The following is a 72,089-nucleotide window of genomic DNA, read 5'->3' as shown; positions in this document are numbered from 1 at the left end:
ATTTATCGTATCGATTGAACCATCCTATGCGAATCCCTTGTGGTTTAGTTGACTTAGATAATCCAATTTACTTTTCTTGCGACAAGGACGAACCATTCCTAGAGATGTTAACTTGATCTAAAAGGGGAAAACTAGTTGCATCATGTCATAATTCACGTAAGCACGCGATTCATTGCTTCTACATATGACTAGATTCGCAATAACCCTAACTTTTCTTGTTAAGACCAAAACACATGTTAAATTGCGGCATAACTTCCATTGATCCTACTAGGACTTGCATTCAAGAATCTTGCCCACAATTCTTTTTCTAAACTTTTAAGGTTTCATGCTTTAATGAACCATCCAGCCTTTCCCTAACTACGACTCTTGATGAATGAAATTCTTGCGTACGACAAATGTGCAACATGCAATCCTTTCCTAACTACAATGTAGTTAAATGAAATTCATGCCAATTGAAGCTAGAGTTAACCTATTCTAATTTACAATCACATGCCACACGCAAATTCCTAGAATCATTTCCACGCTCTTCTATTTCCTACGGGGTTAATGACTTTCCCTAATGAATAATTCAATGAAGATTTGTCTAAAATGCGACATGCGATTAATCTTTCCATGCCTAATCAAAGGTGTACTTTAATAATTTCAACCTTATAATGATTGGCAACAGTTGTCCTAGGCTCATCACTTTGAAATGCACAAAAGGCAACTTACTGATAAGGTCCTACAAATGCATAGACACCTTATGTTTTTTTCGTTCATTCCATTGAAAGTACCAATGACCAATTTTCATATCTTGATAATCCTAGTAAATGTTCAAATAACCACTTATTTCCAATTGCATTTAGCTAGGTGGATTTAACATGCATAGTTGCATCCTACTCCATGAAATTATCGTGCATAATGCAATAATTCTAGGTGAAATCAAAATAGAAAAAAACCTGGACTTGTGGGCTCGAGGAAATATCACGTGAATACTAGCAGATGAACCTCCTGCAGGTGCGCCTTGAGACTTTTTAGGGGCCATTGTAAGCATGAATTCAGCTTGTGGTTTGCCTTCGCAATCTACGAATTTACGCGCCTTGGTATGCAACCTCAAGATCTTTGCCTTTCTCCCTCGTACGCAGGAGATTCCTTCGCGGGACTTTTGGATGAATGGTGCTTGCGGAAAAGGGCTTTATAAGCTTCTTTAGGAAAAACCAGGGTGGCTAGGAATGGGTTTACGGATGTCTTGTGGGCTTTGAAGCCTATTTGCAGAAAGGCTCTTACGATGGGTCTTGCGGGAAGGGGGCTTTATAAGATTCTTCTTCTTCTCTTCAAAATCCCGAGGCCTAGGAATGGACTTATGGGGGATTAGTGGGAAGGGGGCTTAGGAAAGCCCCCTTAGAAGCTTCTTAAAGAAGCTTTTGGTGTGGGCTGAAACGTCATGGAAGAGAGATGATGGCATGCGGGATGGCGGTGGCTGTCAACACGATAGGCGGTGGCGTCTCCCCAGTCCGGCGGCTAACGACTTTCCCGGCGGCAGCTTCTCCAGCACGGCGATGTCTGCAGCTTCCTCCCTCACTCTCCACGCAGCAGGACAGCTCCTACCTCCTCCTTCTTACTCCCTAGAGAGGGTTTTTATAGGTCAAGGGGGGAGAGGGACCTCCCCCACGTGGGCTGTGCATGCAGCCCACGACTCCCTCTTGTAACCCATCTCTCCCACCTAGCCCATCCCCTTCCCTTAGCCATGCATTGACTGGGGGAAAATTAGCAAAAACATTTGCAATTTATTAGCACATTATCCACTTAATCCCCTCCCAAGAGGGTGTTTACTCGCGGTTTGCAGATTTGAACCCCCAGGCTCAGTTTGCCAATGCGGAGGTCATGATTGCCACGCATGCAAGCTACAAAATAAATTATCGACAATTTCGATATGGAAGATTCCCTTGCACAGGTTTTACGCGGTGTGTGGGAAGTCGGGTTATATATTTTTTCAAGCGAAAATATTATAGAAAGGGACCTCCACCCAAATTTCCTCAGAGATTTCTCCTTGTGCCTAGATCTCACTTGCATTACCACTTGCAACTATGCTTCTAGGCTTTAATGTTAGTCAAACATGTGGTTAATGGAACCTATAACTTCAAGTGTCATTTGATCAATATAACTTGTATGATAGGATCTCAACAAAATCATAGAACAAACTTTTCAAGAACCATTTTCTTTTTAAAAATATAGGTCAATTTCTCCTTATAGTCAGCAAAATTCATCCTCAAATTGTCTATTGAGCTCCCTCCATATTGGTCCCCACTTATCCACATGTTGAGGTGTAATGGCCATGGTCTCATTAGAGGGTGTATTGACAAAAGAAAGGAATCTACCCATTGTCTCCATATACATGAAATTTTAAAGGAAGGAATGAACATAAAGTAGAAGAAGAGATATGAATTATAGTTTCATATGGAATAAGGCAATACATAGAGATGTGGGTGAAACCTCTATTTTTCAAACTATAAAAAGTAAAGCCAAAACATTTTACATAATCCCAACTCTAACCTAATCCCCAATGTGGTCCACATGATTTTTCTCAATAGTAGGCTTCTCGTTCTCCATATCTTCTTCATCCTCCTCAACCAAGTTACAAATAAATGATATATTATCCATGGTTTGGACCACCTCAAAGGTGTAAATCCTTCCACTTGATACCAAAGGAAAAATTCCATTAGTAGTTTCTTTAGTAGCGTCTTTAATAGCATCATTGTCCAAAAAAATGCATATTCTATTGCCAGACAACCACAGTATCTCATTGGAGACTTCGAAACAACTTGTGAACATGCCTCCTGATTAAAGCTACAAGGTGGTCTATATAGAATAGAGTGTAACTTCATCATGGGAGTATCTACATGAAAATAATAATAATAATTAGTAAAAATATCAAAGATTTTTCTATAAAATTTGATCTATGAATAATGTCAATTTACGACCTGGATGAGGACAAAGTGCAATGTTAGAGGGGTTTTAGTCAAAAGGTCATATCCACCAGGGATCAAAGAGAGAAGGAAGTAGAGAATACGAAATTTTGCTAAGTCTGCCAAAGCCTTTATACAAGATAAAAACAAAGCTCAATGATTCAAACTTTGCATATATTACATGCAAACTTTGTTGTACATTCAAGACAAAGAGTTCAAACAATCCAAATGTCAATAGGTCTAGATGATTTCTTAGTAGGAGAAGCCAAAGTACTTTTCCTAGGAGCACTATGTATTGATAGAATCTGAGAACGGAAACAAAAGCCTTGTATGGGACTCCATAAACACTTCAGCCCTGTGTATTCTTGGTTATTGCAATAGTCATAGTTGATTAGTTGATGGCTAGACTCCAAGAAAAACAGTTATTGGATTATCTAGACAATGTCTACTACTACTACTCGGAAGCAATCTCCAAGCATTAGATCTCCTAGAGCTTCCTGTTATACTGAAAAATGCGCACCAAACACTAGCTTCTACTCTACTACTCAGATGCAGAATTTGATGATTTTTTTGGCTCCAAAAGGGGGATAAAACCCAAGAAACTGGACACTTGGTCATAATTCTATGGAATTGCTCCCTCTCCTCTCCTCTTGCCATCCATAGTATTGTTTGTTGCCTGAAAACTACAATTGTGCTATGCAAATTTGAGAGTTCTTCTTTTTTTATGAGATTTCTCCAAAACTTGTTGAAAATCCACTTGCTTTCTACATGTCACTCTATTTTAGAAGTTTACTACATTGTTTAAGGATATTTATAAGAAATTATGGCTAAAATATAAAAAATAAGCTAAAATTATCCAAAAATGGCTAAAAATAAACTAACATTGATGACTAACTTGACATTGACTCTCTAGATTAATAAAAAGCTAGATGATGATGCACTCCAAGTTTTTTCACACTGTATCCGCATAGTGGCACAACAACCACCCCCTTTGAACCTACACATATTCTAATATGTGAGGTAGTCCTAGTTGTCACCAGATTTAGAGTCCTCCTTATCCTTTGCAACCATATCCTTTGCTTCTTTATCTTTCCTATCTTCCTAGCTAGCCCTTGTATCATGCCTACTATTTTCATTCAGTTCTGTCAACTCATAGGTAGTAGATTCCCATCTATTGAATAATTAGAGTATTTCTCCTGCTATCGAAATTCTTATGCCTTTTCCATTGATCTGGGTTTTTTACAACCCGGATTATTACCACAAAATTTGGCCAAAGCCCCTATCAAGAGCTTACCATATCACTTTGGGTTTGCTCTTCAAGCACTAGGTATGCTACATTGCTTCTCGATTATGATAACTCTAGCAAATGGAGGGAACAAGTTCTTAGGAGGCATGTCAATGTAAAGGGTAAAAGGGATGGTTATCTTAGTGAAGATGAAAATGGATTACACCTAGGAGTTGAGTGAGTGCATAGATTTTTCAAAGGACTAGCCTCCGACTACACATGGGCTCCGCCTGCATCACTAAGATTTGGAATCTATCACCATCATTAGAGGACACCTCACCCTAGCACACAAGTCAATATCCACATCATGGTGTCACTTGGATCTTGCACAAAAACTTACAAGCATGGACCCCTTTTTTCACATGCTTATATGTATTTATATATATATGGGGGACTAAAGTCAAAGCAGCTTTTGGAAGCCGTTTTTTATAATCTTGATAACTCCCAAGAAAAAGCAAATTTCAAGAAAATTTCCACGTAGCCCGATCGGTTTCAACCTAGTCTACAAAGTTGTAGAAGAAATTTTTTTCAAATTCTTCACGGAATGGAAGTTACAAAGGCGCAGACTACTGGCTACATGCAATTTGCTTCTCTCTTTCACCACACCAACTTTCCACTCTATCCTTCTTGTAAATATATTATAATAATATGCTTTGGGCACCCATCTCTTGTAATCTAGCTTCATTTCTCTACTTTGTCTACCACCACCCTTGGCTTCTTGCATGATGACCAAGGTGGAGACTTGTCCCATCCACTATTCTTCATATTTTCAAAGATGCCATACATCATCTAGGATTATGTTAATCAAGAAGATTAGCTTAATCTAATCCCTCATGGAGGCTATATCTATTGCTAAGGAGAATTTCTACTGTAGTGTGCCAAGTAGGAGCGTGTCATAGAGTTCAAGAATGTTTTCCTAGAAGAGATCATGGAGAGATATGGCCTCTATATGGAGATACAACTCCTTCAAGTTAGGTGGATGTAGCTATCCACAGACACAAATATGGTAGCAACTTTGAAAACAGGCAATGCTGAGGGAATAGTTGCCCAATGTCAATGATTGAGATGCAAGGGAGAAGATCTGGAAGTAGTAAAACACTTCTTTAGAAGCAAGTCTAAAGAAATTTGGCCTGTGGAGAGAGATATAAAAGCTTCAAGTTGATAGGGTACTGTTGGCTATGGCTGCCATGGAAGCTTTATTGAAGGTAGAATTGTAAATGAAGTTGGAGATGAGATCCAGCACTCAACTTGAGCTGCGAAGAGATGGAGATGAGATAAGGCATGCCCAAGTCGGCTCTGATACCATGTTACAAGATACAGATATAGAGCATGACACAAGTTATGGTAGATTAAAGATGAAGACCAAACTCATAATCACATGGACAAGTAGAGAAAAACTGTTACACAAGTGAATTAGGTTCCAAGATGGAAGCTTGGACTCATAAACACAATATTGTGTAGGATCAAAAATGATAAGACACTTAATTTAAAGTACAAAGCATCATGACATTGTATTCATTTCATATGAAAGTGATAGTTAAGTACAATGCTTTATAGAGTTTGGGTTGTTCCACTTTCCTCACTCTACATATGGGATTCAGGACAACTCTTCTTGGAGGATACATCATTTTTGTATTTCTCAACATCTCTCTCCCTCTTCTTCCTCTTCTTCTTCTTCCTCTCCTCTCTCTCTCTCTTCCTCTTCTTCTTCTTCTTCTTCTCTTCTTCTTCTCCTCTCTGTCCCCCTCTCTCTTCTTCTCCTCTCTCTCTGGCTCTTCTTCTTCTTCTTCTTCTTCTTCTTCTTCTTCTTCTTTCCCTCTCTCTCTCTCTCTCTCTTCTTCTCCTCTCTCTCTCTCCCTCTCTCTCTTCTTATTTATTCTCTCTCTCTCTCTCTCTCTTTCTCTCAACGGCAAGGGGGTTCAAGTGGTAATGTCCCATTACTTTACGATTGGGGGGGGGGGGGTTTATAGATGGTGGGGGTGTATTATTGGGGGGGGACATGTGGAAGAGGTGTGGTGGTCTCCCCACCACCCACCACCTGTTCTACATGATCAGGGGGGTTGCTTGGCCTCCCAGGTGGCTGCTGCCTCGATATGGCCAAGGGGAGCTTGTCCCATCCAGCCTTCCTCTTTCACTTCATCTTTCACATGGTTCTCTTTGTCATCTTGAGCATCTCCCTCGTCACCTACTCCTTCCTCCACATTGCTGCTAATGATATCTTCTTCTTCTCGGTTCCCTCCCCATCATCGTTTCCCCACCTGCCACGTCAACTACTACTTCCCCCCTCACCACCTCTTAGAGAGGGAAGGGGGGAAAAACAAAACATATTTATTAATTTCATTATAAAAGGGAGAGGCATTCGTAACAATGGGACACTACATGAAACTAAAGCCACATAGGAGGCCCTCAAGAATGTATTTCTTCTCCAATTAAAAGACATAGATTGAGGCCACGAGCCATACAAGATGGGAATTTGGTGCTAGTTTATGACAGTAGTTTGAAAAACTAGCATAGTGCCATGCGTAAAGTATCCAAATGATAGTTCAAACCCTATGTGGTAAGACATGTATTTGATAATGCTATTTATGTATTAAATGAGCTAGATGGTGAGAGTTGAAATGATGAATGGGTTGCCTCTTACCCATCCAACCTCCAATCCTCACTAAGAGAACTAAAGAGGGGCACCACCTAGCCAAAAGGAGGATGGGCTAGGACATCCCTTTTCTCAAAGAGAATCAAGAGAACCAAGACACAAATTTACAAGAGAGAATATATGTACTAGACACCATATTAGAATATGAGAGAGAGAGATGAGAGGAGATGAAGAAAAGAGGAGAAGAGGTAGAGAAAGCTTGCCATTATGCTACATGGAATGAGAAGATGAGAAGAGAGGGAGATAATAGGAGAAGAGGTAGAGGAAGCTTGCCATTATACTACATACTAAAAGAACTTACTCATAGCTTACCTCAAAGAGATGAGGGTATTCTAGAGTGCTCTCATGGGCTTGTCATTGTCATTCTTCCCCCTCTTCATTCTCCATGGGCTCTTTATATAGCCTCCATGAGGGATTAGATTAAGCTAATCTTCTTGATTAACATAATTCTAGATGATGTATGGCATCTTTGAAAATATGAAGAATAGTGGATGGGACAAGTCTCCACCTTGGTCATCATGCAAGAAGCCAAAGGTGGTGGTAGACAAAGTAGAGAAATGGAGCTAGATTACAAGAGGTGGGTGCCCAAAGCACATTATTATAATATATTTACACGAAGTATAGAGTGGAAAGTTGGTGTGGTGAAAGAGAGAAGCAAATTGCATGTAGCCAACAGTCTGCGCCTTCCTAACTTCAATTTCGTGAAGAATTTGAAAAAAGTTTCTTCTGCAACTTTGTAGACCAGGTTGAAACCGATCGAGCCACGCAGAAATTTTCTTGAAATTCGATTTTTCTTGGGAGTTATCAAGATTATAAAAAATGGCTTTCAAAAGCTGCTTTGACTTTAGTCCCCCATATATATATAAATACAGATAAGCATGTGACAAAAGGGGTCCATGCTTGTAAGCTTTTGTGCAAGATCCAAGTGACACCATGATGTGGATATTGACTTGTGTGCTAGGATGAGGTGTCCTCTAATGATGGTGATAGATTCCAAATCTTAGTGATGCAGGCAGAGCCCATGTGTAGTTGGAGGCTAGTCCTTTGAAAAATCTATGCACTCACTCAACTCCTAGGTGTAATCCATTTTCATCTTCACTAAGATAACATCCCTTTTACCCTTTACATTGACATGCCTCCTAAGAACTTGTTCCCCCCATTTTCTAGAGTTATCATTATCGAGAAGCAATGTAGCATACCTAGTGCTTGAAGAGTAAACCCAAAGTGATATGGTAAGCTCTTGATAGGGGCTTTGGCCAAATTTTGTGGTAATAATTCGGGTTGTAAAAAACCCGGATCATTAGCCCTCCCCTTAGGCTAGAGGTATTCATGCCTCTAGCTTGATAATGATGGTCCAATAGAGCAAGGAGGACGGCACCCCCTCATTGATGGCTCTTCATTGAATGGCTGATCCAAAGTATTCATATTTCTTTGAAAATAAGGCTTCAGTCGCCATCCATTTACCCTTGTCTTGTGAACCTTCCCATCCATGTCACCTAGCTTATAGTTGCCATTTGGATATCTCCTTATGACCATGAATGGCCCTTTCCACTTGAACGCAAGTTTAGCATCCTTTCTGTTATCAAAGCGGTTATCATAATGTAGCACAAGTGATCCTTCCCTTATGTGTTTGCTAGCCAGCTTCTTATTAAATGTCTTCCTTCTCTCTTTAGCCTGCATAGAATAGTGTTGGACTGCTGCTTCTCTGTCTAACTCCAGCCTCTCTAGATCCAAGATCCTTTCCTCTAACTTCTTATCTTGATTCTTCTCTTGACTGGCTACTAAAATACGCAAACTGGCCAGTTCCATCTCTATAGGAAGCAAAGCCTCTTGGCAATAGACAAGGTGAAATGGAGTATAGCCAAGTGAGGTTCCGAATGAAGTCCTGTAGGCCCAAAGAGCTGCACTCAATTTTTTATCCCAGTTCTTGGGGTGCATGTGTACTTGCTTGGTAATTATCTTACAAATCAGCCCATTCACTTTTTCAACCAAACCATTACACTGTGGGTAGTAGGGAGTAGAATGCCTATGCTTGATTTTTAGCCTTTCCATTACCTCCCCTACTAGGTTCGCCCTAAAACCAGGACCTAGATCAAAGAAAATTTCCAAAGGTGTGCCAAACCTATAACAAATATTTTCAAACACAAATTTTCCCACTTCTTGGGCTGTGATCCTACTAGTTGCTAAAGCCTCTGTCCACCTCGTCATGTAGTCTACACCCATTATGATGTATTCCTTGCCAGACTGGGTTCGTGGGAGTGGCCCTATTGCATCAATCCCCCAATTCTCAAATGGACCATATGTAGTTATGGGATTTTGTTCCTCATACACTAGCTTCCTTGGTCCGGCCTTTTGGAAATCGTCACAAGGGCGGCACCAATGTTGCACATCTCGATGTAGACTAGGCCACACAAAACCGGCATGGAGAATCTTCATGCTGGTTATTTCTTGAGAAAAATGTCCGCCACAAACCCCTTCATGGCATTTCTTAATCACATCCATAATCTCCTTTGCTGTTGGCACCCTTCTAAGCACTGCATCCTTTCCTTTGCAATACAACACATCATTTATTAAGCGGTATTTAGTGGCCTTTGTAGCCAGCCACCTTTTCTCACCCTTACTCATATGTGTAGGTGCCTCACCATGCTCAAGAAAATAAAGCACATCTTGTAGTTGAAACTTACCTTGAAACAAGGGAAGCTTTACTGCAATGATGCCCACTATTACCTCTTTCAAATTTTCAGCTGCTAGAGTATCTACGTTGCCATTTGTGCGCCTTGGCACAAAATAGATTTGCGCTTTCTGTAGCTTCCTCATGAGGGTTTTAGCTTCTCTCATTTTCACTGCTAAGTTATCATTTTTACAAGCCTAGATTCCTTTCATTTGCTTAACAATTAGCATAGAATCCCCAAAAACATTAAGTCGAGTGACATCATGTGAAAGACACCACCTCAAACCTAAAAGCAAGGCTTGATATTCTACCTCATTATTAGAATGGACATCCTCCAAGCTGATACCTTCTCCATAAAGTTTGTCACCTTCGGGACTGAACACCACTATTCCTACTGCCGCTCTGTCTTTAATACACTTGTAGGCCCCATCGAAGTAGAGGGCATGGGCATTCTCCACCCGTGGCGGCTCCTCAAGAGGAGGTGTCTCCTTTTTTACCTTTCCCTTCTCATTTTCCTTCTTTTGATGGCATTTATGGGTCAACAAATCAGCTAGGCAAGCTCGAGTAGAATCCTTCAACTTGAAGGTGTAGTCAAACTCTTGGAGTTGTATCACCCACTTAGCGATTCTGGCTGAAACATCCATGTGCCCTAAGGCATAGGGAAAATGTGTAACAATTCCCAACGGATAAGAACCTTTTTTTTAATAAATAAAAAGAAAAATTTTAATCCACTCCTTCTCCCCCAGCTGACATCGCATTGGAGGGGAGGGAGGAAAGCCACGTTCAAGCAGCACGCTGGGGCTCATGTAGAGCCTTAGCCATGCGTGATGTCAATATGTAAGGGAAGGAGGAGCCTCTCCCTCCCCCTATTTAAATCAGTGGGAGCCTGAGGTTGAGAGGGCGAATAGAAACGGAGTGATGTAGCCGTGATGCCGCCATGAGGGAACGAGAGAGAGCATGAGAGCTACCGAATGCTGTGCTGGGGCCCTAAGATCTATGGAAGGAGGGAGGGATAGCCATTTCATCGCTGCCTGCAGATTTTCACCCCGCCCCCCCCCGTCGTCGCCGTCAGAATTCCTCCCTCCCCCATGTGGCTATAGAAGCTTCAAGAAGCTTCTTGAAGCTTCTAAGGGGGGGGTCCTTAAGCCCCCCTTCCTATACCTTAGAATCCTTTCACCCCCCCTCCCCCTCCCAGTTTTATCCCCTTAGAATCCTTTCACCCCCCCCCCCCCCCCTGGTGCTTAAATCTATAAGTCCCTTCTTGTGTTTCCCTTGAAACCCCGTATTGCACCCCCTCATATTCCTTTTTATCACACCCCCCCTAAAGCCCTTTTTTAACCCCCGTGTCCCCTTTTTTCCTTACATACCTTTTTCCCCCGTGCTATAAACCCTTGTGTTATCCTTCAAATTTCCCCCTAGGTTTGAAAACCCCTAGGTCCTTTCACTCCCATGCCCAAAGATCTCCCAAGGTTCATATGTTTTCAAAGCCACATAGACACACAACCTTTTTGCCGTGTATATATCCTATAGGGCCTTTTTAGGCTTTCTAAACCTTTTTCTCTCCGAAGAAGCTAAGACCTTAAAGGTCGTGTTACCCCTTTTCGTGTTTAAATCCCTTAACGATTCCTTGCTTCGAAAGAAAGAAGAAGAGTATTGAAGAGGTGGTGGAATTCCGAAAGGAGTGTAAGACTGCCTTCAGGTTCTAAGGATTACAACTCTGATGCGGCCTAAGAAAGTCCAAGGAGTAGCTGCGGGAGGGTCATCTCTCGGTATCCATGTGGATATCTCACCCCAGAACCAGGTTTTTCCTTCTTGGTTTTATATCGGTTTTAATTCAATCATGCAAGATGAATTGTTAGGGACAAGATATATGTTTTCCTAGTTATTTACGATGAAGGAATTTAGTTTAATTAAACATGAAAAATGGATAATGTATAAAACATAGTTTTCCTTCAAATAGCATCATGCATTGAAACGAATTACGAGCAAGATTATCTACCTACTATAGTAGTATATTTCGGTTAAACCTTGAAGGTATAAAGAACTGCATCTTGCACCATTAACCCCTATTCTTTTTTACAACGAATCATCCTAGAAGGTGAAATTCATGAAAGGTTTCTTACCTTGCTTAAACTTTAGGAAGTTATCATTGCTAACTGCATATCTTAGCAAGCAGAAGATTGTTTATTTGGCATGAGTTTTATTCACAAGGAAAAATGAAGTTTAATTGAATTTACCTAACCTCAAAGCAATAAAGTTTAGAACTGAAAAATAAATTGTCACATAGATAACAAATCGTACTGAAGTGATCTCGATATTACCTTCTAAAAGTTAACCGAATTAATATAAACTTAAAAATACCTATGCTGCGAAATATGCATTGGGAATGATTTAAAAATCCAAGAAACGTTTATACCTTAAATACTTTCCTACCTTCCCTGATTGTAGGGTCAATAAATCATAAATGTAAAAGAACTAGGATTTGTCCCTAAGGTTCTTAAAAAGAGACCCTAGGTCCGACAAACATCAGCTTAAAGAAACTAAAACGGATTGTTTCATCGTATATTACGATGCAGGACTTGCGCAACAAGTACGAAGTCATATAGTCTTGTGATTGATTCACAAGAAGAAATGTTAAATACCCTCAACAAGGATAGCGGATCCTTACGCAAGTTATCTTTCAAAAGGATTTATTCTTTGATATCCTTCTAAATAAGGAAGGTTAAAAACCGAAAACTAAAGTATGCAATGAACTTTAGGGTTGACCAAGTTGGGTTGATAGGGCATGCCCTAACCCAGAATATAAGGGATCTTGCCAAGTTGCAAGACACCCTGGAACGAGTGCTGATGCATTCAAAAGGAAATGATCATTCCTTAGCAGTTTGCCAACAAAAAGATCGGTTAATGGAAATGTTTGTGCTTGCTAGAGATTTTAGAGCACTCTTTGATTTATGAATTACAAATTAAATGAATATCTATACTTCAGGTTGAAGTTCTGAAGGGAGAGGCAGCTTCAATTACCCCCGACTGCCTGCGTGACCCTAACCAAGGGGGTTGCTGACTGCGCCGGGAACGTGGACCAAACCCACCGCGAGAGGTCTCTCCGTTGAGCTCTACTTGGAGCAGGAGGACGCTTGGGTGCTAGGGGGGGATCTGGCCATAAATCCCTCGCCTTACGAGTCCTGCGCAAGAGGCTAACGTGACTCGGGATTGGATCTCGAGGCCCGCATACTAGTCTACAGGCGGAAGCTTGGAATAGTGATCCCTATAGATTATTGGATAGCCTTGGGGCGGATTATGGACAAGCCTACGGGCGGAACTCCTTGTATTTCAAAGATAAATATGATGATATGTTAATAAAGAACTTGTTTGATATTGTTTTTCTATGTCACGTGATAAGATTACGTGAAGGAACCAGTGTTTAATGGTTTAATTAAAGGAGTTGATTGTTACATGTCCAAATTAATGTGTTAGATAATTACATAACTAAAACAAACCGAGGAAAGTGCGGAGGATGGGCCATGGGTCTGTCCTACAGTTGGGTGGTCCCGGTTGGCCGGGAACTTTTCTCAAATCTTGAAGAACAGCGCGATGATCATCAAAGGACACGAACAACATAAGCGTTGACCTAGAGTTATGTCTTAACCGATTTATGTTGTTTTAGGGGAACGGAATGGGACCTTGCCTTATGGCAGAGAGGTTGAGCTTTGCATCCCTCCGTTTCCCGTTCTCTTTGAACCAAGTGCAGCGTGAATCCGCTTCAGACCTGGCGTTTCTGTGTAAAGTAGTTTGCTTGGGTCTGACGCTAGTTGCTATTAGGAAATGACCAATCAAAAAAACCCTAATTCCAATCGATCCTAAGTGGGAATGGCCAAGAATACTTCCGCTACGTGGCAGACACGGAAAGCCTTGGATCGCAAACCCCGTAACATTCCATGGGAGTGCCGGGCGAAGCTTTCTAGACATCCTTTCCGATGGACTGCTAAGACGTGTCCTGGATGATACTATTGGACACGTTACAGTTGGTATCAGAGCAGACCAACAACGAAATTGTTTTTATGAGATCTCAATAAAATGAAGTAAAGAAATTGTTACTGTCCAAACATTTCCTTACCTTCAAAGCTGTCTCGCAGAATTACGAAGCGTGGAACAAGTTTTTGGTATTTCGAGTCATGTTTATGACTACAATGCATTTTCCGCTTTATAGACAAAGAATTGGGATGATGAACATCCTAGAGCAGATCTATAATCCATCACCTTTATACATGGAACAAAGATGGATGGGTGCTTCAGGAATCTACTATATAGCCGCCCACCGGTTTGCTTATCTACAAACCAACCTAAAGAGGATCAAGTGGTTGGAAGACCTGAAAGTCGTGAAGCTGTTCGTTTTTGTGGAAGCTCACGTAAATTCGACTTTACATATTTGAGGTCGGAGGGTTGAGATGAACTCACATGTATATGAGGAAGTAACTCGTGTAATCCCCGCCGATAGGATTAAAGTGTTGGGCCGCCATGAGAAGTATGGATTCCAACGGAAAGTATATCCTGAACTTCCAATGACTTATCGATTCCTGGAGATCCATGACCCAAAACCCTACTATTACACAGTTCCTGTAGATAAATGCAATACAACGTTGTTCTCTCCAAACTAAATGTAACAATTGACTTATCATCACATGAAACGTTGTATTCGAAAGGGCTAGGCCCATGTAAATACAAATAAAGACTTCTTTTTATCAATGTCTGGCTGTGCATAAGAGTTGATAAAAAGTTAAGTAGCTACATTGTTTACGAGATAGCTGAATTAAAAATAAGCTAACGTCGATTATCGTATTATAACATTAAGAAAACCTTTATTCAGGCACAACCCCAGGTACAGGTTCCGAATTCGCCTCCTACATCAAGTACTGCTGTGATCCAGGAGAAGAAGTTCCTTCTCAAGCAGATTAAGCCACCCGAGTTTGACGGGAGAGGCAGATTCATCTAGGCTGATGCTGAAATTTGGATTGAATCCATGGAAGATTACTTCGAAGCAGCCAGTACTGCACCCGCCAATCAAGCAATGCTCGCCAAGTTAAAACTCACCGGCAAAGCCAGACTTTGGTGGAAGCAATGGTGCAGGGATCAAGGGATTGCAGAGGGATCCGTTACCTGGGAGAAGCTGAAGAAAGCCGTGCAGGGTAGATACTTACCACCTGCATATCACACGCAGAAAATGAACGAGTTCTATGAGCTAAAACAGCTAGGACTCACTCTTGATGCATACTACTCTAAAGACGTCTCACTTTCAAAATATGCGCCACAGATGGACATGATACAGCAGGTGTCCAAGTTTTTTACGGGCTTAAATCCACCAGTAAATACCCGTCTCGAATCTATGCGTCCATCAGATCTTCAGGATGCACTCATTCGAGCGGAGCCTATAATTTAGGAGATGCAAGCTAGACCAAGGGGTAACAAAACGTGGTCTTATAATGACCCGAACAGAGGAGCATTCATACCTCAAATGAAGAGAGTTGAAGGTCATAATCAGGGACAAAGAAAGAAAGCAAGGACGAATAATGTCAACAACTTTGTTCCTACTCAAAGTAATGGCCGAAACCTCCATTGTTTCCACTGCAACAAACCCGGTCACTTCAAGAGGCAATGTCCCAAGCTCGGCGGAGGACATCGCCAAGCGCCTTTCCAAGGAATAGGCCGTGTTCAAGGAGCCACTACCCGTGGAAGAGGAAGAACCGCCAACATTGCCAATAGGCAAATGTGCGAAGGAGGGGAGGAAGAAGATCCGACCATGGAAGCAGAGTTCGAAAAAGCGACATTCCACGCCGCTTAACACAAGAAAGGGTCGAATTGCCAGTTCTTGGTGATTCAGACACCGTCGGACTATCAAGGTAAAGGTTTCAAAGCCTTGATTGATTGTGGCAGTACACATTCCTTTATCTCACCAGCATGTGCAAAAAGATTAGGAATAGCCACAGTAGAAGCACCTACCCTTCTTGTGGAATTGGCAAATGGTCGTGAGGTAACTTGTACCAAGCAAACAGTTAAATTCAGAGTCATGAATTTAGGTATCCATAAGTGTCTACTCGGAATGGATTGGCTTAAGCCCAACGATGCCCACATTCACTATGGAAAGGGTCAAGTTTCCTTTCGAAACTCTGAAAGGGAATTAGTCACAACTCAAGGTGAGGCAAGAGTGCCAAGAATCCAATTGGCCAAAGTATCTCGGATCATAGAAGGAGTTAGAAAAGGATTACCCGTTTACTTGATCAAACTCAACAAATTAGATTAAAAGCAAGAGTGTCATGAAGGGCCTTCTTGGCTAAAGGAATATGCGGACGTATTCCCTGAAGAGTTGACTGAGCTTCCGCCTCAAAGAGAAGTGGATCATGAGATTAGGTTAGTGCCTGGAGCTGCACCAATTGCCAAGAGACCTTATAGAATGTCTATACCAGAAGCAATTGAGTTGAAGGAACAACTCAAGCAACTGTTAGATCAGGGCTACATCCGGCCTAGCAATTCATCGTGGGGAGCTCCAATATTATTCCAGAAAAAGAAAGATGGGACACTTCGACTATGTATTGATTACCGAGGGTTGAATCAATCAACAGTCAAGAACAAGTATCCTATTCCTAGAATAGATGAGCTTCTTGATCGTCTTCAGGGTGCAAAGATCTTCTCCAAGATTGATCTCAGGTCAGGTTACTATCAGATAAGGATCAAGGAAGAAGATATCCCAAAGATGGCCTTCAATACAAAATATGGGCACTTTGAGTTCCTGGTTGTGTCATTCGGGCTCAGAATGCACCTGCCACCTTCAATAGGTTAATGCAGGATATCTTTAGGCCATATCTTGATGATTTCGTGCTTGTCTTCTTCGATGAAACTTTAGTCTATTCTAAACAGGAAGAAGATCATGAACCTCAACTTCGGATTGTCCTTGAGACAATGAGGTCAGATAATTTGTATGCTAAAATGAAGAAGTGTGCATTCTTCAAGCGTCAGATTGAATATCTGAGATTCATGGTATCATCAGAAGGAATATCAGTGAACCCAGTCAAGGTCAGAGATGTGCTTGAGTGGCCAATACTAGTATCTATCAAAGAGATATGTAGCTTTCTTGGATTGACAGGATGGTATAGGGTCTTCATAAAAAACTATACTTTGATTGCAGAACCTCTGACGAATTTACTGAAGAAGCAGACATCTATTGCATGGTCAACTCCCAAAAAAAATAGCCTCGACAGATTGAAGAAAAGTTTGGTATCAGCACCTATTCTAAAAATTCCAGACCTCAATAAGGAATTCGAGGTAGTAACTGATGCTAGCATTCTTGCCTTGGGGTGTGTACTTATGCAGGAAGGTCATCCAGTAGCATACTCTTCAAGGAAATTGAAGAGTCATGAAAAGAATTATGCTACATATGATCTGGAATTACTAGCTGGCATCCATGCTCTAAAGATTTTGAGACACTACCTGTTGGGTAACAAGTTTACTCTAGTAACCGACCATAAGAGTCTCAAATGGATCTTTACCCAGAACGAGCTCAACATGAGGCAACGTCGGTGGATTGAAGTGTTGGAGGAATATGACTTTGAAATCAAGTATCGACCAGGGAAAGAGAATGTAGTTGCTGATGCACTTAGTCACAAGGCATTCCTAAATTTCCTAATCTTGCAGAATCCCTCAACGGCCAGATCTCTAGCTCCAAAAGTATCTATGCCAAACAACCCTATACTTGAGTTAGCTAGAGAGGAGCATGCCATGATTTGGCCTACCAAACAATGCTAAATGAGATCTCTACCAAGGAGCAGAATCAAAAGTTGCAAGCTAAGTATCAGGAAATTTCCATTGATAATGGACTTATCTACTACAGAATAAGGCTATGTATACCAGCAAGCCAGTCACTTAAGCAGAAAATAATGTGGGAAGCTCATGATTCCCCTTTCGCAGGACATCCTGGCTACGCTAAGACTCTTAATGCAGTTAGGAAAAGCTACCATTGGGTGAGGCTCAAAGGTGACGTTCTCAAATACGTCACTGAGTGTTTGTCTTACCAACGTATCAAAGCCGAACATGTCATGATGCCAGGGAAACTGCAACCGCTTGACATTCCCCAAATGAAATTGGAATTCATCAGTATGGATTTTGTTGTAGGCTTACCCCAAGTCCAGGGAGGATACAACTCCATCATGGTTATGGTTGACACGCTTACCAAGGTTGCACACCTTATTCCAGTAAAGACAAACTATAAAGCCTCCGACATTGCAAGATTGTTTATCAAGGAGGTATTCAAACTACATGGTTTACCCAGAAGAATAATTAGTGATCGAGATTCTCTCTTCACATCACACTTCTGGAGAGCTATCTTTGAAGCTATTGGGACTCAAATCTGTTTTAGCATTGCCTACCACCCCCAAACGGATGGCCAAACAGAGCGAGTAAATCAAGTCATCGAGGGTATGCTTAGGGCATACTGCTGTCGAGAGCCGAAGAGGTGGATTCAATACTTGCCATTGGTAGAATTTGCATACAATGCTTCTTACTAGCAGAGCATTCAGATGACCCCTTTTCAAGCATTATATGGTTGTGATTGCAGAAGTCCCCTAAACTTCTCAGATCCAACCTTAAGGGTTGAAGCTTCAAGACAGATGTTGGAAGACATGGATAATCAAATAAAGTCAATAAGACAAGATATACAAGCGGCCAAGGATAGACAAAAGGCATACGCGGATTTGAAGCGTCAAGAAAGAGTCTTCGAAGAAGGAGACATGGTCTTCATTCACATACGCCCTAAAAAGAGTTCCCTATCCTTAGGAGATTGCAAGAAGCTAAGTCCAAGGTATTGAGGGCCATACAAAATCCTCAAATGCCTAGGACCCAATGCTTATAGATTGCAACTCCCTGAGAACTTAAAGGTTCACAATGTATTCCATATCAGCCTATTGAAAAAATATGTACCCAACCCTAACCATGTACTTGATGACCAACAAATTGTAATGCCTAGTCAAGGAGTCCTTGAGCTAAGACCTGATAGGATCTTAAATGTTAGGGAGAGAATTAAGATCTTGAGAGAATGCCTCATCCAGTGGAAAGATTATCCCGAAGAGGATGCCACTTGGATAGAAGAAGACACTCTCAAACACCATATTGGTGTAACGTGTCCACTAGAATCATCCAGGACACGTCTTAGCAGTCCTTCAGAAAGGATGTCTAGAAAACTCCGCCCGGCACTCCTACGGAATGTTACGGGTTTTGCAATCTAGGTCTTTCCGTGTCTGCCACGTAGCAGAAGTATCCTGGCCGTTCCCCACTTAGGATCGACCGAAATTTGGGTTTTCCTGTTTGGTCATTAACTAGCAGCAACTAGCGTCAGACCCGAGCGAACTACTTTACACAGAAACGCCAGGTCCGAAGCGGATTCACGCTGCACTTGGTTCAAGGAGAATGGGAAACGAGAGGGATGCAAGGCTCAACCTCTCTGCCATAAGGCATAGTCCCATTCCGTTCCCCTAAAACAGCGTAAATTGGGTAAGATGTATCTCTAGGTCATCGTTCCCGTTATTTGTTTTGATGATGACGATCATCCTGTTGTTTTTCAAGATTTTTGAGAAAAGTTCCCGGCTAACCGGGACCACCCATCCATAGGACGGACCCATGGTCCATCCTCCGCACTTTCCTCGGTTTGCTTTAGTTATGTAATTACCTAACACATTAATTTGACATATAACAAACAGCTCCCTTGATTAATCCCGTTAAGCACTGGTTCCTTCACGTAATCTTATCACGTGACATAGAAAAACAGTATCAAACAACTTCTTTATTATCATATCATCATTTATCTTTGAAATACAAGGAGTTCCGCCCGTAGGCTTGTCCATAATCCGCCCGAAGGCTATCCAGTAATCCGCTAGGGATCACTATTCCAAGCTTCTGCCCGTAGACTAGTATGCAGGCCTCGAGATCCAATCCCGAGTCACGTTAGTCTCTTGTGCAAGACTCGGAAGGCGAGGGATTTACGGCCAGAGCCCCTCCTGGCACCCAAGCGTCCTCCTGCTCCAAGTAGAGCTCAACGGAAAGACCTCTCGCGGCGGGTTCGGTCCACGTTCCCGGCGCGGTCAACAACCCCCTTGGTTAGGGTCAGGCAGGCAGTCGGGGGTAACTGAAGCTGCCCCTCCCTTCAGGCCTTCAACCTGAAGCATTTATATATCTTTTCATCCTTTAGTTCCTTGAACAACAATGCAAACAGTGCTTTCTAAACTGTTACAAGCACAATCAATTCCAGTGGGCGTTTATTTGGCAAACTGTTAAGGAGTGACTCCTTCTCTCCGAATGCATCCAGCATTCGATCCGGAATCAATTGCAACTTGGCAAGATTCCTATTGTCCTTGGGTTAGGGTCATTCCCTGTTAACCCAACTTAACCAATACCTTAGGTTTTATTAATAGTAAATCCCAGTGGCCATGTCGCTTTAATTTATTGATTAATCATTTGCGTCCAAGCAAATACCTAACTTCCCTTAACTTGGTAAATTTTCCCTAATGAGGGCGATGTAACAGGATGACTAACCATCCCCTTGCAAGTTAAACTTGCGCAAGAACCTGCCAACCTCATTCCAAGGATTGGCAAAACTTCCTTGTGATCGAACCACAAGGCTATGCGACGTTGCAACTGGTTGCACAAGTGTCGCCTCCATTCCAAGAGATCATTTCACTTTTGAATGGTGTTTTATGGTCAAGAATTATGATTAGACTCGAAGTAGGGTTTAGGGCGTCTTCTCACTCACCCCAATCCTAATTGCACTAGACCAATAACGTTCGGTCCTAGGGATTCCAACTCAAACCGAGTTCTAGCACTAGGTCGAATGATCCTTAGGGTAGAAACCCTAGATCATTATTTGCTTGCGCGTCCCATTGGGTCAATTTTCCGGAAAGGTGGGTAGGACCTTTGGGTTTGAGGACTTCGACTTGGTGTCCAAGTACGTTACTTGGCTACATCTCTAATGTGCCAAGCCCTAACTAGTACTTGAGGTTTTTATTGAATCGGCTAGCTATGCCTATACGAAACCGTAGCAGTCATGATACTACACATGACTTGGGTAAATTGACCTACTTGTCTTTAACAAGGACAATTCTTTCCTAAAGATGATATACTTTATCTAAAGTAGGAAAATAGTTGCAAAATGTTACAATACATGTAAACCTGTAATTCATTACTTCACATACCATAAGATCCGCAATAGCCCTATCCCTTCCTTTTAATTAAAGTCAAAAGGCAAGATAATTTGAAGAGTAATCTACATAGGGCTTACTAGGATTTAGGTCAAGGGATAACGCCTACAACCTTGTGTCTAAGTATTTACATTTCATGCTTTTATAAGCCATGCAATCATTCCTAAATGTTTACATGATGCAATGAAGTTTGCGGAAGTAAAAGTGCGACCCTTAGATACAACAACATCATGAGTGAAGTTCATGCAATACTAAGGCAAGTGTCGATTTAATCTAATTGCAAGCATCTTTTTTTAACTTATAAGATGGGGGTCCTTTATCACGCCGTGAAACAGAAATTAACAAATCCCTCACGCGAATCATAACGAAGGGAGTTTTGACTAAATGCAAAATACTCCTTCCCTACATGACCAATGCATTTTAACAATTTCCCCTTTTACCCTAGGCCATATGTGGCTTTCACTTTGAAGATGCATGACGAGACAGATTGCAACTAAGTTCACAAGGAGAATAAGTGCTTTTTACTCATAACTTTGCAGATGCATGATATGCACGGATCCTTTATCTATAATTTATCGAATGAACTATTATCACTACCCATGAATTAATGACAACGTAGAATGAATTTCCCTATGGAATTAAGCGTATTTAAAACATCTCTTCATGTGGAGATATATTCACGGAACCTGGATTTGTGGATCCGCGGTGATCTCCACGTGTAAGTCTGGGGAAGAACCTTCCGCAGGTGCACCTTGTGTCTTCTTGGGCGCCATCGTTGATGACTCTAGCTCCGCGGATTCCTCCTATCCTTGGCAAAAAAACCTCCACGTCTATCCGCTTCTCCCTTACGCCGGAATACCCGTCACAAGGTGTGGGATTTTAAGCTCACTGGGCAAAGACCGCGTGCACAGGGCTTAGGGCCTTCCCTTTAGAAGCTTCTAGGAAGCTTCTATCCTTTACAGAAAACGTGGGTGGGAGAAGTAATGATTGGGGGGGAAATTTTTCGACGGCAGGGGGGAAAAGAATTTGTGAAGAAGACCCCTGTGATCGTGGCGGCAGCCTGGCGGACTGTGGTGGCGATCTGGCGGACTGTGGAGGCGATCTGGCGGACTGTGATGGCGATCTCCTTGGCTGCAACGGTGGTCACACTCCCTTCTCTTCTTTCGATCGTCCTTTCTCTCACCCACCAGCAGACCCTGGCTCCCTGGGGAGGGGGTTTTTATAGGCTCAGGGGGGGGAGAGGTGAGCTCCACCACATGGCCACTGCATGGGTTCCCCCCCTCCCATGCAGCCCACGACTCTTCCTTGACCCATTCCCCCACACTCCCTCTTCTCCAGCCGTGCATTGGCTGGGGAAAAGGGATTTTTTTTAAAAAAAAAATTGCTTTAATAATAACTATTTTGCCCCTCCCAAGAGGGTGTTTACGCGGGAATTTCGGTTTTGAACCCTCGGCTTGCTTTGCCAATGCGAATGGTCTCGATTTCTCACGTGCAGGTTACACATTATACTGCCGATAAATCCAATATGTGGGATAACCTTTGTACACGGTTTACGCAGTGTGCGGGAAGTCAATATTCACGGGTGGAAATATTACATTCTCTCCCCCTTAGAAGAATCGAGATGTCCTCATCTCGAGATAAACTGGGGATATTGAAGATTGAGAGAATTTTCATCCATCCAGGTAGCATCCTCTTCGGGATAATCTTTCCACTGGACGAGGCATTCCTTCAAGGTTCTAGATCTCAACTGTCTCTCTCTAACATCTAAAATCTTTTCCGGTCTTAGTTCAAGGACTCCTTGACTAGGCATTACAATTTGTTGGTCATCAAGTACATGATTAGGGTTGGGTACATATTTTTTTAAGAGACTAATATGGAATACATTGTGAACTTTTAGGTTATCAGGAAGTTGCAATTTATAAGCATTGGGTCCCAGGCATTTGAGGATTTTATACGGCCCACAATACCTTGGACTTAGCTTCTTGCATTCCCCTAGAGATAGAGAACTCCTTTTCGGGCGTACACGAATGAAGACCATGTCTCCTTCTCCGAAGATCCTCTCTTGGCGTTTCAAATCCGCATATGCCTTTTGTCTATCTTTGGCTGCTTGTATGTCTTGTCTTATTGACCTTATTTGGTCATCCATGTCTTTCAACATTTGTCTTGAAGCCTCAACTCTTAGGGTTGGATCAGAAAAGTTTAGGGGACTTCGACAATCATGACCATACAATGCCTGGAAAGGGGTCATTTGGATGCTCTGTTGGTAAGAAGCATTGTAGGCAAATTCTACTAATGGCAAGTACTGAATCCACCTCTTCGGCTCCCGACAGCAGTATGCCCTAAGCATATCCTCAATGATTTGATTTACTCACTCTGTTTGTCCATCTGTTTGGGGATGGTAGGCAATGCTAAAACAGAGTTGAGTTCCAATAGCTTCAAAGATAGCTCTCCAGAAGTGTGAAGTGAAGAGAGAATCTCGATCACTAATGATCCTTCTAGGTAACCCATGTAGCTTGAATATCTCCTTGATAAACACTCTTGCACAAGATCCTTCTGTCGGCTCTCCTTCATGTTGTAGATAGTGCTCTTCCATTTTTTATGCAGCCCCTTTTGTGGCCTTAGCTCTAAAGCCCCTGTCTCCCAATCTTGTCTGGCTTTCGTTCCCATTAGCCATGGTCGCCCGAGAATGAGCGGATAGCCGTCCCCCTTCACTGGCATCACATACATGTCAAGCTCCAATTGCACTCCACACACCTTTACCTTGACTTTCTTTATAACTCCCAAACAATTTACTACTACATTGTTAGCCATTTTGGCCCCAAATTTAGTAGTTTCATTTACCTCTAATCCCAAACGATGCATCAACTTTTCCGTCATGACACAAATCTCTGCACCTCCATCCACGTATGTCTTTGACACTCTTTGCCCATTGATTTCGGCTTCCACTAGAGGCACAATATCTTTCATCTTTCTAGCTTGGATTGCATTCACATGTCTATTCTTCATGGATCTAATGCTTACCATCTTTGACCATTGTCGTCGCACTGTTGGAGATAGATGTAGTAATTGTGGCCATGAAATTTTTGGCCCGTGATTCCTCACATCAGCAAGCAGGGAAAAATCATCTGGCTCAATGTGTCGGCGTGAGCGAGCCCTCCTCTTTTTACTGTTGCGTGTCTTTGCAGCCATTGATGACTCTGCCTCCTCTTCCATATTTTCCACCTCCTTTGGTGGTGTTGGCTCCATTTTCTCAATTCTACGGGCTTTCTTCACCAACATTGCTTCAACCTCTACTACTTTGGCCTTCCCTTTGACATCACTCTCATCTAAACTAATTATCCTGACATCATGATTCTCTGGCGGCTGGACAGGCAAGGGCGGCACCTCTGCAAGTGGTCAAGGATGCTAGAGAACTTGAACCGGTGGTGGAGGCCCTGGATTTGTTGGAACTAACCTTTCCCTAGGTGGTGTCACTTGTTGTCCCCTCCTTCTTGGTTGGAACCCATTTCTTGGAAAACGCCTAGGATGAGGGCAAAAGTACATACCATGGCCAATCTCCCCACAATTATAGCAAGCATATTCTCTTTCTTGTTTCCTTGGACCTCAATTGCCTTCATTTATGAGGGGAGGGGGCCGTACTCCTTGCACCAAATTTAACGAAAGGCTTTCAATTTGATTAGTAATGCATTGTAGGAGCTCTTGCTGTGGCATCTCCGGTTCAGGTGGGGCCTCTGCTATTTCTCTAGGCCTTGGCATGGTTGGTAAAACCTGCATGGGCTCAACTCTCCCCTTCAACTGGGCTTGATACTTCAATTTTCTATCTTTCTCCCTGGCATAAGTGACTGATTCTTCATAGGATATGGGAAACTTTCCTTTGACCTTCTCCCTTAGTAGAGGATGAAGTCCGACTAGAAAACAATCTTTCTTAAGGCAATTAGGTACTCTTTCTCCCTCGGCTAAGGAGGTTGTCTATTTATCCCACAATTTTATAAACATGCCTTCATATGCTTGGTACTCCCCTAGTAAGTTTTGACTAAGATCTAAGAGTTGTCTCCAAATATCTTCAAGTGGCTCTGTATCTTGGTACTTGTGCATGAATGCGGCCTTGAGATCCTTCCAATTACCCCTTGTAGCCTCGGAGAGAGCTTGATACCACACTCGAGCATCACCCTTTAGAACTAAAGGGAAGGCTCGTACTTTGGTTGCTTCATCATCCCGGCCTGTGACTAGGAAGGCCATTTCTAAGTCATCCAAAAAGTCTAGAGCTTTCTCCCCTTTGTGCCCAAAAAAACTTGGAAATGCCATGTTGTCTTAGTAGAGTACGAAGATGAACACGTCTAGACTTAAGTTGTATTTTATGAGGGGAAGGATGAATGGGTTTACAGATGCATTGATTTCAGCAAGACGTCTAGGCCCCAGTATGCTTCTAATAATGCCTTGGAATCTGAGCTTTATGTTGGCTACAATATGCACAGTTTGCATAGCAAGTGGACGGATAGGTCCATACAACTCATGGTAATTCATGAGAAACTATTATAATAAGAGAAAGACATGTACATTGAAGGATGCATTGTAGTCTAGCATTGGGAAGATTATAGGTTCTGGTGATACAAGAATCTCCCTTAATCTTTCAGCCCCAAAGTACATGACAAGACGCTGCTGGAAGAAAATCTTCCTACAGATGCATACACTAACTCGGATGTTTTGTACAGAGTGGAAGGTGTAGAAATTTGGGCCATCATTATTATTCATGAGTGGAGACTACTTAAGGGAGTAGAGGGAATGCACTTTCTTGAATTATGAAGGATTTTTCCCAGAGTGTTTCTTTCTGGAACCCACCAACTTTGCTATACAGAGAATTTGCTCACCAGTGATTGTTCTTGCCTTAGTGTGTCCATCCTCGGCAACATATATTTCATAAGGTGTGATGGCCACCTTTTCAACCACACCCAACCTTCGAGCTAACAACAGTTGAAGGTAGTCTCCATACTTTGCACTTCTACAAAACTCCACACCGTTCATACATAGTTGTCCTCCTTTGATGTGGATTAGGCCAGAGAGAGAGAGGGATTTGATGATTTGGAGACGAGGATCTCTCGGAAGGGCCTTCACTTTGTTTGCAAAACACTCACCACAATTATGAGAACCTAGCAATGGATGGCAATATGATTTTTTCCGTTGTGAGAGAATGGAATTTCTAAGGTGAGCACCTTTTACCCACATATGTGCCGTCATCCGATAGGCATACTTCCTTTCTTGGGCTTCCTTGGGAGACCATTGTGGGAGTTGTGGAATTCGACCGGCTTCAAAAAAATTTGGTGAAGGTGTTGGAGAAGAGCCACTTGGGGCACTTGTTGTAGAGGATGCACTACCATGTGTTGTATCGTCCCACATAAGGAGGTAGAGAATTGTGGTTGAGAATGTCCTCAGTGGGGGCACCAAAAATGAGAGCTGAAATGATGAACGGGTTGCCTCTTACCCATCCAACCTCCAATCCTCACTAAGAGAACTAAAGAGGGGCACCACCTAGCCAAAGGGAGGATGGGCTAGGACATCCCTTTTTTCAAAGAGAATCAAGAGAACCAAGACACAAATTAACAAGAGAGAATATATGTACTAGACACCATATTAGAATATGAGAGAGAGAGATGAGAGGAGAGGAAGACAAGAGGTAGAGAAAGCTTGCCATTATGCTACATGGAATGAGAAGATGAGAAGAGAGGGAGATAATAGGAGAAGAGGTAGAGGAAGCTTGCCATTATACTACATAATAAAAGAAATTACTCATAGCTTACCTCAAAGAGATGAGGGTATTCTGGAGTGCTCTCATGGGCTTGTCATTGTCCTTCTTCCCCCTCTTCATTCTCCATGGGCTTAGAAAGACATATAGAGAGAGAGAGAGAGAGAGACAGACAGACAGACAGAAACATCAAGATATGATCTTCAAGTGATCTATTATTTTGAATGGTGATCATGCCACTTGCTCTCATAATGTATGTTGGGAGACACATTCAACATGAATTTGTCAAGGGTTATCAAAGTATAAGTACTCTGTATTCTAAAGCATCAAAAGAGCATGTAGTTATTCAACAAGTTATCCATCTTGTGCTATTGGATATGAGAGGAAACATCCTTTAGAAAATGGAGTAGACATGTTGGAAAAGAAGAAGTATCTGTATAAATACAAATAGATGTGTGTGTGTGTGTGTGTGCCTAGCACTAGATATTGGTCTTGTTTGGGTACGTCCCCCTTTGGCATACAAAGCAAGGCATGCTTTCCAACTTTGTTTCTTATAGTAGCTAGAAATGCAGATCCTTTGGTGCCCTTGAGTGAAGTCGTGGGATTGAGTTAAGGACATGAAAGAATACTCTACTAAATGTAGTATGGTGAGAAAAAAATTATTTTAAAAATAATTATATCTTAGTTATAATCTTATAAGAACATGAATAAAACATGGGTTCAAGTTTTCAAAAGTCTAGCGAAGAACCACTAGCTCAAGTGGTAGTTAAATAGTATGTTAAATGCTCAAGGAGATGGAGAATGAATCACATACTTGTATTTCTCACCTGCTTACAGACTTGCATTGTAATAGCTAAGAGTACACAGTAAAGGTGTGGATATGGCAGGTCTTCTTAGTGAAGTATCCTCCACATGTTCTAGATCTATTGTATCTAGTTCTCCTAAATATCTAGATATTGTCTTGCTAGATGTTCTCTAGAGTACATCCGATCATTCTAAGATTCCCCCTCTCTAGAAAATGTTAACAATATCTTCTAACATCTTGCCATGCCTCCTATCTAGTTTTAGGGTTTTAAATTCATGTATCTTGTACAAGCTAACCCCTAAGAGAAGTTTAAACTAGCTTCAAACAACTTTTAATGTTAAATTTATATATCTCAATACCTTTATATTTGATATCATCTGACTCATTTTGAGTTTTGGTGCTACAATTGGTTTAATGTGAATGATATTGTTTAAATGGAAAACACTAGGGAGCTACTAGTTGCATAATTATAGCTCCATTTGGAGTTGCAAATTTTTCCAACCAACTATGCCCTAGATTTCTTTTCTATCAATATACAATGCATTTATAGGTGCTTAGAAATTGCAGCTAGAGTTGTTAATAAGTTGCGCAAACTATCGTGAAAATTTGAAAGTCAAACAATGTTTTAATATATGCAACCTTAGAGACAAGACTTCTAATGGAGACATAAGCCCACCAACTTTAGATGTACTCATAAATTTTTTGAAAGTTTAAGCAACATGCCTTGAGGTATCTTATGAGCTACTCTATTGTAATGAAGAGAATAAAAGAAATTACTATTTTATTCAACTATCCTCAAGTTGTGTGAGCCATTCCTTTGACTTTTACTATGAATGGGGGGAGAGGGAGAGAGAGAGAGAGAGAGAGAGCACTAAAATAGAATGAGAATGAGAATGCTAGATTGCAAGAGTCAATGCAAAAGATATGATTATATTGTTATAGATGTGTTCATATAAGATCCTCATAAACACAAGAAAATTTTAATCATTTCCTATATAGGAAGAAAAAAAATGGACATTCCCTATCAATTCCCTAGTTAAAAATACACATAAGTTGGGAAAGTAAATAATAGGGAAAATGGAACATTCCCTAGTTAGAGAAACTAGGGAATTGCATAGGAAATTTCCTACATAGGGAAATTTCCCTACCTAAAAATTTCCCTAGTTAGAGAAACTGGGGAATCACATAGGAAATTACCTACATAGTAATTTCCCTATCTATGAAAATTTCATATGCCATTCGCTAGTTTCTTTATCTAAGGTAGGGAAATCTCCCTACCTATAAAAATTTCCTATGCAATTCCCTAGTTTCTCTAGCTAGGGAATGTTCCACTTTCCCTACTTATGTTTATTTCTAACTAGGAAAATGATAAGGAATGCCATGGATCAAGAGGGCAATCTATATATAACTATTATAACAGACCTACAATAGTACTCTTAACACCTCTAGACTTGCATTTTTGGACTAACAAGGCAAATCTAAAGCTTCATTCACTAAATAAAATGATAATTTTTCACCACTCGAAGCATGAAAAGCATAACAATACTTAAATATAAACCTAGTAAACACCAATCAGGCCTACAATTATGAGATGTTGCAATTAAACATAAGCTTTACACATTGGCATACATAAGAGTGTTCACCACTAGCAACATGAGACTCCTAAGTCTTGTAAACAAAACCTTTTAAAATTGTAGACCTGCAATTAATTATTCAACGATGTACTGATTCTAGTGAGCTCAAAGAAAGAGCATAAGTTTTTGACTATTAGTACTAAAAAGCAAGACTAATATCACCATTTAAAGAATGATATAACATGCATAAGAAGATTCACCTCTAGCAACATGAGACACCTACATGTAGCCAAAGACTATTGAAATTCTAGACCAACAAAGCAAGTACTAAATGATGTATTTGTTTTAGTGAGATTAGTAAAGAGTATAAGAATTTGACTATTAGTATACTGACCGAGAGGTCCAATATCACCATCTAAAGCACATGATATGCATAGCTCTAATTGAGAGAATTTGAGATTAATGATACCTATTAGACAAACTTCCAACTATTGTACTTATCCTTAGAATTATAGATTAAGATGCTAATATCTTGAGATGAATATGGAGCATCCTAATCATAATAAATATGTAATCTTCAATTCTGATTTGTAATCATTAAAAGCTAGGACCAATTTAGAGTTTTAGTCCTTCTAATATGCATGATACATCTTCTCCATGACATCATCAAAAATATCTAATTGTAGCCATCAACTCTGAAGAAATGTAGGCCCCACAAGTCTATATACACTCTCACATGTATCTATTCAAATCTACTCATGTAGAAATATGTTTTCCTAGGCAATAACAATCTATAATAAATACTCAATGAGATAAGTGTGTATTAAAAAATAAGAATAATATGAGCCCTTGACCTCCACATCTTAAGGATTGGGGAAATTGAGTTGATGGTGGAGTTGATGACTTTTGAAGCAGGTCTAAGAATGTGTTGTACCTAATATGGATCCTAAACGGAGTAGTTGTCCATCTATGATTTGAAAATGATGCCACCCAATTGTGTGGCTATTTAGGAAAAAAAAAGAACTATGATGGCTGGTTGTTAGCATGGCAAACTAAGGAAGACCATTGAAGATGGCAGTAGAATTACCAAGGTGAAAACACAACAGTTCAGGTCTTAGTGGGGACTTATAAAACCAATAGGAAAAAATAACAACAAACCTTGAGAAACATCAAGTTTGATGTCAATCAATAGGAGAAAAGTTGCCACAACTACAGATGGCTAGATGCTATTAATATAGGTTCAATTGGAAATGTATTCGATGAGGAAGCAATGATGAAAAGATCGGTTGTGTGAGATGAAAAGATCTCTGATCAGCAACTTCCTTGACCTGGGAGTAGTAAAAGGACCATAGAAAATATATAGGATCAGCACGCATAAACCTCTTTTCACCTCTTTTACTATCTCGAACGCTAATGGCCACCCTACAGACAGTTGCAATAGCCATTGAGCTACAAGGGCAAGTGATCTCATCAAACCGTCAATAGCTTTGTTGCTGACACATGAATCTCATACCACTATGCAGAATAATGCAATGTTGCACTTTTATTCAATATCAATCTAGATTCACTAGCAATTGTAAGATGATGCAGAGTGCAACCTCTGGGCTGGTGTGTAGTTTCGTCAAACACACAGACCAAACTGATGTCAATGTTTTCCCCATCCATAGCACGTTCAACTGTCACCCTAACTACCATCTGGATTATTCTGCCATGTTGCATCATCAATGACAGCACTCTGTACTCCTTCCCCTACATTGTTACCATTAGAATGCCGACCCCCGTCCATAGAGTTCTTCACCAGATGTAGTTAAGACAATGTGATCAAATTGTCGTGATGTCCAAGATTCTAACTCATAGACTCCAATATCGTAGCGAGGGCTGATAACCCCACATTTGTTCCATCTTCCAAACTTGAACTCCCCAATGTAAACAAACTTATGCTTGACTGTCAGAAACCTTATGTTGACTTTCGAGGAAGGCTTAATAAGAACCCGCTTCTCCGCATTTCATAGTTCCATCAAAACTATTTGCTTTGCAAAAATGGTTATATTAATAGCTACGAGTAGAGGAATAACAGTACCCTCAATATACATCCCTTAACGACTGCTAAATAATGGAGTATCTGGCTGACAACCATCAAGTTATACATGGCATGGTGTTTTTTAGGATAAAAGAGATTTTCCTTGGTCACTTCAATCGATGTTTCAAAAGGGCATGTCCCAACCAATAGTATTCTGTGCTCCCACATCTTAGGGAACAAACGACAACTGAACATCTCAGCTTCATTTATGTTAGATATGGTCTTAAAGGATTCTATTATTGTTGTAGTTGATTCCCTAGTTTCATAGTTGGGGATTGCAATTTGTCCATAATCAACATCGCCATATACCAGTTGAGTCTCAAGGGAAGATGCATCATCCAAAAAGTATGCTTTGCCATTGAAATAGTAACTCCAGCTTGCGTGCATTTTCAATAGCTCTCGAGTTTGAATATCCATCTTGAGCCTTTGTGAACTTGAACATGACCCACAATAGAGTCGCACACAAAGTCTCCTCCTTTAACTATGTTGACAACATCCGAATTACAAGTCACATGGGGAAAGACCAAAGTGAAGGATCAACATCACAATCTTTTTCTCAAGTTCTTGAGTCAAAAACCTTCATATCAACCTATTTCCCATGCATTGTGCCCTATCAAGAACATGCTTTGGAAAAGAACTTCGTGCCTAATCACTCATGCAGTTTGCAAATTAGAATCCATGCTATGCAAGCAGTCGAGCGATGTTCACACAAAAAATAATGAATGCATTGAAGAAATTGTGCCTAGCCTAACTACATGTGCTCGTGCATCATGCAGTTGCAAACAAAGAGACACACACAATGTAAAATAAATCCCTAATGACGTTGACTAATAATTCAGCCCTCAGATTTGAAGTGGTGGTTGGACGTGCTGCGTCACGAAAACGTTAAATGTGAATACGTCTAGGTTATTATCAAAGTGTAGGTACTTTGTACTGCAAATCATCAAGAGCATGCAACAACTATTCAACAAACTATCCATCTTGTCTTATTGACTATGTGGGAAAACATCCTTTAGAAAATACACTAGACATGCTAGAAAAGAAGAACAATATGTATAAATATAAATGGATATGCGTGTAATTGTATATGTATATTTGTTTTCCAAAAGGACTACTAGTACTAGATATTGATCTCTTTTGGGTAGGCCCCCCCCTTGGCATAGAAAGTAAGGCGTGTTTCCCAACTTTGTTTCTTATGGCAGCTAGAAATGCAGACCCCGTGGCGCCCTTCAGTGAAGTCGTGGGATTGAGTTAAGGAGGTGAAGGAATACTCTACCGAATGCGTTACGGTGAGAGGAAAAACCCGTTACAGCGAGTGAAGTCGTGGGATTGAGTTAAGGACGTGAAAGAATACTCCACCGAATGCGTTATGGTGAGAGGAAAAACCCGTTCTAGCGAGTGAAGTCGTGGGATTGAGTTAAGGACGTGGAAAAGCACTACTGTATGCCTTAGGATGAGAGGAAAAACCCGTAGCGAGGTTGAATACCGTAGCCGGAAAGGCCAATAGCATCATGATGCTGCCCCACCTTTTCTTTTGGCCGGCACCTCCCTACGTGGGAGTGCACAAGTGTATCTTGCATGGCCAATATGCTGTACAGCGCCCTGAAGGGCGGAGTTTAAATCCTCTGCTTATCCGCTGTGACCTCGTGCGCTATAATACATCATCTAATTCCACACGCATAGAAAACCGGGACCGGAGCTTTATGATATTGTGGCTTCAAGTCACCTGGAGTACTAATATATAATCAGTGCGGATGGGATTAATGATCCCGCATCAGAGCTGCTTTCTTCTTACGAACAGCAGTAGTCTAAGCGCATGCAAGGGAATCTCTGGATCAAAACAGTAGCTAGTAGTGCCTAGTATTAAAATGGCAACGTTAATTGGTCTCTCATGGAGCTCGAGGAGTGGCGCTACGTCGAGTAGGTCTCGGCCAGCGATGAAGAGCAGTATGCGAATTTCGCTGCTGCTGCTGGCGCTTATAATGATAATGCAGCTCAGCTCTGATTATACGTCCGTGAGGGCGGCGGACATCAAGCTGACGGTGTCGCGCTGCATGGAGTGCGCGTCGGCCGGCGTATCGATAACCTGCGACAACGTGTTCAGGATTCACTGGGGGGATAACAACCTGGGCAGCTGCGCCGACAGCGAGGCGCCGTTTGTTGACCAACGCTACAACGCCCTCAGACCCAACACAGAAATCAACACCCCTCACGGCAAGACCTCCAACTACGTGCTCGTCAACGCCAACGCCGGGGTCGACCAGGTCAAGTCCCGGATCATCGCCCGCGACGGCGCCACCTACACATGCTACGTCGCTAACCAACAGCAGTTCACCCGCAGGTGCGCCGTCAGCTGCACCGTTGGCCTCTCCTGCTACGGGCCTGCTTGATTTAATTATACCCCAATATTGCAATATGCCGCGTGTACCACATCTCACAAAACTTAACTGGCCGCGGCCGCCGCTACCAGCGGTGGCTAATATGCTGTCCAGATTATCACAATTCCATTCATAATAAAAGTGAGATAAGACGCAAGACTTGTTATGATGATTAACTACAATGCTTCATAAGCTAGACGTCTAGCATGCTTTACGTAGACAAGAGAGTCATAAGGAGGTCAACCTAATAATTGAGAAAAAGGTGGGTGCATAAAGAAGGGAGGTGGGATCGATAAGGTTGTTGGGATGTAGTGTTGACTTTCTAAGCTTCTTACACATGTAAGATATTAAATATCCTCCAATATCCCCTCTTAGGATGAAGAGAATCAATCAATTATACAATGAGATACATAGATTTTCTAATAGGTAGCCAAACGAACTTGCTACTTGCTCATCCCTCCTTTAACAAATGAGATGAGGTGCATCTACAAAGACGGATAGAGATTTAGGCCACTACTAGTGAAGTGAAAATTTTCATGTGATATAACTATTCTAAGAATGTTAATCCAGCTCTATGAACTCTACACATGTCTTGATTGAAGGTTGTCTTTCTCGAGTTCTTTGTTGACAAAATGGTATCAAAGATCAATGCGTTTTACGTTTTCATGGCAATTGACCTTTTGATGTGATAATGGTAACAAAAGAGTGATTATCATAGTAAGTAGTAAATAAGGAATATTAAGGCTGATAGAAATCAAGTTCTCAAAGCATTTGCATGATCTAGAGACTATTTTCTATAAGGGAGGCAATAATGTACTTCGCTTTTGTTATGAAAGATCCATTAAATTGTGTTCCTTGAGGATCTAATATATGGTTGCACCTCCCAATAGGAGAAGGTGGCCAGATGAAGACAACCAAGTTAAAATATCTCCACTCCATTCAACATCACATTACGCCGTGTGAGATTTATGGCCACATCTAGAATGAACTATGAACTTACAATTAGAGAGTCTTTAATGTAGGAGAGAACGCGCTTGAGGGCTTCCAATGATCTTGGGTAGGATATTCAAGTTATCTACATAGAATGCTCAAGATATTTAGATAGGAAAATGCTTGGTATTGCAAATGTACAACGTGCATAAGTGATAATGATGTGGATAATTAATCCCAAGAGTTGGGCATATGTCTCAATCTTGAGAGGTGAAGCAATGGGGCTATTAGTTTGGAAGTGGCAAGGAGAGGAGAGAAAGTAAAAGAGCATCAGAGTTATAAATGCCCTTCCAATAGTCATCAATAGGATGCTTAAGATATTTAGATAGGACCATATCCTGTAAAGCAAAGGCTACAACATGCATAAGTGACAAGGTAGTGGATAATTAGTCCCAAGACTTGGGCATATCATGCTCAATTGTGAGGGGTGAAGCAATTCAGTTATCTTGTTTGGGAATCGCAAGGAGAGGAGAAAAATCAACAAAATACTCAAATTTAAGTTTTTGTAAGAACATAGAATTAATATACCTTTGTCGATGGAGAACAAAGAGATCCTACTAACAATCCTTTTGAATTCGAAGGAAGTAGGACAATGGGTCATTATTGATATTGGGAAAGTGAATATCAACGAGCTCTTTTGTTTGGGGGAGAGCTTCCAAGGAGGAGGCAAAAATGGGGGTTTTATCAATAAAATTACATTGGGGAAGTTACAATATGTATATCCTCTAAATCACGCACGTTCATTTAGAAATATCCTTATTAGTGAATTCTTCTTGAATAAAACATAACCCTTTTCAATTCAATATGTAAATAACCCCTTTATATTACACTCTTTTGTATGCAAAACATGTATAAAAATGGTATTTAAAAAATACCTTACTTTGAATCCACTTGATGCGCATATATATTCATGATACATTACTTGAAATAAATATCAAGAATAATGAATAGGTCATTAGCATGAAACACATATAGATTGGCATTCACTTTCATCTATTGGAAGCCATGTATACATATATATTTTTGGATGTGATATACTAAGGTCTTTGAGTCCTTGTTGGACCCTTAGACTATTAACCTCCTTAAGAATGGGTGGAAGCTTAACCTCATTGAGCTCTTTGTCAAGAAGAGGACTAGGGAGGAGAGAGAAGAGTAAAAAAGGGAGAGAAAAGAGGAGAGAGAAAGATTACAAAGATAAAAAACAGTTGAGAGAAGCCATGAAAGCTTGGAGAAGGAGGTGAGATGAAGAGACTATAATTTTGTATTAATGAATGCTAAAATAAAAGTATCTTACATCTCTTTTATACCTAACCAGTGTGGTTGGTATTTTTTTATTTTTCCTAACAAATATTTCTTGACTTTTCCATTCTTTACATTCCATCCCCCCTCCAAAATGCTTTTTGCTCTTTCAAATAAGAAAGAATCTAGAAGAATTGGATGGAAACTAAGGCTCATGAAGAAGCCAAGCATATGGACAACATTTATAAGTTTTCAATTTAAAACCTTGATCACCAAGTCTCTAAGAAAGAGTACTTGCAAATAATAGACAAGTTATTATCCAAACAAGCCTTCTTGGATAAGATCCGAGATAACTTTCCAAGAACTCATTCAAACTAGGCATGCCACATATCAAAATAGATCTCGTGAAGAGTACTTTCAACTTACATTTATGGTATTTTGCTAAAATAAGAAAAAACAAAATCTTTTCTAAAATAGAATATTGTTGTTCGGGTGATGTTTGCAACATAAGAGAGCCAATTCAGTTAGTCTTCATCCAAATGTTCCTTGAAGAATCCCTAAAGGCATTTGTCCAAACAGAAGGTAAACCAATAATGATATTTTATCCACCCGGATAAAAAAGGTTAGGTATTATTCAAAGCATCGAGTGGGTCAAAAAATTGGTCCAAAATATTATCTTCATGCTATGACTCATACTCCAAATCTTTAAGAACAATCACACTATTGAGTTTGGTATTTCCAGAGATAAACTTTAAGGATAACTTGGTGAATACTTTTGTCCATAGTACGTGAAGCATAAACCTTTTTCCTTTCAATCCTTATAGAGGTTCATTGGGATCACTTTGTCATTCTTTGGAAGAATAGTAAAAATTTGTTTGAATTTAGCATGTTGGTTCCCTATTTTATTACCATTTATAGTCTTAAAATCACCTCTTGACTTAATAGTATTAAAGATGCAATGGTTGATATTGGGCACATTATTTCCACCATAAAATTTTCCAAACTATCCTTTTCTCAGATCATTTCTTGGATACCCAAATGATGGCTATAAAGGGGATTCTCTCCTACATTTCCTGGAGCACCTTTTAGCTACCTCACTAGCTCTAAACAAACTCATAGGCGATTGCACCATTACATGAACTAAAAGACTAGGCTCTAATCCATACATACATTTTTCAAGATTGGAATCATCATTCATAGACTCCACATACATGGTAAGGTTCAAAACTTGATTGGTATCTTCCCTCATGGTAAGAGAATGTTGCTCTAGGTTATACCAATGTTGAGTAAGTCTTTATTTTTCTACTAGGTAAACAAATACATGAACCTTGATTATCTTAAATTCCTCCCAAGTATCCACTTAATGATTTCCTTTCTTATTGTAATGCCACCAAGTTTAGGCGAAACCCTTTAGATGAATGGTAGCATAGTAGATCTTCTGGTCATCAACCTCATGTGGAAAGATATCAAGTAATCCTCTCACTACAAGGGAATGGGGCAATAACGACGCCGATTAGCGACGGCGGATATCGGCGTTGCTATAGGCGTCGCTATTGGCGTCGCAATTGGCGTCGCTATATGTGTCGCTAAATAGCGACACATATAGTGACGCCAATTGCGACGCCGCAGGGAAAAAAAGTGCGGTCGAAACCAGAGCGCCATTTTCATTTTCTTTTCTTCGCCTTTTGAGAGCGAGAGCGAGGCAGAGAGAGAGGGAGAGAGCCAAGGCTTTGTGAGAGAAGAGGAGGAAGAGACTTGCTGCCGCCGCCGCCGCCGCCACCGCCACCGTCGTTGTTTGCGAAGGAGAGGAGGAGCCCTCGTTGCAAAGAGAAGCCACCCACGCTCGCCATATCTCATTGGTGAGTCTCTCTCTCTCTTTCTTTTACTTGTTGAAGGTTTAAATCATTCTCTTTTGTTTTTTTAGGAGAGGAAATGAAAGAGAAGGAGAGGGAGAGGGAGAGAGAGGGAGAGAAAGAGAGGGAGAGGGAAAGGGAGAGGGAGAGAAAGAGAGGGAGAGTGCATTCTCTCTCTCTCTCCCTTTTGCTTGTTTAATGTTTAAATTACTTTCTTTTTTGCTTGTTTAGGAGAGGAAACGAGAGAGTAAGAGAGAAAGAGAGGGAGAGGGAGAGGGAGAGGGAAAGAAAGAGAAAGAGAAAGAAAGAGAAAGAGAAATAGAGGGAGAGGGAGAGGGAGGGGGAGGAAATAGGAGAGGGAGAGAAAGAGAAAGAGAGGGAGAAGGAGGGAGAGTGCATTCTCTCTCTCCCTCCCTCTCCCTTTTGCTTGTTTAATGTTTGAATCACTTTATTTTTTGCTTGTTTAGGAGAGGAAATGAGAGAGAGAGAGAGTGAGAGGGAGAGGAAGGGGAAGGAAATGAGAGAGGGATAGAAAGAGAAAGAGAGGGAGAGTGCATTGTATTTCTCCCTCTCCCTTTTGCTTGGAGGATGTTTAAATCACTTTATTTTTTGCTTGTTTAGGAAATGAGAGAGAAAGAGAGATAGAGAGGGAGAGGGAGAAAAAGAGAAAGAGAGGGAGAGGGAGAGGGAGAGGGAGGGGGAGGGGAAGGAAATGAGAGAGGGAGAGAAAGAGGGAGGGGGAGGGAGAGGGAGCGAGGGAGAGGGAGAGGAAGAAAGAGGGAGGGAGAGGGAGAAAGAGGGAGGGAGAGGGAGAGGGAGGGGGAGGGAGGAAATGAGAGAGGGAGAGAAAGAGAACGAGAGGGAGAGGGAGAGGGTGAGAGAAAGAGAGGAAGAGAGGGAGAGGGAGAGAAAGAGAGGGAGAGGGAAGGGAAGGAAATTTAAGATAATATACGTATTGATAATGGTATGCAATGTGCTTTGCATACGGCCACGTACTTCATCAAAATGAACCCAAAATTATTGTTATAGAAGAAGAAACCCTTAAATTGAGTATAGGATAATTTCTCTCAGGTCTTATGACTATGAGTAGAATTGATTGAAATAAATTTTATTACTATAGTTATAAAATTTCATAGATGGCGCACATTAATTTTAAAATGGATTACTTATACTCAAATCCGAGATATAACAAAAAATTATCTACCGGGACAAACAAATCGTTGAGCATGATACAAGGCCGAGATATAACATCGGAAAATCTCTCGACTACTATATACAACGCAAGGTTTATGGTCAACTTGCAACTTGACGTACATCTCCATAAAGCTATCCATTTAAGCCTCGTTTGCTGTAATGTAGATAAGATGGCAAACGAAGAAGGTCCTATTGTTCAAGACCGCGAGTCGTATCTTAATCAGCGTGTCCCATGTCCTTGCTCTCAATGCAAGTTGGCAATTAGACAAAAACGCCGATTGTCTATAGAACACGTATGACGATTTGGTGAGTTTCAATCTGAGATCATTGATCAGGCGATTGCAGATTTTCAGCAAACGGTAATTTGAAGTTAGCATTTTTCATGCATTGTACTCTCAAGCTAATTGAAAACCATACACAATAAGATTGGGTGTTGTTGGCAAATTTTGTATCCAGGGGGGTGATGTCTCGACCCAAGGGGGAGTGCACCCTTTGCGGCCAATTAGAAGAGTTTGTGGATGTGCGATGGATGGATTGCAGGAGCCAATCGACTACTCGCAAGGCCCATCTATACCGTCAATGCCAGAGGAGACAGACAACCTTCCCGACTTGCCTACAATCTTGGAGCCTGAGATGGAGGCAATGATCGATGCATTGATTCCCATGGATGTTGAGACATCTGACCCGCTTAGAGAGGAAGCATCCATACCATTATATGATGGGTGCCGAGTATCTCGGTTGAAGACATTGCTTGCACTCTTAAGTGTGCAAGCAAAATACGGTTGGAGCGATACGAGTGTGATTGAGTTATTCAGGTACCTTGCACACAGACTTCATTGTTTTTTTTAAAAACAGTATTATTGCAAACATGGATGGATTTTTCAAGGTGTTTTATGATTTTTTCAGGTTATTGAAATATCATATATTGCCACCTACAAACACCATACCTGAGTCTCGTGATGATGCACGACATGTTTTACGGAAGCTTGGCATGGACTACAATAACATCCATGCATGTATCAACGACTGCATATTGTTTCGAGATGAATACGAGACTATGGAGACATGTCCAAAGTGTGGTGCTCACAGGTATCGATAGGACTTGCAAGGGCAGACCATCCCTCAAAAAGTCCTCAGACACTTTCCGCTCATCCCCCGCATAAACCACATGTTTCGCACGTCTGCCATGGCAAGCTTGACAACGTGGCATGTGCAGAATAGGTCCACGGATGGAGTGCAATGAATATCAGCAAATTCGCGCGCATGGAGCCACATTGACTCTACCTTCCCAGGCTTTGCGCGAAAGCCAAGGAATCTTCGGCTCGGTCTCGCCATGGATGGTGTGAACCCATTCGGGCTGCGCTCGACTTCTTACAGTGTGTGTCCTATAGTGCTTGTCAACTACAACATTCCTCCATGGCTTTCTACGAAGAAAGGACATCTCATCCTTAGCTTGCTCGTCCCGAGCCGCTACAAAGTAAAAAATATGGACGTGTATCTTCGTCCATTAGTCGATGAGCTTAAGATTTTGTGGGAGGAGGGGGTCAGGGTGCAAGATATGAGCAGGTGCGATGGTCGGCGGTCAGCCAACATTCGAGCCATTCTCATGTGGACGATGCATGACTTTCCGGGATTGGGAGAGTGCTCAGGTGAGCAGACCTTTGTTCTCATCGGTAATATCTATATTTTATTTCATTCAATCAAGTATTCACTAGGTCGTGGATCGCCTTGCAGGTCTCGTTACCTCAGGTTATCATGCATGTCCATTGTGTGGGCCAAAGTTAGACTCCCGAAGGTCACGAACCATGAAGAAGATGGTATATCAAGGACACGCTGCTTTCTTGCCGGAGGATCATGAACTCAGGGAAGGTTTTCTTGGACGACCTCCAGCACGTATGAACGCTGCAAGCTGGTACGAGCTGAAAATGGTAAACCTGGAATCACATCCAAATGGAATGCGACGGTTCTCAGTTTTCTACGAGTTGCCATATTGGACCCACTTACAGGTCAACTACTTGTTGGATCCCATGCATATTTTAAAAAATGTGGGCAGCTTGCTATGGGACCACATCACAGGAAAGAGAGACACTATAGGGTCATGAATGGATTTAAAGGAGGTAGGTAAGATGGAGGCGCTTTGGCCGCAGTCGAGTGCTGAAGGGGGAGTGCAGCTTCCTCGCGCTCCCTGGGTTTTGTCTACCAAAGAAGAGCACATTGTGAAGCAAGTAATCAAGTCTATTCGCACTCCGACGGGTATGATGCGTTCTCTCAGGTCCGTATTTTCTAAAGATGACCAAATGTCTGGGCTAAAATCCCATGATTGGCATACGATATGTCAAGTTTGTGAATAGAATGGATTTTAATTAGTGTGGACATTTTGAAATTTGAAAAGTGACCATTATTCTTAATGCTTTCTCATTTGTGGCAGTTTGTCCTACCGATCGCGATCGCGGGATGCCTAACTCCAAAAATTCGCGGGGCCATTTACAAGCTGTCGACTTTGGTGCAATGGATCTCACAGAAAGAGATTAAGACGTCCTCTATTGAATCCGCAAGGCGGGGAGCAGTTGAGACGGTTTGTCTCTTTGAGAAATACCTGCCCACTAGCATGCTCACGATACAAGTTCACCTTCTTATGCATCTTGTGGATGAAGTGGAGATTGCTGGACCTGTCCATACGCGATGGATGTTCTTCCTGGAGCGCTTCATGAAAACCGTGAAAGGCTTTGTGCGACAACGAGCTCGTCCGGAAGGTAGCATGGCGGAAGGTTGGTTGGTGTCAGAGGCGTTAGTGCATATCTCACAATGGCTACCAACGGTGGAACCAGACAATGAAATGCTATGGACGCTGAAGGACGATGACAGGCTGACTGGAGATGTGGTGGTTGGAAATGGGATAGAAAAAAGAATGGATGCCTCAATGGAAGAGAAGGTGAATCGCTTTTGTATGTTGCACCATGCCTCCATGGAGATGTGGCTCTCCAAGTACCAGATTGCAAGGCAATATCGAGAGGAAGCGCGAGCTGAATTCCGACGCAGTACGCGTCACCGACCGATTCGATATCCCGAAGGCATGGAGGAGATGCCGCGGTTTATGTCAACACGATGGTTGCATGGAGCCTTGACCGCAGCATCCAGCGAAGGGACAGAGGTCTCAATGGAGGAGTGGGAGTTCTCGAGGGGATGTAGTCCAAAGGTAATGAGGGGTTTAGAATGTGTCGTATCTAAATTTGCTTGCTACATCTAATTTGAGTGTTTCAATGTGCAGTATAAAATATATAGTGCAGCGTGGTCGCGCGGACGGCATTTTCGGGTGGAGCGTATTGACAAAATGCACTCCACAATGGACTGTGGTGTCATGGCAAGGTTTGAGCAAGAGAGCCGGCGACGAGCAACGGATCCGAACACGGTTGTGGATGAGATGGAGTATTTTTGAAATTTGCAAAGTATTATTACGGTGGATTACCGTAGCTTCTCCATGATAATATTCGATGTGCAGTGGTTCAAAGTGGTACTTGGAGGAGCTGGCGCAACAGTTCGATGAGGTCCATCTAGATTTCTCGAAAAAGATTCCGAAAAAAAATGGATGGATTTGCGCGACACCTTTGTGTTGCCGGCCCATTGTGAACAGGTACAACTAGTCATTTGCTTGCTAATTGTAATACGACATGGTTTATGTCACAATGGTTTGAAGACGGTTTGTAAGTGTTTGTGAACAGGTAATCTTCTATCCAAATCCCCGACAACCTCGATGGTGGTATGTTATACCTTCAACTCCTCAAGGTGCGAGAGTATACGATCAAAGCGATGTTCCAGGCATAGATGAAGAAAATATGCAAATAGAGGGATCGAAATTACAAGGAGTGGAGGCCATCGCAAGCTTGGAGCCCGCATCGGCTAACAATGATGGAAATACAGAAGTCGTAAAATTTTTTGAAAACGAGGCAGACTCGTTCTTTTGTGGTGACATGTCTATCGACCTTCCAGTGTATGCAGAGTTGTGTCATGAGATTAACATGGGACCATAGAATACTTCATTCTTGGAGAATTGTATTACTCAATTCGTTGTTTAGATATTCCATAAAGGTAGATAAGATATGCATTTTAAGAGGGATTTTTCAAAAATGATTTATATTAATGTGCTTTGTATAGTTTAAATTGATTATTCTAACATTATTTTTTATATGTACAGGTATCAACATTTTTAGGATGAGTCGAGGGATGAGCGATGAGGAGTTTCAGGAGATGATGGCACGTATGTCTCCAGATCAGCTCGCAAGATTCAGAGAGATAGCAGATCAGGAGCTATCTCGTTCTTCATCAGGGCGCTCTGCTAGATCAGCTTCAGCGCGATCAGATGCTTTAGCTTCGAGCAGACAATCTCGACGCTCGCGACTTGGGCCAGAGGGAGGGACTGCGACTGCAGGAGGATCAGGGGGATGCTGCTGTGGAGACACGGACGCGGTGTCTCCGTCTCGTCGTTCAGCTGGAGCTCGGTCACCTCTAGGATTTGTCACACCTGTGGGGACGTCCACTCCAGTTACTCCGGCTTTTGCGCAGCCGTCGGCAGATGTCACGCCTTTTGGTGGCACTCCTTTTCGTGGCACCCCCTCTGGTGGCACTCCTTTTGGTGGCACCCCCTCTGGTGGCACCCCTTTGAGTGGCACTCCGGGAGAGGGTACCCCCGTCGATACACCGGATGTTCAGGGGTCTCCTGGATATGCCCAGGAGCGTGGACGGAGATGGGAGAGGGCCCATACAAGGCACACTCCTAGGGATTATGGATACCTAGTGGATGGCAGGTCAGGAGCCATCATCATGAATGATGAGGGGAGGAGGGTGATGGCTCGCATGAGGGAGTTGTGCCAACAAGTTTTTCGGCACAACGTCCTGGATCATTGGAGGAACATACCGAAGGGGAGAAAGGAGTACATAGTAGCATCCTTGCACGAGGAGTTCCCGGTGCTAGCCGCAGTGGATAGATTCTCTACGGGCTGGATGATGGATTGCATGCGTGCATACATGTCACATAGACGATCCGACACACGCAAGGCAATCAAGAGTGGGGCTCCAAAGCCCGAGTGGTTAGATGCAGACGACTGGCGCCGACTGAGGGAGGAAGCTACAAATTCGCCAGGACGTTGGAGTCAGCAGCGGGAGGTGGCCAGGGCACGAATCGAGGCCGGATCGGTACATCATCTTGGGAATGGCGGCCACAGAATATATTTGGAGGACTTTGTAAGTTTCTCTTTTGTTTTGCTTATTTGTTTTTTTGAGCTATTCTTTGTATTGACAATCATGTTTCTAACTGTTAGCATTTTGTTTTCTTTGCAGCACTCCATTACAAATCGCGATCCGCAAGGCCTTGAGACTCGATCTGCAAAGAGGCACGGTCTCAGATCATTGATCGACCGATTGTATAGACGCGGCGGCCCAATAAGTCACTCATCTTTCTTGTCCGTAGTTACCGTGAGATATTTGAATGCATTATTGTATGGTGGATTGATATGTTGTTTCTTTTTCTGCAGAATCCGTTTGATGCTCCTTTACAGTGGGAAGAGCTTTCGGGGGATGACGATTTGTAGCTCGCCCTTGGATCCTTAGAGCTCACATACCTTTAGTTTTTAGTCGCCCGATCTATGTAGACATTTTCTATGTATTAGTGATATTGTTTTATGATTGTACCAATCGCATTTTATGCGATATCATGTATTTATTTCATCTATCAGTTTTATGATTTCAATATATATTCTTTTTGTTTGCAAACGCTTTGTATGCAGCAGTGTAGAAACTATTTTGTATGGCTCTCATACAGCACACAGTGCTATATGTGGCAGGGCAGCTTGCTGCCCTGCCACAAATTTTTTTTTTCTCTGTTACCGTCGCTATTTGCATCGCAAATTTACTGCACGCGTCGCTATTGTCATCGCTATCAGCGTTGCAAATTCTCTGTAGTCGTCGCTATATGCGTCACTAGCGATGCATATAGCGAAAAATGTGACGTATATAGCGACGCATATAGCGACGATTCTATGGCGTCGTCAATAACGACGCTTTTTGCGACGACGAGGGCAAATTTTGTTGTTTGTATTTTCGTCGCTTTAAACGTCGCTATAAGGTCTATATCTTGTAGTGTCTAATTTGGAGAGACAGTCTTCAAGATTTGATGGAGAGGATGGCTAGCCATTATGCTTGGAGAGTATTATCTCATCCCTGAACTTCCTATCACCATGATTTGGTTAACATTATGTGGCTAATCATTGTGAGAGTACCACCCTAACCACTATTATTGGAATAATCCTATAGCCAAAAGAGGACCAAGGTCTCATACTTGAAATGGGTACCTACGGTGGAAACAAACCCCATATTCTTGCATTGCCAAAGTTATCACTATTCCTATGATAAGGCTCACCCATCTCATAACTGGTATTTAGAATGCCCATCTTTTCTAGGATGCTCGAAGAATTCACATTGGTTGATGTCACTACCACATTATTTACATTGGCATGTGGCTTTTTCCCATGTTCCTTCTCCATATTTCAAAATGAGAAATAACCTTATTGACAAAGGGTTGGGTTTTATTCATGGCATCCATTAATTCAATGTTCCCTAACTGAGTTTTAGTTCATTGTATCCATCAATTCAGGCCCAGTTGGATGCCTTATCTCATGCTAACATAGAGTATTATTTAAGGTACAATAAGCTCCTATCCCATATGAATGATAAAAAATGAATAACCAATTCTAAGAACAGATTGTTGTGGCTATACACAACAATAAAACAAGTTGTAAATACTCTATATGAGACTTAAAACCACACTATGCACGGTCTCTAAACCCTAAAATAATCAACGTAGCGCATGTATACATTGAGAGCACTTCTATATGACCTCTAGCCAACCTATGTAGGTGTAAAAATGACCTTCAAAGTTTATAAACCTCTTGGAAAAGCCTAAAATACCATGTTTTGACATGTAAGCCTTATATCCCCAAATCGAAGCTCATGCAAGGCTCTTTTTACCAAATGATCCCCAATTGCATATGAATATATACAATATAGCTAAACACTTTCAAGTTAACGCATCGAGCTTCTTTTGTAGCTCATCTCACACATGAACATATACAATATAACCAAACACTTTCAAGTTGACACATTGAGCTTATTGCCTATAAAGCATTCTTTTGGGGTCATCTATTATGTGAAAAAGGTTGTCTTTCTTGCTTATCAAATTGATATGCTTCATACACTTTATGAAATTTTGCAACTCTAAAAGAAGGAAACCCTATAAGAAACCCTTTGGATTTTATTAATTTTAGCCTTTGAACATTTATATATCTAATATGTCTGTGCCATATTTCAATGTTTACAAGTACTCCTTTGTCTTTAGTATACATAGTAACATTCATAGAAGGAATTCTAGTATCTAAAGTAAACATGCAGCCAACTATACTTTCTTTTGTGACCAATCTACACTTCTCATCAAAATCTTTCACAAAGTAGTCTTTTACATTAAATCAAAATTGCAACACTTGCTCTATCATTTGACTAATATACACTAAAATCTTTATAACTGATAGTATCTGTAATATATGAGAAATTATTTATCTAACTATCAAGAAAGGATAAGGGAAAATTTTTAATATATAAAATTGGGTGCAATGAGTCATCACCTCTTTGCACATAACTTGAATTTTGTAAATCTTGCATCTCTCTAAACCATTTAACATGGCTAGTCATATAATTATATATATTATGTATATCTAAACCTACATACCATACATCATCGTGTATTCCCTTTCATATAACAACATTTACCATATATTATATAACAAATAGATGCTCATTTTTATCTTTATTATATCTAAAGATTATGCATAGTTTTCTTACTACAATTTTATCATTATAGATATCATCCTTCTTAGAATAACAATAAACTATAATATGACATGTTTTGCCACAATAATGATAAAAAATACCACAATTTCTAAAACTTCTATTCTGGCATCCACCTCTTTCTCTAGAGCTCCCCCTTGCCTTTGATGTTTCCACGGCCTCTTGAAACTTACATTTTCTTGAACTATTGGCTCAACCTGGTTTGTTGGTTATTATCAACACATCCCATACCACAACCTCTTGAAGAGGATCTACCACATTCCCTTGGACCTAAACTTCAGTAAAATGTTCGGATCTGCTCACTACTTTTCTCAAATGATTCACACTGCATGTTGACTTTTTTTGTGATCATGAGAGAAACCAACTCATCAAGAAACTAGAAATGGCTTTCGTACATATATAGGATCGACAAATGATTTCCAAGCCTTCTCATTACTAAGGCCACAAAAAAAAGATGAAACCAAATTACCATCATCAAGCATTGCATCAATAGCTGCAAGGCATCTACAATGCTTCTCACTTTTAAAACATGCTCATTTACAGACATCTTTCTTTTTTTAAAAGTTTCTAAATTTTTAATATACCCCAACATGGTGTTGTGAATGACTGTAGATAGTCAATACATCATCTTTTTGTCTTTTTTATTCCATTCTTTCTACGCCTTTAATTATTCTACAATCACAAAATTACTTAGCTCTGTCCTCTTTTCTTCACCTAAAACAAACTCATAAAGGCCTTTCCTAATAAGAAGATTCGTTATACAAAACTTCCATGATAAAAATTTGTTTTTGTTCAACTTCTCAATGATAGGGTTTCTAATGTTCTTTGCCATTTTCACAAAATTGATAAAAAATAGCAAGCAAGTCTTCTGCAATCTTTTATAACAAGTTCATAGTAATATACCAAATAGACTCTTGCACTATCTTCTCAATAATACATGTAATTTTCAACTTGTTTGTAGATAAAACTTTTACTTTATTCCTATCAAACGTCTCGCAACTTACTGATTCAAAATCTGTAACCTTTTCAATCACTTTTGATCGACATAGCCAAAATTGCTATATAACCTAAAACTGCTATCCATAATCGTGCAATAATTTGAGATTTTTATTTTCCCTACCTTCAAAGTTTCCAAAAACTCTAACCAAGAGAAAAAGTGGAATAATGCGATAGCTTCTTACCCATTGCTTGTGTTGGGACCTAAAATGGGCACGACACGAGCTGCGGCCTCAAGAACTCACCTAAAACCACCCACACACGGCCTTGCAGCCAAGAGCATCTATGAACTTTTTGTTTGTCTGATTTTGTACTCCAACGAGTAATTATTTTTCCACTCCTAAAAAGGAGTCCCTAAACATATTGGTATTATACACCATGTAGCGCACACACACGGAGCACCCCTTAGTTGACCACCGTGGCTCCACTATGACTCTCCTACACCTCGGGGATTTGGCTTCAAGATGCACTGTGAACATAGAACATGTTCAAAAAAAATTACACTCTTTTAATTAAATGATCCAAGAGATGATATACAAACCTCACCAAATAACTTCCAAGGAATGGAATATCTATCCCTACGATTTGGGATACCTCACACTCTCAACATCGTGTCATCACTCATACAAACCGGTACTATGCATCTAGGATACGTTACCATGTGGCGTATCAATGCAAGTGTGAATATGACTATCGTGCTAAAATAAATGCTCATTGAAAGTCAGCAACATGAAAGTGCAAAGATAATTCTTTTTACGACTTTCCTTTTCTACGATAGTGCTTTGTTGCTTACGACTAGCGCTGAGTTTCCTCATGTTACTAGTCTCTTTTAATTTTTAAATATCCACATAATCTATATGATATGTAGCATGAATCATCATCATTTAATGTACTTCAACCACTCAACAACCCCCCTACTCCCTGCCATTTAAAATTTTTCATGCATTGATAGGTATAAGGCATAGTTCTTTATACATTTTTCTTTATTGAGAGCCATAAAAAATCACTCTAATAAAGAGATAGGCCTGAACTAAGGCTAAAACTCATGCTTCAGCTCTATTATAGATCCACACACATTAATCTTACTTTTTCTTATTTTTATGATGCAAAAAACCTATTTTTTCATTTGATTCTTGAGTATGCACGTGTGCGCATGATAAAAACCATAGAATTAAGAATACACATTGAATCATTGAATAAAAAAACCAGAGTTAATAATTATTTTTGCATTACTCTCTAATGAATGGTAGTTCCTCCAGTTGACAAGCCTGATATAAGTAATTAGCGGCAAGCAACAGAAACCTTATTATACAATTACTAGCAAGCTGCATTGCAATATGTATATCGTAATTTCTCTACTTGAAGATGATAAACAATACTTCATTTTTATTATGGAAATTTCAATTTAGCTTTAAACTTGACTATTGATTCTTGAGTATGCATGTGTGTGCATGATAAAAACCATATAATTAAAAATACACATTGAATCATTAAGCAAATTAAGTATGTTACAGTGAATGATCCATATCATCTTCAATGAGATTAGCCCTTGCTAAACTATCTACTTCTAGGTCTATGTTACCAAGAGGTAACAAAACAAATAAGTCTATCCCATTATCAGATGTGTTGCTATATTTCTCAATAACTTCATTAATATCATCGACAATCACATTATTATCTTCTTCTGTGTTTCCTTGAACATCCTCACCAGGTTTATCTTGTACTATATCACGCATATCATCCATTATGGTGTCATCATGCACATCATCATTAATTGTTGGATTGTCATCTGCTATCTCCATGTCCGTAATATTACATATATTGGTTTTGAGCGATTAGATATAGGGATGACATACCCCCATCGGTTATTGTTTACGATTGGATGATACACAACCTATATTTGAAAAACAAAAGTAAGAAACTTAAATACTTATTATATTGTGTATATGTATCACATGCATACATATTAAAAAATTAGCTTTTGCATATGTACCTGCTCGCATTGTTGAGGTAGTACTAATGTGTCATTCTTGGTTTGGTGAAATTTTGTAGAGTCAATGATTACAAAACCACTTGCATGACGTCTGATTGTGCAATACTGACCATTTGTTACCACTTCTTTAAACCACTTCACATCTAGTACATATATAAAGAATCATCTAAAGTCAAGCTTCAGAATATCTTAGATCAAGCCACAATAACCTTCCATGGTACCACTGGCATTCTCGAAGTGAGCAAGGACACCACAATCTTGGGTATTTCTCTTTTCATCTATACGTTGAGTTTGAAGATGTTTACCCTCACACCCAATAGAATTGAACAATGTGCACTAGTAGTAAAAGATAAAAGATCAAACATGTTAATTATTTATATAAAATATAACTTATAGAAACAAATAATTGATAGTATGTCTCACCTTTGATAAGCAACCTCGTACATATTCCCACTCTTCTTGAGATATATTAATTTCCTCCTTTTTTTCCATTCTCTCCATTTCCTCATGTAACCAATCTATATCAATATCACGTGGGAGCACATTTAGATAATCTGAAAATGAGACATTACGTCCATATCTGGTGCGAAATGCTTGTCTTTCAATTTTTCCTCTTGCCCTTGCTTCATTATATAGTGTTACCCATTTGCTCATTACATCACTATTGAGTACACAAAAACTATTTAACTTACAAAGTTCTTCTTTTGTTAGCACTTTACTCATTCCTTTTCCTTGAGGTATTATAGAGGTCATCCTCAAGTCTTCATCATCTTTCCATAGTCGTGGTTGAGAGGGATCCACTTCAGCAAGATATTCAGAGATATAAACAAGGGATGATTGCACTAACCAACCCTCAGCCATGCTTCCCTCAGGCCGTGCTTTTTGCCTCACAAAATCTTTCAAGGTTTTCATGAAGCGCTCAAGAAAAACCATCCATCTTGCATGAACTGTCCCACAAAGTGCGATCTCATCAATCAAATATACGAGTAAATGTAATTGAGTAGTCAAAATGGATCGAGGAAAAATTTCCTCCACCAAACAAACGACCTCAACATATAATACTCGAGCATCTTGCAATGTGTTTGGATCAATTTTCTTCGAGCTCACGTATCTGTCACGATGTATTTGAGAATTATTTATTTTTTTGTAGAAATTGAAAGATATATAATGAAAAAATACAATGTATACACACCTCACAAGCTCTCCCATCTTGTAAATGATATCATGTACATCTTTGGTTACACAATGGGATATGCTAGTAGGAAGTACAAACTAAATATAAACAATGTTCATAGATCAAATGATTAGCTGAGGAAAAAGACATCATACCCCAAAGTTTACACATAGTTACTCCACTAATTACTATATTCATGGTTAGAGATACCCTTACTTGAATCAATTTGTGCTAATCGTGGGACTTCAAACTAAATAGTTTCTCCACACCTCTTTTCTTTTTCTTTATGAAGGCTCCCTTGAGACATCTCATACATCCTATGGGTGTTCGAAAGCTACATATTTGTTCCTTCACTATTTTTTCCTCGTTCTTTGACAACATCCAAGGTGCATGGGGTAGCTCAAACTTTTCTCTGGGTCCAATGCGTGGCCAGGCTCATCTCATGCGACCAATGTTACGTAAATCCTCCCTTACATTGATTGAATCACGAGCCCTTATCAAGTGATCCCATAATGTAGATACAACATTTTTGAATATGTGCATGGGGTCCAACAGGTGATTGATCTTGAGTTCAGTCCAGTACGGAAGACGAAAAAATATAGAGAACCTAAAAAACAAACAATATATTATGTAAACAATTCATCATGCTAAATACTTTAAAGTCAATCGAGAGAAATGCACTTCTTATCGACTCATACCGAGTGGAGGGTGGCTGTCGGCATTAATCCATCTCTCCTTCCAATCTCGAATGGTTAGAGATTGTGGAGTCATTCCATTAGTAGGGAGAACATATTTGGGATGGTCAATAGGAAGAAATCGATGATGATTGTCGTAGATAACCTTCTTTAAACGTGCCGGCCTAGAGGAAACTAGAGAGGGACCACAAATAGGACATGCGTGATATCTTGATGTGGTTAAACCTGAACAAACAAGTGAATTAATAAAATGCAATTGATTTAAGTCTTGAATTTGAAATATAGAGTTATATACATGTACCTGAACACTCTCCGTATCCTGGAAAGTCATGCATGGTCCACAACAACATGGACTTCAATGTGAAATCTCTAGAGGATGCAGATGCGCTTGTATCTTGCACCTCAATACCTTCCCATAACATTTCTAACTCTTCAATCAAAGGCTCTAAGTAAATGTCCATGTTTTTTACCTTGTGCTTTCCAAGAATCTGAAGGGACAACATTACATGTCCCTTTTTAATTGCCATGGATGGAGGAATATTATAGTTCACCAATACCACTGGCCATACACTGTATGATGTGCTTTTGATGCTAAATGGAGTGATTTCTTGGCTCTTCTTTGAAAACGGGCCACAAATTATCTATATGTTGCCATGTCGGTGTGTCTGCACGGATCCTCCATTTTCCATCACTTGAATGATGACTAGTATGCCATGACATGAGCTTTCCAATAGACTTGCACTTGAACATAAGTTTTATATACGGAACAATCGAAAAATGTCGCAAAACCTTACGAGGCATATCCATTGACTTCATCTCCACTTCGTATCTTGATTCGCCACAAACAGGACACTCTCGTGCAAACTCGTGAATCCCACGAAATAAGACACAATCATTGACACATGCATGGATCTTGACATAATCGAGGCCTCCCAGAGATGTCAAGTAATGTCTTGCTTGCTCTCTCTTAGTTGGCAATTTTTTTCCTTTTGGAAGCATTTGTGATAATAACCTACATATATTTTTAAAAGTGAGTTAAAAAACCACCAACATATATTTTTGTCTGATTTCAAAATAGAACAATTAATATTATGATTCATAAGCCAAAGTGAATTGATACCTACTTCAATAACGCATCCAAACTGACATTACTCCATCCATAAATTGTTTGCAAGTTAAGTATCTCGAGGGACGCACGAAGAAAGGAGTACATACAACCTTCATACAACGGAGTAGATGATGCTACGTATAGTGGATCATCTAGCTTCGTAGAGTGACCTTCTCCCTGAACCGGTTGCAAAAATAGATGGTGTACCAAGTTGTCCAAAATCTCATCCTCTATGACTTGATGGGACATTTCATGAGGGCTACTATCATGGTCGTGAGTCTCTACTCTTCTTGAAGACTCTGCCTCCTCACGTCGACGTTTTGCAGCCTCTCGACGCTCGGGAGGGAACATCTGAGGATGTGGCACTGCATCCTGCTCAACCACAAAAGGGAGTTTCATGTACATTGATATATATTGAGTAACATAGACTAGCAATCTTAGTGGTAAAAAAAAACAATGAATACCAGTGATTTTTCTCGGTCCCATTCTCCATACAAGCTGAGGTGTGACATTGCAATTTGACGTGCTCGAAAAATACACCCTCAAGAATGATCGCACATGCATTTAGTTTTTCGTCGTAGCCATGCATCTCGATTATGAAGACCTAATGTTTCATCCTCACTTGAGGATGTGCTCATTGACTCATCAGCATGCACCACACTAGGTGATGACAATGACATGATTAAACCTAATTCATGACAACATCAAAATATTTGTCATTCATATGTTTACATACAAACTTCAAGCTAGCGTATTAATTATTCTAAGATCTCAATTTTAAATACACAAAATTCATCATAATTACATTAAAACTTATGATAAGAATTCACTATCAAAACTTATCTTAAAAACCAAAAATTATGATAAAGTCTAAATGCGCATCTATATCCGTGTTTACGTACGCATCTATTTACGCATCTATGTTCGCGTCTATACTCGCGTTTATATAAACCTTAGATGCGCAAATACATGCCAAAATAGACGCACACGTCAAAATCCAAACCATACTTAAATCATTTCTTTTCAAACTGCGCCTTTTCTTTCTTGAGTTTTTTGCGGTTCTGAAGCTTGAGTTATCTGACATGCAGTCTCTTCATGCCTCACCTAGTCTCTTCATGCCTCACCTCCTAATGACTCACCTCTTCTTTCATTTCAAACACACAAGAAGGGAAAAAGGAAAGCCAAGGAGAGGAAGAAAGAGAGAACAAGAGAGAGGAGAACAAGAGGAAGAAGAGGCAGCAAGCAAGAAAGTAAGCATCAAGGGAGGGTAACTTACCAAGGAGAGGAAGAAGGAGAAGGAAGAAATGCCACCACCCGCCACACCAAACACCCAAGGTGACTCTCTCTCTGTCTCTCTCTGTCTCTCTCTCTCTCTTTATCTCTTTGCTCTGTCTGTGTATTAGGATTTCTGATTCCATTATGTATTGCATTTTGTAAATCATCAATGGCGGTCGTCGGACTAAAATCAGCCCACTGAGCGCATCTACCAGCGCGTCTACATTTCACTGTAGACGCATGTATAGACGCGAAGAAATGTTTTCTCTCATTGCGTCTGAGGATGCATCTCAGAGCGCGTGTGCTGTCGTGTGTGCTCTACAATCTACACACAATGATACACATGCGCGCCAGAGCATTGACTTGGAAAATGCGTTTGATAGTGTATCTATACTGCATCTTAGATGCGGATATAGACGCGCTGGACAGAGGGTTGACTTTAGGAACGCGTCTGAGAGCATGTCTAACGTGCAATTTAGACGCGGTCATACACGCCCCAGCTCTCCCAGCTCTGATAAAAAATAATATATTTTTGCAATGATGAATATGAGAAGCATTAACACTTAAGTTTTATGCTCAATGTCTAAAGAAAGCTCTTTGAAAATGTTTAGGTATGGATGAAGGTAATATATGATTTTTTATATGCAAACAAATTTGTCTTTTTCCTGTGTTTTTTTTGCAGATATCGTATCTTGGTTCATCTAGCAATGACCCGGATTTGGATCGCATGAATGATACATTGGCCTCCTTCGGTAGGGGGTCAATGCATTTTTTGGAGGTTTTCCTAGTAGGGAAGACTTCATGGGAGAGATGACCAGACACCTTGGCCACTCTCCCACAGCAAGACGAGGTGTTCAACGTCATGTCTGGAATGCCTCTGACGTCTTTGCCTGGTACTACTTCCCAAACTCCAATTGCAGGTACTCCACATGCAGGTACTCCATGTGCAGCACCTGTACATGCATCGGATGAAGCACAAGCGTCAGCCGACGCACGTGCATCTGCAGAAGCATGTGCATCCAGCGAAGTAGAGGGTAGTCGATAGAGAGGGAGGAGGGAGAGTCAAGGGGGAGGACGAGGCTTGTGTGGGGTTTGCTTAGGAGGTGGCGAGCGATCACCCTCACTAGTAGATCACGTAGAGGAGCCTATATGCCAGTACTATAGAGTTAAAAATGTGAAAGCCTATTCAATATTCCTATACTATGCAATATGTCCATCAAGTCATAAGTGCGATCTTGCCCAACCATGCTGCCAACTTTGCTAGAAAAGATTTCAACTACATTGGATCCAATCAAATGTATTGGAAGCATCTTATTTGGATGAAAGTCTCTAAAATATTTTATGAGTAGTACAACGATGTGACATGAGAGTTGAACATCTAAGAATGCCTCCTTACTAATAAACTTCTTTGATAATGCATACATGGCACGTTTTAAGTCTAAGATCTCCAGAGTTGGAAGAAGAATGCCACTTTTGGTACTAAATGGACTCTCTCTAACGAAGCTCAAGTATGGAGACAAGAAAATATCAATGTAGTCTCTAGCAACTTCAAGATAGACTTGTGTTCCAACCATGCTCCACTCCTTTCTATGCTTTCTATTATTTGCTAGCTCTCCCAAACACCATTGGACTTGCTTGCTACATATTCTTTGTGTTGTAGCCCAATTTTGACAATCATCTTGTCTGATATCTATTTCCTTAAGGATATGTTCATCAATAGAAAAAGAATCATAAACAATGGTAACATGACTCAAAGAAACCCATACATCCCCAAGAGCCAATTGACTCTTGGGCTTGTTGAGAATATTGACTAGCTTTTTCACATTGTGTATAAAATACTAATCATGCATGCTTGAAAACTATCCATTTAATAATTTCTTGAAAGAGGCCATCCATCCCATCCAATCTCATATCGAGCACCATGCTTATTTAAATAATTATCTAATATTGCTTTTCTTCGTCAACTATCTCCATCTAATGCATGTCCAATAATAGGGCCTACTTTTGATTTGAGCTTCTCATCCCGTAATGTCAAAATTTCAATCCACTGTCTATGAACAAAACTTCTGTAAAATCAATTACACGTACAATGAGCAGTAACAAACAAGTGTGAAAGTGCTTCATGAAGTGGATTTGCTACAAATACTCTTGCATAACTACCAATAATACGAGTCTCAAATGCATCAACAATGATATCATGACCTACTTTTCCTTCTCCAACTTTAATCATGTGTGATGTCCCGCATTCATGGTCTGAAGGCTTCTATGCATCGTTAACACCATATTGGGGAATATGGGAATTTTCCATAATTTTGGGACACATAGTCAAATCTTTGGATTTGTCATAACTTGAACACTATAACTCCAAATCGAGCACTTTATAGCTCAATAGATTCCATTTTCCAAGCGCTTTCCAATGATAGGTCATATCATATCGTTTTGATAAACTTACGGGCATGTTATCTGGGTGCCACCTTTTTAGTATTCAAAAAATGGGAATTGGGAGAATCCCAAACTCACTAATCTTGTGTTAAATCCAACGAGAGTATCATCTTTAGGATTCCACCTATGATGAAAATAGTAAAGGTTATAAAATCTTAAAATTTTATTGATAATATTTTTTGCAAGTCAAAAGAACAAATATTTTAGTATGTTTACCTTATCCGCTTCTTTATAGCGGTCTCATCTTCCACCAAGATAAAGGGAATGTTTCCTATAATACCATGTTTTTCTTTTGCCTTTCGATATATTTTAGCAATAGCATCAAATATATATCCATGTATCCCATGGATAAAGTGGGTGTCTTGTCTATGGCCTCTTGTCGTCGTTGAGAGTGAAGGGCCATTTAGGTTAGCAGTGAGGAACTCGTGCAACTTTGGTCCACCCCACATCTTTGCAACTCAAACAAAGATTTTGTATTTGTACTATATCATTGATGTTCCTTTGAATGTACCATGTTTAAGTCAAAATAGTATATAAATCGAACCTTGAAGGGCACAAATGTAACCGTGTGTCATCGTACTTGCATCTTACACAAGCAAAGATTTGGTCTCTGAAGTCATGTAATGTAGCTGTAATGACTTCAAAATCTCAATGAACTCAGCACTAAGTAGTGATGGAGGATGACTTTTTCAGATTTTTAGCTATCTCTTCCTCTTTCTTATCACTAATTGGTGATGGAGAGCAAGGACACCATAAGAACTGCATGCAAAAATGCGCCACACTTAAAACTCAATAGCAATAATTCATGTTAACTCCAATTTTCACTGCATATAACTATTACTTCCAAATACTTAAAACTCCATAACAATTCCTCTCAACTCCTATTTGCACTACATATATATTTTAATTCTAAACAGGAGCTTCTATTAGATGAAAACACGTAATCCACTACTCCAGGCATAAGTCAGTGTGGGTACGAGTTCAACCCATACTACTCTGGCAACACTTAAAACTTCATAGCAATTCAAGTCAACTCCAATTTTCACTGCACATATATGTTAAATCCAAACACCAGCTTCCACTAAATGGAAACACATAATGTACTACTCCAAGGCATAAGCTAGCTGGATAAATTCAACCCATTCTCCTTACCTAGAAAAACCTATCCCTAGGAAGTCAATTAAGCAATTTGCCACTGAAAGACCAGATATTGAAACCATTCTCAATTTGATGTACATATGTGATTGACCTTGACACAAACTTGATTACAAGTAAATGCAAATGATTATAGATCACACTACTTAGAAGTAAATGGTAACTATTCTATAGTGTACTATATTTTCCTATATCCTTTGAACCAAAACCATGAGAGTTCTAAAAATCATTACCTTCCTATTGGATCCCAATCTACATCTATGGCCATGAAGTGGTAAGCTATGACGATTGTTTCCAATTCATCAACATTGTAGAAATCTAACTGCCCATTGTATGCCTTTAGTCCAACCAAAACAATAAATTGCCCAATTGGAGACCAATAAATGAAATTTGCTTGCTTACCCTTCAAATTTTTGACTTTGTTACTCGCCCCACATTGTTTGGACTTTTCATAGAGTAGAATGTAACATCTTGTCTAGGTCCATCTCCACGAATGATGGCAAATCTGTGACCTTTAGGCTCCCCTGCAAATGCAATAATTTTTTCATTTTTTCTTTCTAGTTCCAAAACCACGGAATTGGAATGTCTCTCTCCTAGATTCAGAGCAATTCAAATCCAGTGTATGTACTCTTTTTTTGTGTACCTATCTACTTTCATGACCAAATAATCCCAATGCTTTGCTAGTACATTTTACAATCACTACCACTAAATAAGTCCTTTTGTTTGAGCTCCTCCCTATTGGGGATCTACACTAGACTTACATATCAAACTATGCAAGAACCAATTAAAGCAGCAAGTCCAGTCGAGACACTCCAAAACTACACTATTGTGAATGATAGAGATAAAGGGGGTGACCCTGCTCAACACAGTAGCAACAATGAGCTAGAAGAAAAAAATGATGCACAACACAAAAAAATACCATTCATAATAGGAAGGCACAACAACAATTACAACTTCTAGAAACAATGCATCTTATGAAAGTTTAGCATAAGGCCAAATGCACTCACTCTAATAGATTTATTTCCTCCATTTCCTTCAAGAACAAATAAAGCCATGATAGAGTCTATGGGGGACCAACTAAAGACCATGACATTGTCTACTATCAAGGATTTCTTATCAAGAAGATTCATGGTCTCAGTCTCATACACGTTGATTGCATTCTTGCCTATTAGAGCAAAATACTTGTCATCTCTATATGCACCAGCATGAAAGCATCCATTAATCTCAATTAACTTTAACTGATAAGAGAGAAACAAAGAATAAATAGAGAATAATTATACTTGAACACTAGCTAAGAGACACCTACCACACCCCCTAATCCACAAGTTGCAAAATCATCTACCCTTTCCTTAAATTCTATAAGCACTTTCCCAGCCCTCACATCATAATAAATTAAGTATCATCCTCTAGATAAACATATCTAGACATCAGTAGATACTTGTGCAGGTAGTTTTCCAAAGAATAAATAAAATTCATCAATAACCTATGTATCTCTAGGGTTGCTCATGACTACTATATGTCACAATCTATTTGTCTCTTAGAGAGAAGTTAATCAGTCTAACCTAAAAGAGTAGATCATAGAATTGATACAAGAGCCATCATTCATATTTAGCAACATTCCCAACTTACAAACCATAAACGAGAGAAGATGAGCCATACCTAAGGATGAATGTATCACATTATTTGGGACACCACCCCATATAGCTGCACGTTGTTTATGAATTCTGGAAAGGTAAGACCCAAGGGGAGCTACAACTATCTAAACTACAGAAAATTCAACTTACAGAACAGTGGTAAACAAGGTCAAGTTTCCCTAATCTAGCATCATTCCAATAAACTTTAATCTCTAATCCAAAGCAAACAAAAAATTGCTCTTGGCCTTGTTTATCTGTCACCCAAGTTAAAAGATTTTCCTGAATACACGTAAATCATGATGAGATCATACCTAAGTAGTCTAGAATGGTATAGATGCACCTGCAAGAGTAGCTACATGCATATCCCAAGACTATAAGGTGTGACTTTTGGTGGTGCCCATTTGTTTGACACTTTCATATACTTGTCAAATTTATCAAACATGTTGATTGCAAAAACATGGGACTCATCCAAATTGTAGCCATTAGTTTGTTCTCTAGCTATTTGAGACTCTTGAATGCATGAAAATTATATAAAGTATAAGTTCAAAGACCAAATGCATGATCCAAACCTGGACTTCTATGTATACCACACAAACAGAAATCAAACAATGATTCACAAGTTGGCATTCTGTAACGTGTCCACCTGTTATCTTCAGGTCACATCTTAGCAGTCCATCGGAAAGGATGTCTAGAAAGCTCCGCCCGGCACTCCCATGGAATGTTACGGGGTTTGCGATCTAGGGCTTTTCGCGTCTACCACGTAGCGGAAGTATTACAACTGTTCCCACTTAGGACCGACCTGAATTAGGGATTTTCCTATTGGTCATTTCCTAACGGCAACTAGCGTCGAACTCGAGCGAACTACTTTACGTAGAAATGCCAGGTCTGAAGTGGATTCACGCTACACTTGGTTCAAGGATAATGGGAAATAAGAGGCATGTGAAGCTCAACCTCTCTGCCATAAGGCATAGTCCCATTCCTTTCCCCTGAAACAATATAAATCGGGATCATCTATAACTTAGACTCTAGGTCAACGCTCTTGCTGTTCGTGTTCTTTGAATGATCTTCTTGCTGTCCATCGTGATTGAGAAAAGTTCCTGGCCAATCGGGACCACCCATTCGTAGGACAGACCTATGGCCACATCCTTCGTACTTTCCTCAGGTTGTTTTAGTTATTTAATTACCTAATACATTTAGTTGGACATGTGTCAATCAGCCTCCTTAATTAACCCGTTAGGCACTGGTTCCTTCACGTAATCATAGCACTTGATATAGAAAAACAGTGTCACACAAGTTCATTTTTCAATAGCTTATCATATTTATATTTCAAAATACATAAAGTCTAGCCCGTAGGCTTACCCATAATCCGCCCAAAGGCTATCCAACAATCCACAGGGATCACTAATCCAAGATTCTGCCCGTAGACTAGTATGCGGGCCTCGAGATCCAATCTCGAGTCACGTTACCCTCTTGTGCAGGGCCTGGAAATCGAGGGATTTATGGCCAGAGCCCCCCCTGGCACCCAAGCATCCTCCTGCTCCAAGTAGCGCTCAACGGAGAGACCTCTCGTGGTGGGTTTGGTCCACCTTCCCGGTGCACTTAACAACCCTCTTGGTTAGGGTCACGCAGGTAGTCAGGGGTAACTGAAGCTGCCTCTCCCTTCAGGCCTTCAACCTGAAGCATTAGATATCTATTTATCGTTTAATTCTTTGAGCAAACAAAGCAAAAGAGTGCTCTTAAAACTGTTACAAGCACAGACAATTTCATTGGTCGTTATTTTTGGCCAACTGCTAAGGAGTGAATCCTTCTTTTCAAATGCATCCAGCACTCGATCCGGGATCAATTGCGACTTGGCAAGATCCCCAAGGGTTTGTTTGTTAACCCTATATCTTGGGTTAGGGCCGTACCCTATTAACCCGACTTAGTCAATACCTTAAGTTCATATATTATTCCAATTTATAGATGGGTCCTTTGCTTCCAAGCAAATATCTAATCCCCGTATCTTGGTCACTTTACGCAAGAAAGGTACTATATCGGGACAAATTTTCATCCTCTTGCAAGATAAAATTACGTAAGAATCTACCAATTCTCATTTCGAGGAATTGGCCATTCCCTTGTGATCAAATCACAAGATCATGCAACTCTACAACTTGTTGCACAAGTGTTGCATCAATTATGGGACTATTTACCCATCGAATAGAGTCACGAGACAGTCTGTTCCTGATTGCATTAGGCTGACATTGTCAGTCCTAGGGTTTCGAGTTTCATTTTCTTAGCGAGAGATTCTTATGAAAACCCTAGATCACTTCTCGCAAGTATGTCCTACTGTCCCTACATTCAATGAATGTGGGCAAGTATTTAGGGTATAGGAGTTTCAGTTTTTGGCAATATGTGCGACTAGGTAAATGTCTTCACTATGCTAACCCTAGTCAGTTCCTTGGGATACGTTGCATTGAATTGCCCCTTTTCTAAATGAGTACTGCACGGTTTTAGGTGTTTAGGTTTATACCAATTTAACCTGTCTATTCTTGAAGATAATTACTCTATCATTTCCATATCCACATGAGTCATTGTTTACACGTAAGTTGAATTTCAAACCCTAACTTTTTGGTTTAAGATCAAGCATAGGTTAGGCTATAGGCTATAGCCTAATTCCAATTAATCATTCTATAACATGCAAACAAGATTCATGCTAAAACATGCAGCCTTTTATTACTTTCATTTCCGAATGAATTTGTCGTATGCAGAACTTACACACCCTTCTGTTAAATTAAGTTTTTAGACCACTTGCCTAGTTAAATCTTCTTCATGTAATCCTAGCAATTTCCTACGATTGCTAATAACTTTCTTTAAGAATCATTTCAAAAAAAATTCAATAATGCAATATGTGATTTATTCCTTCCATGCTTAATCGGAGTGTACTTTCATAATTCTGTTTTGTAAATATGGACATTAATTTAATTTCAATTCATTGCAAGGCACAAAAACTACTTGCTAGAAAAGCATATCAATCTTCTACTCACTTTATTTTGTTCGTTTTATTGAAAATACTAATGGCCGAACTCTTCCGTCGTGAGCTAGTTCTTTTAAATTAACAAAAGTATTTAAGACGAAAAATGCATCCTATCTCCAAAAATCATCCACGCACGATTGAATTATAACAATGTAAAATAAAAATTAGAAAGAAAAACCTAGACTTGTGGTGAGATGTCCACATGGATGTTAGGAGACAATCCTCCTGCGGTTGCGCCTTTTGTGCCTTCTTAGGGGCCATTGTGAATTCTGCCTTTTTGCCTTGGACATAGAGTTATGATCTTGTCCGTCTCTTCGTACGCGAAACTCCCTTTGTGAATCGGCTTTAGAAGGCCTTAAAGACTTGTGGGAGTTGCAATAGGAATGATGGTTTTTTTACAAAAACTGGTTATGGTAAGCTTTATGGGAGATGTATGGAAAGAAAAATCCACGGAAATGGAGTTTAAAAACACGACTTTTTGGAGCACGGGGTCCTAAATTCTAGAGTGAGACTGGGTGAAAGGAAGTGTAAGGGCCCACTTGTGAAGGGGTTAAATCCCGGGGAGGGGGTTTTAAAACCTTTCAAGGTAAGCCTTAGTAAAGCCACGGGAAAGGGCTTAGTGGCTTTTTACAAGGTCTACTGAGACCCCACAGAAAAAGGGAAGCAAGGGGTATATAAGCCCTTGCAAGGGGAATTTTATGTGGGGGGGTTTACCAAGCCCACATGGACAAGGGCTAAGAGGATCCACAAAGAGGAATGGGGATGTAATGTGGAAGGGGGCTTAGGAGGCCCAACCTTGGAAGCTTCTAAAGCTTCTAGAGCTTTCAGAAGCCCACATGGAAGGAGGTCAGGTGGGATTTTTGACTGGTGGCAGCGACAACATGTCAGCTCCTCTCCCTCTCACGGCGGCGTCGGCAGTCTTCCCCTCCTTCATGACTGTAGTGCTTCATGGCAATGTCGGCAGTCTGACCCTCTTCCTCTCTCCACACCAACACTCCCCTTCTCGGCTGGCGGTGATATGGGCCTCTCCCAACTCATGGCAGCGCAGCGCCTTGTCCCCCCCTCTTGACGACCAACATCAACCCTCTCACTCCACGACAGCGACCAACGGCAGTGTCAGAGTTCTCGACTCTCCCTCCTTTTTCCAAAGCTCCCATAGCCATGGTTTGGTAATAAGTGTTGTTTTCCTAAGCTCTTGTCTAGTGAGGTAGTCCAATCTTCTACCAAATCTTGTTCCCCTATTTCCTCTCTTCTCTTCTTGTACTAGCTTCTCCCTATATATTCTCATTCCAAAGTCATTAAGCTTTGATATACTATTGCAATGACTATAAGAGAAGTCTTTGAATGGTTGCCCATTGGTTGAAGCACATTGACAATCAACATAACAAAAGCAACCATCTATTTAAAAACATGTTCTTCCATAATCCAGACTTGCCCTAGTAAAAAGTTATGCGAACCAAAGTTTACTGCCACATTGATCATTTAATAAAGGTTTCACATTGATTTTCTTCTTATTCACTTCAATAATGTGGCTATATAAACCTCAACATAACAAGTTTAAACTTTTCAATGGTTTTCTATTATCCTCATGGTCATTAGGAGATAGGGGGTGATGAATCACCTTCGGTTGGGCTCCCCACCTTTGTAGAAAACAAAAACTTGCTTTGCTTTCGATCATGTGTCGTTCCCTTTCGAGGACGTCCTTGCAAGCCTGTAAGTAATGGCTTGGATTTGTCAACCTCCTTTGAAAACACCTTTGTGTGTAAGATTGTCTTTGTTTGTTCAGTCAAATTAGTATATAAATTGAACCTTGAAGGGCACAAATGTAGCCATGTGTCATCATACTTGCATCTTACACAAGCAAAGATTTGGTCTTTGAAGTGATGTAATGTAGCTGTAATGACTTCAAAATCTCAATGAACTCAGCACTAAGTAGTGATGGAGGATGACTTTTTCAGATTTTTAGCTATCTCTTCCTCTTTCTTATCACTAATTTGTGATGGAGAGCAAGGAAACCATAAGAATTGCATGCAAAAATGCACCACACTTAAAACTCAATAGCAATAATTCATGTTAGCACCAATTTTCACTGCATATAACTATTACTTCCAAATACTTAAAACTAGCTAAGAGACACCTACCACACCCCCTAACCACCAGTTGCAAAATCATACTTAAAACTAGCTAAGAGACACCTACTACAAAGAATAAATACAGAATATTATACTTGAACACTAGCTAAGAGACACCTACCACACCCCCTAATCCATCACTTGCAAAATCATCTACACTTTCCTTAAATTCTCTAAGCACTTTCCTAGCCCTCACATCATAATAAATTAAGTATTACCCTCTAGATAAACATATCTAGAAAGTAGTAAACACTTGTGCAGGTATTTTTCCAAAGAATAAATAAAATTCATCAATAACCTATGTATCTCTAGGGTTGCTTGGTTCATGACTACTATATGTCACAATATATTTCTCTCTTAGAGAGAAGTTAATCAGTCTAACCTAAAAGAGTAGATCATAGAATTGATACAAGTGCCAACATTCATATTTAGCAACATTCCCAAATTACAAACCATAAACCAAAGAAGATGAGCCATACCTAAGGATGAATGTATCATATTATTTGGCACACCACCCCATATAGTTGCATGTTGTTTATGAATTGTGGAAAGGTAAGACCCAAGGGGAGCTACAACTATCTAAACTACAGAAAATTCAACTTACAGAACAGTGGTAAACAAGGTCAAGTTTTCCTAATCTAGCATCATTCCAATAAACTTAAATCTCTAATCCAAACCAAACAAGAAACTGTTCTTGGCCTTGTTTATCCGTCACCCAAGTTAAAATATTTTCCTGAATACACGTAAATCATGATGAGATCATACCTAAGTAGTCTAGAATGGTATAGATGCACCTGCAAGAGTAGCTACATGCATACCCCAAGACTATAAGGTTTGACTTTTGGTGGTGCCCATTTGTTTGACACTTTTATATACTTGTCAAATTCATCAAACACATTGATTGCAAAAACATGGGACTTATCAAATTTGTAGCCATTAGTTTGTTCTCTAGCTATTTATAAGTTTAAAGACCAAATGCGTGATCCAAACCTGGACTTCTATGTATACCACACAAACAGAAATCAAACAATGATCCACAAGTTGGCATTCACATCTAAGAGTCCACCTAGACCTGAGGCATTGTGTACTCTATAAAAGCATAGCCTTTAGTCTTTTCAATTTCTTCATCCTTGGGCACCCAAAGGCTATGCTCTCTAATAACTCTAATTTTACCAAATATCTTCTAAACCACACCCTCAAGCTTCTCATACTTTTTTGGAAACATTCGCATCAAGTAAATGGTAGCCACACGCACCTCTGGATCCCAAAATCTTCGCAGGGTTGGGGGGGTAAAACATAATGTTTTCGAGGTTGACTTGGGAGAAGTCGATCTTAAGATGGATGCCATCCCTCTGCAGGCCAAGGGCAACGTGATGGGGAGCTTGCAGTGACTCGGTGAGCTATGCCATAGCCATGAGCTCAAAGGAAGAATAGAGAGAGGGGGACTATAAGTCTTCCAACCCAATCCTTATACAGAGAGAAATTCTAAGAAAGAAGAGTTTGAAGCTTGGCTGTCTCATCATGTTTGGATTTTCTCATTCTTCATGTTCCTTTTTTTCTCTCGATTTTCATAATAGCAAAATTATGTGTGAGGCAGTTTTAGTCATGATGCATGGGAAGACCAAATTTCTTGACGCCTGTTCAGACCTTTGCAATGGTATTGGTTGGGATATCTGACCACTTCTCCATGTTTATTAGTAATGTCTAGGTGTTTTCGGTGAGCCTTGTTAATATTCTATAATTATTATTATTATTAGAAAGAACCTTTGGAATGGGAGACATGTTTCATTCCAAGCCTTCCTTGCAAATGTATTTATGACAGCCATGTGTCGACTTGCATGCCCAACTACAAACACCCATGTGCAATGGGTGCTTTCTTCCATTTGTCTCGTATCACATAGGCACAATCCCATGATTGAGAGACCCTATAGAGATTATGAATGAAGGTATGGGGAAAACAACACTCAAATATTTCATGGCCCTACCACCTCAATGAAGGGTAACAACCACTATAAAATCTGATACATGACAAACCTATCATTAAGATGGACTTAACGTGGACGTACATGAACATGTATGAATATTAACTTTAATATTGACATATAGATATTAATATTATAATTATGTCTTTATATAAATGTATATATAAAATCATGTGTCTTTGTGTAATGATATTAGATAAACCTATATATAATATATTATTATTATTATTATTATTATTATTATTATTATTATATCATGTGAGGAGTCATCTTCATCTTCATGATTAAGAGAAGTAGTATTAGCAAGATCATCAAGCCCAGATTCTTCATTTGAAGAGTCTAGATAGCCTCCATAAATAGTCATCAGAGAGTTCACAACAACTATTTTCAATGCCATCTAGATGCCACATAGTCTCCTCCATAAGGGGATTTTCAATGGCATGCTCGTGAAACCTAAATCTTTCTGATAATGTCTCTTCATCAAGGTCAATGCACATAGGATACACTACAAGGATACAAGCACATAGCGATGGCGGTTTTTGACGCAAATTAGTAGTGACGGTACTTAGGCGAAAAAATGTGGGCTGAAACCCGAGGCGTCATTTTGCGAGAACGAACAAAAGAGAGAGCAAACTCCATCTTTCATTTGGGAGGGAGAGGGAGAGAAAGAGAGAAAGAGGGAGAAGGAAAGCTTCTCGCCATTGTCGCTGCCATTTACAAAGAAGAGGAGGAAGTGTACAGAGGACCAAGAGGAGCCGCCGTCGCGAAGCGAAGCCGCGGAATCCAACCTTTGGCCTTTGCGGTGAGTGCATTGTTCCCTCTTGCTTTTTTTTCTCTCATTTTCTTTTGCTTGTTTTTGTTAAAAATCATGTGTATTGAGAGAGAAAAAGAGGAAATGAGAGAGAGAGAGGAAGAGAGAAAAGGAAAGAAGGAATGAGAGAGAGAGTGAGAAAACATTAAACATAATAGGGAAAGAGAGAAAGAGAGGGAGAGGGAGAGGGAGGGAGGGAGGGAGGGAGAGAGATACGGAGAGAGAGGAAGGGAGAGGGAGGGAGAGAGAGATAGAGAGGGAAGGAGAGAGGGGGGTGCCGCGTGCCCTAGAGGGGAAAGGGGGGCTGTCACATGCCTGGAGGGGAGAGGGGAGCTTCCACGTGCCCTGGAGGTGGCAAGGGGGGCTGTCGCATTCCGTGTGAGGAGTGCAGGGGGCCTCCATACATTACTAAAACCCCCCCAAGACCCTATAAAAAGGGCTTAAGTGTGAATAAGAAAAAAAAAGGGAGATGGTGACCCTTCACGTTGGTAAAACCTGGAGAGAGAGAGAGAGAGACAGAGAGCGAGGGAGGGAGAGTACTAAGAGAAAAGAGGGAGACTAAGAGAAGAGAGAGAGAGAGAGAGAGAATGATTTTTTCTTCCCTCTTTGAAGAACTCCGAGCTTGCCATCTTTCTTTCCCCCCCGGCCCTCTTGGAGAAGGTCCTCATGCACGAGTCCCTTCCACAAGGAGTCGTCTCTCTTGTAACTTGGGTGTGTAGCCACGAAGCAAAAGCCAAATCATACGATGCCTCCCAAGCAAAATAAGGTCCAATCAAACACGAATACCACTTCAACTGATGGAGCTGTTGGTCAAGGAACTGCGTCACTTGATAATTAGGTGCATCCGATAAATCGTGCCCTGATGGGAGGCCTTAAGGACGTAGGCTGACTTCATTGGGACGGGAAAGGTATTCGACGAAAGTCTATGATAACTAACCACAATTTAGTTTACATCATTTTATCATATTGGAAATTGTGTTTACTTGCACTTTGTCATGTTTTGAATGAGTAAATTGCACGAAACGTTTTGCATTCATGCAGGAAAAAAACATCAAGGACCTTATTGGTTGTGCTCGTAATGCTTTAGATTATGCACTAGCATTAGCATGCTTGAAGGTATTGAAAAATGGGTTATTAGAACACTTACGCATATTTTTCATTAAGCTGAAATTGTACTTTTTTCTTTGCATTATTAAATTTGTGAAATTGGAAAGGTAGAAGTAACGGCTTGAATCAAGTACATGAAGTTTGTGAATTGCTACGATAACGGTTAAGTATATCTAGGCCATTGCAATACTAAAGTATGTATTACACCCCTATAAACCTTCAGAGGGAAGTGGTTCACTTTTGCATTAGGCGTGATAACTTCACGTCCTCCACCCAAAAGAAAAATACAAGTTTCTATTTGTATTTTTCATAAGTTCATCGAAATGAATTCCCAAAAGCAAAGACCTGCATTGCAGCATTGTCCTAGGGAAGAGACGCCTCTAGATTACGTGGCATCATGATCAGTTTCAGTTGTGCTGCTAGGGATTCATCTTGAAGATAACTATAAATCACACATACGAAATACTAATAATTTCTCAAGAGCCATTCAATAAAAATGAACCCTATATATGCAAGGATAGGGCTCAACTCAACTTATTTAGGGTTTTAAAGAAATGAAGCCAATCTATTGTTACTTCATAGGGGGGCCATGAGACAAATAAAACACTCATTGGTCTCTATTCTAAATCTAGCCTTGATAAGCTAAAAAGACCTTGAAAATATCACCTTTAACCATGACACAATCTGATGTTAATACAAGAGAGTTCAAGTGCCTTCCAAGATAAGAACCTAGATTTAAAGGCTAGCAAGCTAAGAAAGCTACCATCCACGAACTATCAGATATAGATCCAATTGCATAATTGCTCGTTCCCTTCACACAATGGGGGGGACGAAATGAAGGTATTCCCTATCCTTCGGAGGAAATTGGAAATTATCGCCAAGGCAAGAAGGACAAATGCTAGGGTCAAGAGAGGGACCTCACCTTAGTAGATGTCTCAAGCAGTCATTTGCACCTTTGTTTGTGCTTGTAGATTTAGGAACACTGCTTCAACTTATTATTATTAATTTTTTTTAAAGAGAGATTGTGTAACCTCAAACTCATAAATGAGTATAGTGAATCAAGTTGAATGTTTAGAGGGTGCGCCAAACCACCCCCATTTGACCCTCAATCCTAGCTAGGGGGTTCTAAATAGCCATGACGGGAACGTGGACCGAACTCACCATGAAAGGTCTCTCCGCAGATTGGTTTGAACGTAGGAGGACACTTGGATGCCAGGGGGGCTCTGGTTGTAAATTCCCTGCCCCAGATCCTACTCAAATGATCAACGTGACTCAGGATAGATTATCGAGGGGCCCTTGTTATTAGTGCAAGGCGAAAACTTGGTGGAAATTAAGTGCATCCTTACAGATTGAGGATATTGTCCCTTTTGAACAAGATTTGTATCTCTGATAAATTGCTAATAGTAAGTACTTCTAGGGAACTTATTTGAATTTTTTTTCATGTCAATGCCATAAGATTACATGAACAACCCTGTCCTAAAAGTGATAGGGCTAATTAGACAACTAAAGTATGCCAAGTGAGGGAAGCGGGAGGACAGAACCCCTGATGGGTTTGTCCTATGGCACGGTGGTCCCAGAGAACCGAGAGGCTTCTCACAAGGTTTTACTGACAACCGATGCTTAGAAATTGTTAGGTTAGAACCCGGATTCATGCCATTTTAGGGGACCCGAATGGGACTATGCCCTATGGGCAAAGAGTGGAGCGCCGCATCCCTCTCATTTTCCATTCTCTTTGTACCAAGTGCGACATGGATCTGCTTTGGCTTGGGTATCTCTGCGTAAAGTAGGATGTCCGATACTAGAATACTCTCAGGAGACCTTGACCATTAGGGACTCAAGTTTCAAGTTGATCCTAGTGGGTTCAGCCATGAACATTCCATTGCCAGGCGGACTCAAGAAACCCTAGGCGACAAACCCTGTCACATTCCATGGGAGTTCCAGCCGGCATCGCTTAGACTCATCTCTTGATGGATCACTAAGAACATGATTGGACAGTCAATAGGTTGGCATGCTACAATTCTATTGTGACTCTCTTTTAGTTCTCATTGAAATATTTTTGGTTACCCCACATCTTCTTCTCTAGCTCTTCCATGTTCATGCTAGCAATGACAATGTTAGCATAATCCATCTCCATCCCATTGCCTTGTTTGTATTGATTTATGTTTGTGCTATGTGTTCCATCATCTCTTACTCCTTGTTCACCCCCCTGAATATGCTACATGCATGAAAGGGGGAGCATATGCCACATGTTGGTAGAAAATATTTCTTTTTTAATGAACTTTATATAGCAATGCTAGTTAATAGACCATGTGCCATGACTTCCTATTGACAGCTCCCCTCTTCAAGTTTCCACATATTCAAGAGGTTCTATGTCTTTCATTTAAGGAAAATGCTATTAAAATTTGAATTTTTTCTATTTTACTAATGCTCCCAGTTTGTAAGCGACTCAAATAAATTTGGATAACTATTTGTGCTTGTATGGATGCTAGGTATATCCCACACTTTAGGGGAATTTGAGGGGAATTTCAAGATTTGGAGCCATGGCATTGATTTGAATTGAATGAGATTCTTCTTTTTTTAATGTGACAAGAAAATATCTATATTGCTAAAAATGATATTTTATCACTAGAACATATAGATCCAATAGCGACGTTTAAAGCGACGGAATTATTCATGGAAAAAATTACCCCCGTCATCGCTAATTTGGTTAGCGACGCTAATAGCGATGCTAATAGCTACGCTCATAGCGACGGTTGCAGAGTAAATTTCCAAGGCAAATAGCGACGGTTACAAAGAGGAAAAATTTTGGGTGGTAGGCCATGCAGCCTTGCCACCCTTCTAGCTATATGCACTAAATATTCTTGCATAATTCATTTGCCAATGTCACCTACACCTAATGTCTAAAAATTGTGTATCTGATTTTTTTTTAAAAAATTGACTTGTACTTTCGAATGTACAGCCATGTGTATCAGTTGAAATCATCTATCCAACCGACAGTAGATTCTTGCAAATTTTGTTCTGCCATCTGTCCAATCGACAATAGATTCTTGGTAATAGAAGGTACATGCAATACATCATGTAGGATCTTCTTTCTGTTGTCATAGCTACAACAGTCTACCTTCCTATTGGTAGGCCGTTTCGCACTCGTGCCCAAAATCTTTCCATCCCTTTCAGCTCCAAGTCTTGCATGACTTCCCGAACAATGTCCCGAGCATAACATTTGCCGAGAAAACATTTGCGAGAAAGAATGAAAGAGAGAGCGAGAGAGCTTAAAGCTTTTTGAGAGAGAGAGAGAGAGAGAGAGAGAGAGAGAGAGAGGGAGCTCATCACCATTGTCACCGCCGTTGATGCTATACACGAAGAAGAAAGAGAAATGTGCAAGGGAGAAGGGAGGGAAGGTGTAAAGAGAAGGTACAAAGGGTTTCATCTTCAAGATTTTGAGGTAGGTACATTGCCTCTTCTTGCTTTATTTTTGTGTTCTCTTGTTTTCTTTTTTTGTTTTTCTTTGTAAAGAGACACATGGAAAAAAAGGGAGGGAGAAGAATGAAGGGAGAGGAAGAGAGAAAGAGGGAGAGAAAGGAAACAAAGAGAAAGAGGAAGAGAGAAATGGGTTTTCGAAACTTTTTCCTCAGACCGGCGTTGTTATTTGCATCGCTAATAGTATTAGCGACGCTAATAGTGACGCAAATAGCGACGCTAATAGGGACACTTTTAGCGACACCGCTTTTTTGCGTCGCAAATGGCCGTCGCTATTGCCCCATTCCCTTGTATTGTATTTGTGGATCTATAAACTATTTGTGCTGTGTGAGTAAGAATTAAAAGTTATCAAAATGCACAAATGTATCTTACAACACATGTACATTTTGGATGCATACAAACATATCCATTACAAGTGTGTATCAACATTGTCTTATTTGAGATTGACTACATGGCTGATGATGAGGCCTATCAATTGTGATGTATATTACTTAACATGACTATATAAGCATGACTATGTTAGATGTTATATTACAAATTTGTTTTGATTTGTTGTGCATG

The 72,089-nt window shown here is 40.4% G+C and overlaps 1 pseudogene; it reads right to left on the bottom strand.

Moving 5' to 3' along the window:
- Positions 1 to 32,876: 32,876 nt before the first annotated feature.
- Positions 32,877 to 65,499, bottom strand: LOC148016377 (eukaryotic translation initiation factor 3 subunit B-like; annotated as a pseudogene).
- Between the last annotated feature and the right edge of the window lie 6,590 nt (positions 65,500 to 72,089).

Source organism: Lygodium microphyllum, chromosome 23 (assembly GCF_053477565.2).
Source record: "Lygodium microphyllum isolate KBCC chromosome 23, Lygodium_microphyllum_v1.1.10, whole genome shotgun sequence".
Taxonomy (NCBI): domain Eukaryota; kingdom Viridiplantae; phylum Streptophyta; class Polypodiopsida; order Schizaeales; family Lygodiaceae; genus Lygodium; species Lygodium microphyllum.
The sequence above is the reverse complement of the archived record's forward strand: the minus strand, read 5'-3'. Positions and strand labels throughout refer to the sequence as shown.